The 69,161-nt window shown below is 31.8% G+C and overlaps 1 protein-coding gene and 1 long non-coding RNA gene across 2 annotated transcripts; one reads left to right on the forward strand and one right to left on the reverse strand.

Moving 5' to 3' along the window:
* The first annotated feature begins 21,456 nt into the window (after positions 1-21,456).
* On the forward strand, positions 21,457-49,097 carry LOC127698295 (uncharacterized). Its single transcript, XM_052201691.1, has 6 exons — positions 21,457-21,547; positions 25,222-25,298; positions 32,185-32,278; positions 35,891-35,941; positions 45,066-45,208; positions 48,357-49,097. Exons 1-6 carry the CDS (start codon positions 21,465-21,467, stop codon positions 48,854-48,856), a joined length of 948 nt encoding a protein of 315 aa, XP_052057651.1. The 5' UTR covers positions 21,457-21,464; the 3' UTR covers positions 48,857-49,097.
* A 6,239-nt stretch (positions 49,098-55,336) lies between these two features.
* LOC127698310 (uncharacterized) lies at positions 55,337-60,627 on the reverse strand. The gene is made up of 3 exons (XR_007980781.1): positions 60,358-60,627; positions 58,267-58,416; positions 55,337-56,108 (listed from the first exon to the last, which is right to left on the reverse strand). It is a non-coding gene; the product is annotated as an uncharacterized LOC127698310 (long non-coding RNA).
* Between the last annotated feature and the right edge of the window lie 8,534 nt (positions 60,628-69,161).

A 69,161-nucleotide genomic window follows, 5' to 3' on the forward strand; every position in this document is an offset into this window, starting at 1 on the left:
TAATGCAATTATCTCTTTTAGATTTTAAAATATTATTCAATGAAGTCCATTAAAAGGGATGCACAGTTGTATTAAAAGCATGTACAAACAATGAAAACGTTGTTTAACTTGTCTTAAAATCTCCCAAAACCAATGCATAGATTTAAAAAAAATATGTTGTTGCTACATAAATTTTCGTTTTATTGATATACAAAAATAAACGAAAGATACCAAAGGGACAATCAAACTCATAAATAGAAAATAAACTGACAACGTCACGTCATGGCTAAAAAAGAAAAAGACAAACAGACAAACAGTACACAAATCACAACATAGAAAACTAAAGACTGAGCAACACGAAGCCCACGAAAAACTGGGGAGGGGGGATTTTAGGTGCTCTGGAAGGGTAAGCAGATCCTGCTCCACATGTGGCACCCGTCGTATTGTTCGTGTTAGTACAAACCCGGTGACAAGTCTAATTCGGAAGGTCACATTCGGGGTAAATGGGACGGGATTGTAGTTACGACAATTGGAACATATCCGTTGTCATCTGTGAAACGGATATTCCATAACGGTCATCCAACTCGTGATAGCGTCCGTAAAATTTACGAAGGGATGATCTCAACTATTATAAAATAAAAATAAGGTCATCGACTTCGTTTTTACCAATGGGTTACTTGTTTGTAGTGAAAAACGTCGAAAACGACGTTTAATTGTTGTACAACTCGACGACTTTGCGCTTATTTTGATGATTTTTTGCATATTTCATTAGAATGAAAATTTGTCTGGCAATAACATATCAATTTTTAAGAAACTATGAATTGGTTTTGGTGATTTGGTGATTTTAAGACAATTCAAAGAATCTTCTTTGTCGATTTAACGCACGTTCTTAGTTTCTACACATATGTACATCTATGTTAGAGGATTTGTTTCAATGATATTTTTAAACAAGTTTTAAATTGATTATTGTTTTGATTTTCAGTTAAAGCTCAATTTGTTAGAGTCGCATGAAAATTTAACATGTGACATAGCCTATTTGCTGTTAAGTGACGTTACTATAGCCAATGGGTACAAAAGTAACTCTAATTTTTCCTGGCGCGTACTTATTTTTTTAATTCTCGTACGAGTTTTAACAATTTGTATCCAATACAGAACGGTTTCGCGTTGTCCTTGTGTTCTCCAAGCCAAAAAAAAAAAATGGGTAAAAAAACTTCGTAATATTTATCATTCACCTCAAGAAAATTTTATGTGGAGCTTAAAGTTGCCGTTTTGTTCGCCTGTTATTCCGAAGAAAGGATGATTTATACTATGTGTTCCCTTTATATTAGAAACTTATAATAATTCAGCATTACAACCATCATGAGATCAAAAGCAATTTGCGCTTTTGTAGCGACTGACGTCTCAGAGGGATACCCTTTGAACTATATAATTTATCACAATGATAAAAGCAGTTTCATATATGATAACATTAGTTCGCTTGTTGAAAGACTTAACAATTTGTAGCATTAAATTAATATATACCATGAAATGGCGATTTACTGATTTTCATTGCTGTCGAGTAACCATTCAAGGGTTTTGTCCCATTGACTTGTCGAAACATTGTTAAATATTAGTTTCAAAATAATGATAACTATGAACAAAGATGTCAAACTTTCTACCGCATTTCAAATAAGCTTATTTAGTGTAACATTTATTATAAATATTTTTGATATACTCACTATCGTATAGTCATTACTTAATGATATTTTTGTATTATATTATATAGTATCTTAATGACTTGACATGGTTTTGTCATTACTTAATATGATTTCAACATTATTTAATGTGGTTTTAACATTACTTGATGCGAATGTGGGTTAACGCAATGTAGTTGGTTCATTACATGATGTGGTTACTTTATTTCGTAATGATGATTCGTCAATTCTTTATATGGCTTTAACATTACATTATGATGTTTGAAAATTTGACGATTTTAAACTACATGATACTACTTTTTATTATACTTCATGTCAAAATGCCAGATTTTGATTGGTTAATACGAGGGAGACAATTTACTTTATCATACTTCATGTCAAAATTGAAATTTAATAGACAGTAATAACAGAATATTCAGTATAATAAATTAAATAACACATAGCTGAGAGGGTGATAGAGCAGATTGTTACCCTTCGAAAAGACGTTGTAAACCTTGGCTTCGCCTCAGTTGACAATGTTTTCTCGGGGTAACAATCTATCACCCTCTCAGCTATGTGTTATTCATATACTATCCCATGGCAAATACTCTATTACCCTTCACGGAGACGCTTGCTCAAGTGTGCGCTTTAATAAATACGGATGATTGTTATGTACAAGACGAAATAGTTTATTACTTTGAATTTGAAATTTAATAAACAGTAATAACAGACCATTCAGTATAATAAATTAAATAACACATATCTGAGAGGGTGATAGAGTAGATTGTTACCCCTCGAAAAGACATTGTCAACCTTGGCTTCGCCTCAGTTGACAATGTTTTCTCGGGGTAACAATCTGCTCTATCACCCTCTCAGCTATGTGTTATTTATATAATGTTCGTTCAAGTATTTGATGTGGTTTTGTCATTCTTTGATGTGGTCATCACATTATTTCCATGTCGTTTGTTTTATGTTGGATGAATGTGGCTATCCATCTTCAGGCTTTCGGAAAGGGTGTCCGTGTGGCATGCGTACATTATGGGGGATCGCAGTCAAAAATTAGAAAAAAGTACACAAAAACATAATTGTGTTTAACGTAAAGGGAATGTCCCCTGTCCAATGGTTCTATCTGCTATTTTTTGCAATAACTATTTGCATACAAATAGATCAGGTACAAATCTGCCAGTGTTACAAAAGAAAGACGAAATGTACAAAAGGATTTCAAACTCATAAGTCGAAAACGAACAGACAATGTCATGGCAAAAATCGAAAAGCGACCAGAAAACAAACAACAGTATACCAAACACAACATAGAAATCTAAAGGCTGAGCAACACGAACCACGCCAAAAATCCGGGGTGATCTCAGGTGCTCCAAAAGTGTAGGCACATCCTGCTCAACATGTGGCAACCGTATCATGTTGCTCCTGCTGATGTCTAATTCGATAGGTCACATTAGAGGAATTTTAAAGAGGGCGGGATTTTGGTTACGACAATTGGAACGTATCTGTCGTCATCTGTGAAACATATATTCCAAATATTTGCTTTTTCAAGATATATTAGAGAATGATATTTATCAAAATAAAAGAAAGATGTCCGTATGCACTCAAATGATCATGCACGCTAAAAAAAATCCGGCAAATTTTTATTATATAGACCTGTTGCTTAGTTCGTATATCCGATTCCTACGTTTCGCTATAACTTCAGTGTGATTTGATTAAAAGTGTAAGTACAAGTAATTTGATATTATGTCGAGCTTACGACAATTATTTCGCGGTAGGTAGTGAGACCCAGCGATCCTAGATTTCGTCGTCTGCGGTTGCGTCGGCGTCGTTAACATTTGTGGGTAAAGTTTCATAGACATTAATAACTTTATCAAACCTTTATTAAATTTTATGAAACTTAGGCAGAAGCTTTTTTATGACCAAAAGACAGCATATAAACCAAAATTTTGAAAATATTTATTTTCACTCTTCCGTATTTAACTGATAACAATAATTATTTTTTTGCAGTTTACAAGCAGATACAATCTTTGATTAGATTTTGTTAAACAACAATAAATGTGTGGAACCTTTAGAATTTTATGAAACTTTGGCAAAAGCTTTATTATGATAATGTCTGAACCAAAATTTGAAAATGTTTTTTTAGTATTTTACTGTTAGATAGACTTAGGTTTTTGCACCAAACTTTATCGAATAAAACTTTTTTTTGACGTGATAAATGTGTAAATCTTAATGCATTGATGTAAACTTAGACATAAACTAATCTTCAAGATCAAGAAATAGTATCTAATGAAAAATGTGGATATTTAAAACTCACTGATAAATTGATTCATTTTTTAAAGTCAACATTACATTTTTATACTGAATTCTAATTCAGACTAGAAGCATAACTCGAAATTTAACTCGAACAGTAACTCGAACTTTTATTTGACCTCTAACTCGATGGATAGCTATATTCATCCGAGGCACATAAAAATCGATATAAAAATATAATTTATTTTTCCACACCAAAGAATGACAAAGCCACATCAAATACTGGAACGAACACATCATGTAGTGTAACATTGTCAAATTTTGAAACATCATTATGTAATGTTAAAGCCAAATAAAGAATTGACGAATCATCATTACGAAATAACAAAACCACATCATGCAATGAAACAACTACATTACGTTAAATCACATTCACATCAAGTCATGTTAAAACTATAAATTGCCTAATGATACAACCACATTGCATAGTGTTTAAATCATATTAAGTATGACAATACCATATCAAGTCAATACGAAACCATAATATATCGTCAATATTAAGAAGATCACATAGCGTAATGTCAGTGTACCACAGCTGTGGCGTTTGATGTAGTAGATTTTTCAATATCAATTTTAAACTTTAATACATGTACATATAGTTTGCTTTCAATTTGTATACGCTTTCGTATGTAATATGCCAAAGTACAAACATACAACATGCACTAACAGATTGACTTGTAATTTATGCTCTAATGAGTTTTCAATGAATTCGCTATTTTCAGACAAAATGGAACGAAACATCTGTTTTGCTGTCAAGGTTACAGCGATAATCCAGAGAAGGATGCATGCACGGGTAAGTGTGAATAATTAGTGAGTATATACATATCTCAATTGATAATGAATCCGCAGATTGTGTTGAAATTACATTTATGTAGTCATCCAAATTATTAAAAAGAAAATTCGATTCACAGAAAATTGCATAACCAAATTCATAATACATTTTTGTATTCAGTTGTAAAACTTCAATTTGAAAGAGATGATATCATACCTGCCAAAAAATCAGCCAAATAATTAAATGAATAACATTTCTACTATTAATATAATTTTATATTTTGATGGCCAAATAGTTAAAAAAAAAAAAAAGCATATACCATATGTTACATTTAAGCAACATTAAATCTTTGCTAAAAACATAAAGGCATCCACTGTTAATTTCAGCATGCTCATTAGGAACATTTGGTACCAACTGCCAATATCACTGCAACGAAGGCTATTATGGTGTTGGCTGCAAAAGTTCGTGTAATTGTTCCTTTAAAATGTAAGAAATTACTAGTATGTACTTCACTTTGGATATTTAAAACTTTAAAATGATTGAATTGAATATGACAACGAGTTACTGTGACTTGACTGTAAGTGTTGCTCTCCACCTATTGCAATTTATTCAAAATTCTGACCAAATTTCAATTTGTTTTATGAAACCAAACTGTTCAACTGGTTAGAAATTTGAACAAACTGCTGTAAGAATAAGACATCATTTGGAATATAGAAGACTTTTCGAAAGAAAAATCGATTATCTCCCATGAAAACTTTCTAACAACGTATTGTAATTTCACATATATTTTACTGAATATAAGATGTTTTGATTCAAAGTATAATGATTTTAGATTATCTCCCATGGAAACTTATTAACAATGTATTGTAATTTCACATATATTTCAAAAAAAAATTGTATGAAAGCTTAGTTTGGACATTTTTATATCAATTCAAAATTACTACCTATCACCTTTAGCATGACAATTACAATAAAATTTGTATAGAAATTGTTAGACTGATTTTTCATAATATCATTAAAGTGGAATTAAAGTCTTATAGGATTGTAAGTATGCTTTATTTTATCACCTTGCTCTTTCACGACTTGACTGTGGTTTTCTACAGCAGTTTGTTCAAATTTCTGACCAGTTGAACAGTTTGGTTTATAAAACAAATTGCAATTTGGTCAGAATTTTGAATTAATTTCAATAGGTGGAGAGCAACCCTCACAGTCAAGTCAAAGTAATATTCAAAAATAATTGTTGATTTTATAATCAAAATTTAGTTCTTTGAGCAAAACAGTTACTGAAAATATTTCCTGTTTTTGAATGAATATATACTCTCCCAAAAACCAAACGCAACAACCATGTTTTTTCTTTAAAATGTGAATTTTCAAAACAAATTGTGTGAATGAGACATGAAATTAAATATGATCATTAAAAAAATTTAGATGTCAACTAATTAGACTTAAATTCTTGATAGTGGCTGCATGTGTAACGCTACACGAGGAAGGCGTACAGGAAATAATTAAGGCAGTTGCGCGTGCATATCATGTCTTATCTTTAAGTTGGTTTAATGGGTATAAGAAACACCTAACCGTTTAACTGAATTCAGTCGTTAAATTGTTTCTCAAACCTGCTACGATATACCAAGACTGGATACAGCTACCCGGAACATCGTCAATGGTCGTCTCCGGGCCGGTGAATCACAGAATGCAATCGCTGGACTTAATAGTATTCAGCTGAGCAGGATTTCCAGACTCTTTGGTCGGGTTGTTGTCTCTTTGACACATTCCCCATTTCCATTCTCAATTTTATCTTGTAACGGTACTAGCAATCCGGTTCAACAGCGGATCGTCAACGTTTTGGCCGACCTACAATCACATCAGCAGTCCAAGATCGCTACATCCGGGTACTTCACCTAACAAACCGGACCATGAAAGCAACAGAAACAACATCATATGTCGCGACAAATATCGACACAGTACGAAACCGTCTCTTCTTTCGTGCCATAAAAAATCTTACGACTAAAATTGATCGTAAGTTATACTGAAATGTTCATGACTGACGAGTGTTTTTACAAGTAAGATTTTTTTGTGAAATGAGTCACAGATGTCCTTACTTTTGCGCAGTACTGAGAAGCAGATATGGACTTGCAAAGGTCCGATTGTGCAAGAGATTAACTGACTGAGACCTACAAAACTGGAGGCGAGTCTGGTTCAAAGATGAATCAGGATTTATGCATAGAAAAGGATGGCCGTACACGTGAATAAGAGGTTCGCAAGAAACTGCGTCCTTGAGGTCGATAATTTTGGTGGAAGAAGTGTGATGATGTAAGGTGCCATATCCTACACACGAAAAACCCAAATGGTGCACATCCCCTACAACCTTTACGCCGCACAATAGAGAGATGATGTTAAGACACCACATATAATGCCCGTAATGAACCTCGATAGGGACGTCTTCTGAAAGCTATGGACTTTAATGTGATGAGTTTTGACAATTTAATGAACTTAAAAGTCTGAACAACCGGTGTGTCAAACTTGAGTGTAATGTAATGCACATTTTTGCATTTGAATTATGATGTTGAGAATTTGAAGTAAAAATTAATTTTTAACATGTTGCGTTTTTTTGGGGGAGAGTATACATCGAAATGATAATTCATATTCCCCACATGTCACATGGTATAAAACAGAGACAAAGAAGCAATAAAATGTACCAGTGACGAAAAATGTTTATCCATCGATATTGACCATGTATTTATAACAGGTTTTAACTCTTGCAAAATATGTATGGGCCTATGGATTCACATGTATATACGTGCACAACACCTACGATAAGTAGAAACACGTCAAATTACAAATGCAAATAATAAATGAATATTTAAGATAACAAGTATTATTCTTTATCAGTATCAGTGCAGTTGTCCGATTTCAAACGATGACCGTTGTTATTTTACATCGGACAATGATATATCATAACGTAAAATACAATAAAAAGCCTGTCAGTCAAGCTACAATGCACAAACAAGATGACTACTAATTTTAACATAATTTGGAAAGCATGGTCAAAATACGCTCTCTACTACTGAGAGATAGCTAAGGTAGCCAGCCCTGTTTGTGGTAAACGTTTTTTTTTTTTTATAAAATAAATTATACATATATGATGGACAGACATACAGAACAAATAAAAAAATATTTTGGGAATACATACAGATTCTAAAGACCTGTTCCTCTTTAATTTTTTTACTTGTAATCAAAAGATTTTTAACCGGATTTTCAAAGGAAAATATTGGTTATCAATTTGGTGATGTACGGCGGGCGGCTGCCAAACAGTGTCCGTGCAATAACTTGAAAACGCTTTAACGAAATATTTTTCAAATTTAGATATAATGTTTCCTGTGACTAAATGAAGGTCAAGTTCGATTTTCATGATTTTAGCTTTCATCGTTGTTGAGTTGTAGACCTTTAAGTAGCGAAAAATGATACACAGATTGATTTTGGGCTTTCCATTTCTGAACCCTTCAAACATTCATTTATTTTTTTTCAATTTGATCCTGTTTGGGGGTCCAGATTTGCAAATATTATTTTCATGCAGGAAAATCCAGTTTGCTGTCAATCTGACAGCCTCTTGTCCTTTATATAATGAAATTCTATTAGAAAAAAAAAATCATATGCACATTATACATATAATGCTAGGTAAAGCTTTGCCTGAAACATACATATAATTAATAAACAGACCATTATTTTGAATGCTTTTATTGGACGATATAATAGCACTTTGCTCCTCCCACTTGTAAGGTTATAATGATTTTATGGTTGAGCTAGCAAGCAAGGTAAATAAAGATACAACTTTTACCTACACATTCAAGTCTGGATGCTGTAAAATGGAAATTGTGTATTGTACTACACAAAACAATAATTTAAGCACTTGAATTAACAATTAAAAAAGGAATTAAGAATTGATAATATTTTTTAAATTTTTTTTACTTGATATGTTTCAGGTGTCATTTTAGTTATGGTTGCGAAAAAACAACCGAAAGGTAAAGTCTTTATAATATGTATGCGCAGAAGATGGTTTATAACATTATCAGATAATCATATTCTTTAAAAAGGGGGAGAACATACCAAGAGTGAAATAAAAGAACCAAGTCTATTAGAAAGTTTAGTGCAATTGCAATTACAAATGAACAGAAAAAATTAAATAACAGTACACAGAACAAAATCTCGCAGATCTAATGATTATAAACACAAATCCCACATAAAAAAACCCCTGTAAAACATGTGTGTAAGCTCTCTAACATTTGATAATTCAGGATAACATGTTCCTTAAAATATGAATGTATTTTAAAAACATGTTGCTGTATTTACATACCCGTTTCTTATAGTTGTTTGTTAAAAAAGAAATAAAGTGAAATTCTATCTTTAATATTAAAATAACAAACACATTCTTTAATACAGATAACAAATAATGAGACAACTATCCACCAGAGACCACAATACCACGATGTAACTATCGGTCATCGTACGACCTTCAACAATGAGCAACCCCAAAACCGTAGAGTAAATAATAAAAGGCCCTTACATGACTAACGGCCTAGTTTATGCTAAAAAAAGATTTTATGGAACATAAATAAGGCAGACATCAACCAACGACAACCAATGTGTTCCGAATATCCTGACATAGGACAGGCATGGTAAGAATGTGGCGGTGTTAAACAGTAATGACTATAACAAATTGTCTGTTCATCTATATTTAGGATTAACAACTTCATAGCATGGTCAGATCTTCTTTGGTATTAATGACAGAGTTTTACTTAATTGGTCTTCAAATATACTTTAAATCGTTTCTTAGAATTTAAATTTTAGATATATTTACAAGGAAAAATCTTTAGAAACAAATTAAAATTGTGTACCTTTCTTTTATAATTTCAGTCTGCAGGAAAAGCAATCAGTTATTACACAAGGTAGTTGTGTATTACGTAAACTATTCAGTGATTAGACGACAATTAATCTATGTCGCAAAATCATGTAATGTTTTCTAAAGCTGAACTTTTATTCTTTGACTTTGTTTCAAAGAAATATTCTTTACTCATTTTCTAATTGCCTAAATGATCATGGCTTTTTCCAAAGACGCCAATATTGCCGTGTGGTTTATTTGCTAATGCGACAGCTATACACCAAAGACCATAGGCCGTGGATGTCAAGAACTAAAATCCACGTAAGACATTCAACCATGGGCAAAATCAATGTAAGCTATGGAAGAACCGATGGCTTGATTTAAGATTGCATGGTTTTATCACATGAAACAAAAGAACACAAATGTGCTTTACTTGTGTAAAACGAAATAGCAAATATCTGAACATATCCAATTATATTACTGTAACCTGATGGTATGTGCTTTTCCTTGTATTTGAGTAATGTCAGGTGCTTGCAGGACGTTTTGTGTAATGAATTGATACCCCATCTCCCTTCTTTTCCATTTTCAAAACCAGAGACATCTTGCATTTGTTTCTAATTTCCCCGAATGATCTTGTTATCTATTTCAGTCAAAGTCCTAAGTATTAAGAGTTATATTACGTTAATAAACTTTCGAATGATATTCTCATATTGTATTGGTTAATTGATGAAATAAAACATAAAATAAAGGGTTTTTTTTCCATAGAACAATTTTCATAATATCCAGATAGACTAACTCCTGATACCTACATACTTAACATCTCCATTTTAGATCCCAAAGATTCTGTAGTGACATTGAGGCAAATTATAATCACTGCAGCGGTATCATCAGCAATTACCGTCGTATTTATGATAACTGTTATCATTGTTGTTTTAATAGCTAAAAGAGTTCTATGTATAAAACTGCAAGTTGGTCCTGCAGTGAGTTCTAATGAAGCCATATCCGCAAATGCTGAAATAGGTTCTCAGCTATCATCTCTCCAAGAACAATCTTCAGTTATTCAGAGAAATGCCATACCTGATTCTCAATATGAAACAATTGACGAACTGAACATGACAGAACATTCAACCATTGGAATGAAGGAGGACGAATTGGTTTTTCGTAAAACTAACATCTCCAGTTCAAGCAGTGACAGCAATACTTCTAATGCCAGTGGAGTTGCATCTGAGGATACTGAAGGTTACCTTCATCCATATAATGCTCTACAAGAAAATTTGCAAAATAAAGGCTATAAATACAGTCCGTGTATTGTCAAGACAAACAAATAGGACAATTCAAAATTTGTTAACAACAGATGGCAACAGATATGTCCTTGCTCAATGATTGATAAGATATGAAAATTTATTATATTAAGATAGACATTTAGACATTTTTGATGATGGCCAAAGTGAACACAAGGTGGTCATTTGAAAGAAAATTTATCATTTTAACTGTATATGAAAGCCACACTAAATAAAATCACTTTTTAGTAAAACGAATACATTTATTCTTTGGCTTTGTTTCAAAAAATATTCTTCATTTTCTTATTGCCTAAATGATCATGGCTTTTTCCAAAGACGCCAATATTGCCATGTGATTTGTTTGCTTATAAAACATCTATCCACCAGAGACCATAGGCCGAGGATGTTAACAGATAAGAGACACAGTAAGACATTCAACCATGGGCAAAATCAAAACCGCATTGTAAGCTGTGGAAAAACCAATAGCTTGATTTAAAATTGCATGGTTTTATCACATGAAACAAAGAACACAAATGCGCTTTATTTAAATTTGTGTAAAAGGAAATAGCAAATATCTGAACGTATCCAATAATATAACTGTAACCTGATGATGAAGATCAGTGTTGTTCCTTTTATTTGAGTGATGTCAGGTGTGTGTAGGAATTTGGTGTAATGAGTTAATTCACCACCTCCCTTCTTTCCAATTTTAAAACCAGAGACATCTTGCATTTGTTTAATTTTTGCTTGGATATTTATTTTTTTAATTGTATTATACGTTATTCATAATTTTGACATTTGTTAGTAGGATACAAACAAACCAGTACCCTATCCCGGCCTCGTTAAACATTAGTAGAATATAATAATTTGATTTGGTTAGTACTTCTTAGTTTTCTGAATTCTGAAATATTATACATTTCTGAATTAAAATACATCTATATAGCTTCCATAGCACCTTTCAATAAAGAATGATCAATATTTTTATGAAAGTGAAAAATTAAATGAATAAAAATCACACAAATCAGGATTTCTGACAACAGCAAAAATATGTCATAATTAAAGCAATCATTACAGTTCACAAGGATGGATTATTTTTATTATATTTGTACAAGTAACTATGAATGTAGTTATAAACGTAAACAAAATAACAAACATACAACAAAACATATAACAATATGAATATATAACATATATGGTGATGTGGATAAACTCATCATAGATACCAGATTTAAAATTTTGTACGCCAGAAGCGCGTTTCGTCTGCAAAAGACTCATCAGTGACGCTCGAATCAAAAGAGTTTTTAAAAAGTCCAAATAAAATATGAAGTTGTAGAGCATTAGTGTGAGGTTTCAAAATGCAAAATGAGACTAAATTAGGTAATACCTATTTTAATAATAAAAAATGTTCTAGTATTGGAAGCAAGGGGTCCCAGCAGGTATTGGCCGCGTGAAGAGGTTCACTTTAAAAAAAAATATGTTTTTTTCTAGCATTAGAAATAATTATTCTCTTAGGTAATTTTTGAGTCCTATAAAGTTTACGTACTTGATTTTCACAAAACATAGAATTTTGTCAACAGTATTTCTAAGTTGTTTATCATATTATTTCCTGTTTGGATTTAAATAGATAGTTGGATGATTGGCAATCACACCAAACTCTTATTCTTACAATGAAAAGGATTCAACTTCCTCAGTCAAAGTTTGACTTAAATGAATTTGGCTATCTTTTTTGTGTTCCTTTTGGTCATTTAGCATTGCCATAAAAGCGGGAGGTTTGGCAAGCCACAAAACCAGGTTCAACCCACCATTTTTTCTTAAAATGTCCTGTACCAAGTCAGGACAATGGCCATTGTTATATTATAGTTCGTTTCTGTGTGTGTTGCATTTTAGTGTTGTGTTTCTGTTGTTTCGTTGTTCTCCTCTTACATTTGATGTGTTTCCCTCAGTTTTAGTTTGTAACCCGGATTTTTTTTTTCTCAATCGATTTATGAATTTCGAATAGCGGTATTCTACTGTTGCCTTTATTTAGCTCCTCGCGTATTCAGGTAGGTAAACATCATATTTTCCCGTGTGACCAGGTTTGGAAAAAGATGCTACAAATTAAACTCTTTAGACAACTTCACGTATTTGCTGTGGTATCGCTGGTTTAGCTTTTGAATATAGTTGGTTCCAGATGCAGATAAACGAGAGTGTGTCACCCTTACACTACAATTTAATATAACACATTTCTCGTACACATGCATGTTCTTGAATTTCGATTTAAAAATTATGTTAGATTACCTGGTACAAGTGACAAATTTAAGAATGTTATCTAGCAAATTCTTTCAGTTAAATATTAAAAGTAAACATAACTCAGTTTTTAAGAACAAAACTGGAAAAACGGAGGTTGCTTGAGTTCTGTGTATAAAAAAATTTAAAAAGTTGTTATGATTTCATCAGGTGCAGGGAATCTCTTCCGTTCTGCATCTTATAAAATCTGATTTCGTCAGATGTTTTGTTTCAAAACTGCAAAATTGCGACAGGAGAAACTATATCCGCCAATTGATATAACTAACATCAACAAGTTTAGTAGATTTTTGACCATATATTTAAAAACAACTCTGCAGTACCGGCACAAGTACTTTGTCAAATAACACTACAAATTCAATTTACGAATACAATGGTTAAGTATTTGCAAAACTTAAAATATTTTTTACAAGGAGCTACATCATACATTAAGTCACTTCTACAAAGCAGGAATGATAGACGGAGATTAAAAATCAATACTCTGCACAGACCATTTTGCTCCAACAATGCCGAATCTGTCAAAACGGAACAAAATGAGGGAATGACGTAACAAAATTAATATAAATTTATAAGTTATATGGTTTGCTACTGACCTACTACGGATCCAAAGAGGGTTAGTAAAATCCATAAGGGATGAGGCCGAAGGCCGAATCTCCTATGGATTTTACTAACCCTCTATGGATCCGTAGGGTCAGTAGTGAACCGTATAACGAATTTATCGCACACGGAACTTCTCCTACTAAGTTATGTATAATAATAAGCAATAAAATACAAAAACATTAATCGATGACGTCACCATTAATAGCAAACGTGACGTCAGTAACCCCATATGAAATCTGCTGGCCCCATACGGATCTATAGGGGTCACCACGTGACGGCGTTAAACCAATCATAACGTCATAATTCATCCGAGGTGCGATAAATATAGATTATAACATGGCATTTTTCATATCAGACCCCTTATCAGCCCTAGGTCATGATATCAGCCCGAGAGCCGACAGGCTCGAGGGATGATTTTGACCATGGGCTGATAAGGGGTCTGATATGAAAAATGACATGTTATGTTCTTTTTATCATATACTTCAGCAGAAGCCATACAGACATGAAAACTTTTTTAAACTTTATAAAATTCATTTATTGTATTATTTGTTTTGCGTTTTTTAATAATATATTTTCCTGTTTCCTAATATTCCTTCTGTTGTTCGACTTGGCTATCTTTTTCACTTAAATGTACCACTGAAGTTTATTTTCCGGAATTTGCAGAATGACGTCGAAATGCTTTGCGATTACGTTAAGGGTATACGTAACAGTTTTGATCCCACGGTGATTTTTTTACGAAAATTTGCATACAAGCTTTTTTTTCACCTAGTCAATGCAAATATGTAATAAAAGATATACCTTCATGTGCTACTTTAAGAGATAAATGGGGTCGAAATTTTAGACATTTACTCAAAATTTCTTTTTTTTTTGGAACATATCTATCCTTTGGATGGACATACCTAACTTTTTTGTTTCAAAAGATAAACACAATAGGATTTTATTTTGTAAAAACATTTGGAAAATCTCTTTTACATAAGTATGCTCTAAATTTTTATAACAATTCTTTGGAAATAATGAATTTTTATCAAAGTTTCAGGATTTTAGGAAAAAAACGGAATTTTTTGCTGTATACTTATCTAATTTTAAAAAATCTCATCGGTGACTTTTTCATAAAAATTGGTACAAATAATCTTCATACGTAATCAATCCTTATCTCATTTTAAGAAAGAGGGGTCCATGAACTCGTTTTCAAGTTATATCAGTCTGAATGATAAAAAAAGGTCGAAAAATGCATCTTTTCCCGATATGTCGCAGTTTGACGTCGCGAAAAATAATATTTTACGTTGGCAACGTCATTACCTCCCCTGTAACTGTATCGTATGCACTTAAAGAAAGGCATGCGATAATAACCGGAAGCAGTTGATATAAACCGGAAACAGTTGATATATACCGGAAGCAGTTGATAACAAAAGTCATATCACACGGCTAAGACAATTCTTCGAATTTATTGAATAAATATATGTATAAATTAGTTTTATCAAGGGGTGCAATTATACCATTATTTTCTACAAGTATATATAAATATATATATAAAATGACTGAATAATAGCCAACGATAAATCTTACGGGGCGATGGATCATATAAATATGATACAGTACACTACAAAATATGATATATAACCAGTCTAAAAGGGTACAACATCACCAAAAAATGACAATAAACGAACAAATGTAACTATAAATATTTCGGATAACAGATATCCTTCATCAATATGAGCACGATGTAAAATGAATCAGATAAATCTATTCTGATTATTAAACTATAGCAATCTTGAATTCTATACAATAAAAAAAGTGAAACAGTTTCACCCGAACATCATATGTAGAGACGCTAATAAATTTTTAAAATTTCCAAAAAACGACTCAAAGACATGCCTAAAATGAAAATAGTAATATAAACAAGTTAACTGAAATCGATTGATTTATTGATTGGTATTTATAACCACTTTCAGCACTATTGTGCTATATAGTGGCGGTTAGTTTTTATTGGTGTAGGAAGCCGGAGTATATATATACAAGTTGAAAAATATGTATTTTACTATTTATATGTACGGAAAACAAGTCTATATTTGTATGTTAACGAAAATAAATGTCTGTATATTCCATATATGGTTGCCGCAACTGAGACAAAACATACATACGTGATATAGAATATCTCTTCATCCTTCAGAAACAGAGGTTGCTTCTGCTCCAAGAATATCTTTCATCATAGTTGCTTCAACTTCAGGTTCATGGAAAAATCTGCGCCAAATTGACTGTAGGTTTGATATGCCTAAGCTGTGCGAAATATTATAGTGACTGAGATTTTCTCATATGGGTATAATTAACAGTTGCATTATGTAACATAAAAAAATTATGCGGATTGAAGATGCTATCATCAGCCCTGTAGACAGCACTCATTGGCTTACATGAAGTATCTTTGATACGTTCATTTTCTGTAAATTTACAATTCGTAACAGTTTAAAATCATTCGAAACACAAAAGTTTTTCTACAACAGGCAAAACTGATCTTTACAAGATAAGGCATAACTTTTTAGAATTTTAATTTTCAATATTCTTCCGTTTCGTTAATGATTTGGCCTTTCTTTTGTTTTGATTTTGATTCTAGAGCCACTGACAAGTATTGTGAAGACGAATCGGGCGCCTGGTTTGCTAATGATAGCCTGGTATCTTTGAAGTTTTATTTTATATACAGTCCTTTTAATGTCAAAGCTTTACTTCATGAGACTTTATATATTGAAAATTTGAAGGTCTATATGTTTCCAACGAATAGTTTATCTTCTAAATGAGGAGAAAAATTTATAAGAAAAGTTTCCTACCTATGCTGACAGTCTGCACTTGGTCAAATAAAAAAAGTTATTGGAAAGAGGGTCAAATATATCCCATCATCCATCAGCAATACGTGTGTTCCTGTTATGTCTTGGTGCTTAATCTAATCCTCAAAATGTTGGATAAAACTAACAGGTTAGTTATACTTAACCTAAACCTGACCATATCTTCTGTATAATTAGTTTGTTCGTTTTATAGGATACGTGCTAGAACAATGGGAACCTTACCTATTAAACCAAGAATTACAAGTGATAAAGTTGAAAATTATGGAATACAAGTATCTGTTTCACTTATAACGACAGATATGTTGCATTATTCGAAATCACAATTCAGTCCTCTTTTTCAAAATGAGACTTAATATCGAATTTTTACCTACAGGAGCAACAAGACGGGTATCACACATAGAGCAGGGTCTGTTTACCCTTCCGGGGCACCCGGAACCACCCCCGGTTTATGGTGGTGTTCGCCTTGCTCTGTCTCTAGTTTTCTTTGATGTGTTTTAGAGACTGTTATTTGTCTTCGTCGTCGTTATTCGGTTTTTTTTGGGGATACAATATACAAGATTTACAGCAAATGATTGAAATTGTCAATAATACTTACTCAAATTAATACATTTTGTATATTCATTTTCCTAAAACAAAAAAGTCATTTTTCAGAAATTGGGGTAAGCCTAAACCGGAAGAAAATATATTGTAAATGGTAATACTATTGATATTTATAATGAGTTTATGTATTTAGAATTACTTTTTTTTTTATTACAATGGTAATTTTGTAAGCAAAATACACAAAAGAGGTTGTCAGACCAAGAAAATAAAACAGTATATAGTATGTTTAATAAAATACAGCATGATTATTATAACCATGAATCATTACTGATTTTATTTGAAAAAGAGAGGCGAAAGATACCAAAGGGATATTCAAACTCATAAGTTGAAAACAAATTGAAAATGCCATGGTAAAAAAAAAACGGAAAACGACGAAAAAACAAACAACAGAATACTAAACACAACATAGAAAACTAAAGATTGAGCAACACGAACCCAACAAAAAACTGGGGGTGATAACATTGAAACCTATGTTGCAAATGCTTTGAAATATGGCTGTGAAATTTGGGGTACCTGATATTGAAAGGGTTCATATGTATTTTTTTAAACGTATACTGAAAGTATAAAAGAGTACTTTTAATAACATGGTATTTTATAAATTAGGTAAAGAATGGTAAAATAATGGATTAAATTATTATGAACTGATAATTGCATATTAAAAAATTGTTATAATGAAATGTTTAGTAGCTGTAATAAAAATAAGTTGAACTGGTGCTGTAATAACATAAACGGTACCAATTTTGCTGCACCAGATGCGCATTTAGACAATCAATGTCTCTTCAGAAATGCTCGAGGCCAAAATATTTGAAAATCCAAAGCTTATTAAAAATATGAAGAGCTATAAACCAAAAAGGTCAAAAAAGTATAGCCAAAGCCGGGCAAGAAATCAGAGCTTTGCATGAGGGAGAAATATTCCTTAATTTAAAATAATTTCAAAAAGTTTGTAACAGCATATTTTAATAACACAAAATCCGTATTTTCATACCAGTACCGAAGTACTGGCTACTGGGCTGGTGATACCCTCGGTGACTATCAGTTCACCAGGAGAGGCATCGACTCAGTGGTAGAATTTAAAGATATTTTGGGTAAATATGGGGGATATTTTGGGTAAATATGGCCAAATCTTTTGGGTAAATGTCGACCCAGTGGTAACATTAAAGATATTTTGGGTAAATATGACTTTAGCTGCTGTGCATGGGTTAAGTCAAAAGGTAGATACTGTGGATTTTAGACAATTAAAAGAGAGAATGGTTGATACTTTTATATGCAAAACTAATGCTTTCTTTGAAGTCTCAAATAAATGTCAATTATATAAATATATAAATACATTTTTGTACACATACTTTACAATTTTCTTAGATAAACAAGTTAACTATATTTCTAAACCATACATTTGTAAATAACGTATTTGTGCACATAATTTAAAAATAGAGACAGGACGATATTATAATATTGATAGGAAAGACAGGTTATGTACTTATAAATACAAGATCCATTGAAGACGAATTTAATTTCTTATTAGAATGTTATAAATATGTTGACATTAGAGAAAAAATATCAAACAATATGATTGGATACACCCCAGTTGTTATCTGTGTACAAAATATTACAAAACTAAACAATCTTGGTAAATACTTGAAATTAGCTGAGAAACTACCTGGTTAAAGAAGCACTAGCTTCGAGATATATAAAAAATATAAGATATGATTTTTTTTGAGCAATCATTAATGAAAGTGAAATAGTGACATAATATATCGCTTTTAGCAGCCAGTATGGTTCAATTTTGTCAAAATAAGCTAAGAAACATTGATGATGAATTATTCACTTGCAAGTGAATAATTCGACCTCTTTGAATCCGTATTCACGTGAACTTCAATTTAACCCCTTAGCTAGAGATAGATACCGCATGCATTGTGCGTGTTCAATTATTTAAAGGAAAAGAATGTCAACATTTAAAGTGAAACAAAGGTAAATCATTTGATTGACTGATTCGATCCGCAAAAAATCATTCTTATACAGGTAAAAACGATGGTTAACATATATTTCTAATCTATAATATGAAATTAAACAGACCTAGAAAAATCCAAATGCACGAGTATGCTTTCTATTTATATCTATATTTATGTTTATATCGCTTATATGACAATCGGAGGTCTTCAAAGGTCACATCGACAGTTAATTAGATGGCGTCTAGACTAAAATACACACGAAACGAAGCTACATATTATCGAGCCCATGCCCGGTATATTGTTTATTTTAGACTTTTTATAATTTGAATAAATGTTTTACATTGATATACATCAAATATGAGAATTTGAGTCAAATCGGTGAACATGAATTTGACAGCTAATGCCCCTTTAAAATATTGCTGCTAATTTTGAAAAATTTTATGCAAGGATCACTCTGCGTTACACTTATTATTGTATTATGCATAAGAGTGGATTAATCTTTAAAAAAAATGTATTTAAAATATTATTATATATCTGTGTATGTGATATGGTGTTTGTATAATTAATTTGTCAAACATTGTATACATCCTATAAGTTGTACTTGCTTTTGGAATAAAGTATTATAAAAAGGAGAGTAAAACCTTAGGGTAGAATTTTGATTAATACATCAAAACAATTCCAAACGCTTAGATGTGATAGTTTGGGAATGGAAGCAGTGGCATCGATGTGAATATTGGTAATACATTTTCACAAGAAACCAACTGTACTTGGTTGAATATATAGACCGCAATATCATATATCATGAAACAATTACCATATTATTTTTACACCACAATGTACCATGTAATAATGTATTGTAGTTTCAAAAAAGAAATCATTCGGGATAAGAATCGTCTTAATAAATAAGCTTTACACTGCATTTAGACATGCCATTAAAAACGTTTATTTTCTGATTCCAAATCAGCGTTCGTAGTTGACATTTTCGTCACTTTTCGTTTATGTCATGGCAAGATATTTAAGGTATTGGTATTGTTAACCTCAGGAAATCTAATAAGGGGCAATACAAATATATTCAATCGCAACGTGAGAACGAGGGGCTAAGTTTTAATCGATCTATATATATCTTTAGTTAGATATTGAACTTTCAATTGTATTTTAAAACGCTTTGGATACCGTACGGGACATAATTTTTATCATTTTAATTAGAACAAAAGTTTATCAACTCGTCGGTGAACAATTTTTATGCTAAGAAATCGTGACTTCAATACATCTTATTGAACTGATATTAAGAACTAACTTTTTTTGTTAGAAATGCAGTTACTTATGTTTGAAATAATTTTAATGATGGTCGTTGATAGGACTCCAATTTATAAGGGCGTGACAAACTGACGCGAATGTTAAATCAGCTATCTTTTTAAAGTTTGACGTGTGATGATGCTAAAACAGTGTAAATGTCATTGTCATAGTTTTATTTTAAAACATCAAGATGCTGCTTACTGTATTATAGTGACTGATTCAAAATAACAATGATTTCTAACTGCTGAGATAAACTTGAGTATAAATTCTCTTGGTGAATAGAAGTATATAAGCGTCACATGCACAACAAATGTGTAATTATGATCTGAGATAAATGTCACAAGCTCAGTTAGGCATATTATGAAAGGTAGATTTCAACATTACCAATTTACATAATTATGTTCTGATTGATTGTAAATTTTATAGCATGAAACTCTGATGGAAAGTTGTCTCGTTGGCAACCTTATTTCTATATTAATCAATAAATGCAATAGGCAAATAAAAAACGTCACAGAAACAAGGTTTATAACTTTGTACGCCAGACGCGCGTTGCGCAAAAAAAGACTAAAAAATAAATCATTGATGCTCGAATAAAAAAAGTTAAAAGACAAAATAATGTACGCAGTTGCAGAGTATTGAGGACCCAAAATTCCGGAAGGTTTTGTCAAATCCAGCTAGGTAATTTTTATTTAGTTCAGTGTCTTATGTGATTTCGACATATGGTTCTGTTATAAAGTTCATCAGGTCTGCTCGAGACCAAACGTTTTGAAAGCCAAATATGTATTTCACGTTTGTAAAAGGCAAATAAATAAAATAAGAGGGTGATATATCAATAGCATTACTATGGATCTAATTTTGAATTTGTGTTACATAGAAACATTACATAGCATTTGAATTTCCGCTTTAAAACTATTGTAACTTCATCCGTTTTAAAATGAATGATTCAGTCATGAAGTAGAAACAACTTCCTTATACAAATTCTAGTTTATAATGAATCGAAATGTAGCTAGACATGTTTGTACTTGCAAGATGTGTTTTTTTAATTTTCATTCACGACATAACCATGACATCTGACGGAGTATGCTACGAAAAGAGGTAATCTGTTTTAATTCGTGTATGAACATTATACATATGCATAGGTACTTCACATGTGACACCGGGTCATGTTGATTATCCTAAGTACAACAATATTTTCTAATTGAGCTGACTATAATGAGCGAAAAGATGATTTAACACTAATGTCACTTTTACGGGTTTACAGATACGACAGACATTTGAATACTTTCAAAAAATCTATCAGTTGTCATCAGCTTTTTACCTGTAAATATAATGATTCTCGTAAAAATAATACAACTTAAAGATGGTATTTCACTTCCTACTTTTATTCTGATCTCGTTAATAGAACTTAAAGTGAATATACAGGTGAAGTTCTTACATCGTTCAACAACAAGGACTACATATGTGATATGCTAGCCAATTTAGTTAAAATTGTTCGTTCTTCTGGTGTTCTGGCGATTTCCGATACTTACTGGCATTTGACACATACTGGCTGAATTATTATATTTTATGATGATACCTCATGTAAGTCTGCTTACTATCGCAATCCAGTGAGTAAATCAGGTGGGTATTGGTTCCTTTTACGTATCAATCACAGTATCCTAACCACAATGCTAGTGATGTATACTGAATGTTTGATTTAATTAAATAATTATGATAAATTATGTTTGCATTTTAACTTTACAAATTACATGAAGTTATAGCAAACTGTTAAAGAGAGGCGAAAGATACCAAAGGGACATTCAAACTCATAAGTCGAAAATGAACTGACAACGCCAAGGCTAAAAAAGAAAAAGAACAACAGACAAACAGACAATCAGCAGTACACAAAGCACAACACAGAAAACTAAAGACTGAGCAACACGACCTAACATTTAGTTACAAAATAACTTTTACCAACAACACTGACATTTAACTATAACTGACATTCAACTGTCTCGTTATGGTTTATTTTTTGGTGAAATGTTCTGCTGGTCTTTTATCAATTAGTCTAGTCTGTTTCGTTAACCTCAATAGTATCGACAAATTAATATTTATAAATATATTTGTAATTGGTACATATAAATTAATAACTGATCATTTACTGTTAATTGCAGTAACCTATAATTTTTGCTTTAAGATCTAATTTATTGGCCGGGAAAAGAAAATGAAGAAAATGAAGAAAACAATTTAAAAAAATTAAAGTAACAACTGTTTACTATCTACTAACGAATTAAATGTACGGTGATTTTAAAACAGAATGAAAAAGACAGATGTAAAAATTTCTTATTATTTGTACCATTTTTCTATTTTGGCCAAGTTTTCGATGACATCTACACCAGCATTTTGATTTATTTTTTCATTTTCAACAGAGATATGTAATATATTATATGTCTCTGTTTTTAATCATTGATACTTTCTTGATCTGAATGCCTTTCAATCTTTTCCCCTCTTTAGTTTGCCAATTCTTGTCATAGAGAAACGGTTAAACTATTACTATTTTTTTTAATGTATATGCCTTTTTTACGACAATATGTTTATACGTAGTTTTAGATCCATCTGGAAACAATTAAAACCATATGTATGATAAAATATTTCATTCGATAGTCCCGGTAAATTTTGACATCGTCCTGAATATGCATGAAATATTTGTCACCAACAGTTAGGTAAGCAATAAACAAACATTCAATTTATCAATAACAGTTTACATTGTGGGAAAACAAAACATTGTTCAAGTGAAATACAAAAGAAATTAGCCGCAGTTACAAATTCGTTGTGTTCGAGTTATAAAATTACCCCTTTCTACTTTAACAGTCAGCTACAATGTAGTTTATTTCTGCTTTGTAAAATTACTTTTCGTTGGCGTGTTGTTCAAGTTAAACTAAGGCATAATATTTTCTTAATCACTAAAAAAAGATAAGTAAGTCACACTGACATCCAACTAAAATTGCTGCCAAACTCCGTTTTCAAGAAATAATTTTTTTATCTATAAAATATAGATTTGTTTATTGTCTTCAATTTTTAAAAATCCTAATATGCCGTTTCACGAAGTATATTTGTAGAATGTTATAGTGTTTTAAAAACCTTTCAAACTTGGGCCTTGGTTACTTTCAGACAATACTTCTAATTTGTGTAAAGCCATAGAATATTTTAAAAGATAATATAAAGGAAGAAGAAATAGTTGTCTTATAAAGTATAAATATCAATTATAAATAAAGCTGTGGTAATTGATAAATTATCTTTAAGATTTCTCGAAAATTCATATATTAAATGGCTAAATTTTCTTGAGTATAAATAATCGTATAGACAATTTTAGTCATGTATAAAGTAACTAATTAAGGCTATTTTGCGTGCCGAATTGTCAATAAGGATGCAATAGGTAGTGAAAAATTTCTGAAGGTTCTTGCTGCTCTATATTGAAATTTGAGATCAACTGACCACCATTAGTGTTTTCAAAATAATATATGAATCAAAATCAAACCAGCGTTTGTGTATCACGACTTAGTTCGATACCTCTGATAGTGGAATATAAGTCCCCGATGGTATCATCAGACAGTACTTTGACACTGGCATGAAAATACGAATATTGTTTAATCAAAATTTGATCCCTCAAGCAAATATCTTATTTTCTTGGTTTTGCTGTACTTTGGTCCGTTTTGGTTTTATCAGCTTTTTTACGTTTGTATAAGTTTTGGATTTTCAAATGTATTTGCATCTGGCATCACTGAAGAGTCACTAATTTCGTAATGCACATCTGGTGCAGTAAAATTGATACAATTGAAAATATCAAATGGATTATTTTCCTGCATGGGTATTGTGCAATATTGTGTCCGTCTATAGTGTTTGTGACGCTGCTGTAGGAAGTCTACTGTGGAATACAGCCACCAATGCTATAGTTTAGGACGGAATGATTTTCTACAGATGTGATATTTCTGATAAATTCAAGCCAAATGTGTTGGGGTTTTTTTAAATGTCGAACGTCATATATTGTCGCTTTTTGTCTTTCATTTCTTTTTTTTAAACACATTTTCCTTTGAATTATCTATTATTTTTCCTAGTTCTCAAAATTTGAATGTTTGTTTAATCCTTTGATGCCGAACGACTCGACATGAAACAGTTATTTATAATCTGCAAGATAAACGTTCTTTAAAAAGATGATTAATTAAAGTGATAAAATAAATTAAAAAAACAGAAGGTAAAACAACCAGGTTTAAGTGATAAAACTACCAAATTGAAAAAAAAACTCAAAACAAACAAAATAAAAAACAATCAATATAATTAAATTAAGATAAAAGACAGAGCTAAGGAGATATTGAACAGAAAAAAAGTATATTGAAAGGAATATGATGTAATTGGGAAGGGAAAGACGACTTGCTAAAAAAGTGTTCATCTGTAAATTTGAGTTTCTGTAATCATGCCTTACGGTAAAACCAATTTTTAGTGTTTTAAGGAGGTAAACAATGAAGTTGCGATACATTTCCCCAAATTTACACCTTAGCACCTGCTCATTTTACTGAATAAGAAAGTAGACTTAAGCATAAAATGAACAAAATTACTTTTATAATTAAACATAAACGGAAAACAATAAATGGAGAGTGTTTTATCGATGTATTTTGCAACCACCCATAATATAAGTTTTGGTATTTGCCGTCGTTGCGGTTCTCAATTTTATTCGTGAAGTTAGCAAATGGTATCAACAAAACTTACCTTACTAATAATTATATCTATTGAAGAAAAGTAAATGGTAAAGATGTGATTTCCGAAAAATGTTGCAATGACTTCTACAAAAGTTCAGATGGTACTTGTTCAGGTAAGAAAGTATAGTATTTCAAGTATTAGAATGCCTTGACAGACAACAATGTAGTATATCAAGTTCTACATTTGCTTTGCAAGACGAATGTATCATATTCCAAGTTCTGAATAACATAAGTAGATTAAGATACAAGTTGTAGAGTGCATTGCCAGATATAGATTCAGCATTTAAAGTTCTAGATTTGCAATGGCGGGTATATGTCAAACAAAAAACAATTGAATCTTTATTTTTTCATTACTAATTACTGACTTCATTAACAGGGATGTGCTCATTACGCAAAAAAATTCTCCAACAGAGTTATGAGGTGAAACGACTGAAATCGAAACGACCTAAACAAACGGAAAGAGAGGATATTTTGTTTTCGATTACCTTAAACTTGAAGAATATAGTATATGCTGTTTACAGGATACCCATTTTATTGACAAACCATAGTATATCCTGTGTACAGGATACTCATTTGACTGACAAATTACTCAGGTGCAGAATATACCATTCTCATTCTCCTCAATTCAGTGAGCAGGGGCTTTTTTGTTTTAAAAACAATTTTAAAATAAGACAAAGAAGATTTTTAAAAGGTGATAATGCTTATCTTATATTTGACATTTCGTTAGAATTGAATATCAACATTGTTTAATCTCAAAGAATTGTTGTAAATACTCAATCAATTGTAATTATAAAGCCGTCCAAATTAAAGATATGGATACATTCAACCATCTGCAAATATGTGATTTGTTGTTGGTGATTTACATCATACATCGAGAATTATGAATCGCAGCCATTACAGTTTTTAACTTTTTTGGTAGTGTGGAAAGAACGTTCGTGTACTGTTCTCAATCTAATTTTGTTTTTTTTTAATTCTGTTGACAAATTTTGTTCACATTTAAGTTCTTTTCTTTGCTTGTTTATTGTTATATATATTTTTTTTTTACCTTTGGTAGATTTACAATGTGTTTAAAAATATGTTGGCAATAGAACGACTATTTTTTTTTTCTAAATAATTAAAACGCTTTATCATTCAATTATTGCAAAGAAATACATCATAGTATGAAATATTGAATTTGAGAGCATAGATAAATAAAATCACATGTCGGGGTATACGTCAGTGTGACAGCTACTCAAGGGCACTCAGAAAGGAAGACACCCAGTCTTCAACAATTTAACTAACATTAAAAATGGTTTCTTGTATGATTTAGACAAAGTGCATGGTAAAAATAGTGCAGAAGATAAATATAATACAAATGTGTGGCCTTTTGTGCTGGTAAAGGAAAAGGACATGAAAATAAGACTTTATAAATTTCGAAAGTCCGAAGCGCTTTCTTTTGGGGTTAACCCCACCAAGAACGTTTAAACCAAAAAATCTGAAAGCAAGGGAAGTATAAACACGTAGAACTCTTCATCTGTTAAAATAATAAACCGTAATGTTAAATATAAAGAATAAATAAACTCCAGTTTATCTGTACTGTTGTGTTACTTTTAATAATACATTAAGTCGGAACATAATTTTGTGTCTTGAAGTGTTGTAAACAGGTATATTGATTGATTGCTGGTTTCTTAATAGCAAGTTGCAAATATACGAAAGCCGAGAAGGATCATTCATAATTCAGAATTCAAAATTCAAAATTCAAAATTCAAAATTCAAAATTCAAAATTCAGAACTCTCAAATCAAAAAAGATAATCCTGTTTTATTGCAGTTGAAATCCAAACACAACAAATATTATCATAATCTTATCACTTGATCTTAGATATACCGTAGATTAATAATATAATTGTACACAGACAAACAATCAAACTTTTGAAAGGATATGTGCCGACATTATGTCAGACAATGAAACATTTCTTGTTATCACTTATACTCATGGAGAGGGGGATATCGTGTGTCACTTCAATCCTTATTCGAATGTTTTATGTTTTTCTTCAGTTCATAACTTGAGAATGATTCAGAATATAAAAATAAGAAGATGTGGTATGATTACCAATGAGACAACTCTCCACAAGAGACTAAGGTGAAAAATGTAAAACAATTCAAACGATTTATGTACAAAATAATGAACGAAAACCAAATATGATATACAGCAACAAACGACAACCACTTAATTACAGGCTCCTGACTTGGGACAGGCAGATACAGGATGTGGTGGGGTTAAACTAGTTTGACGGAGCGCCAACCCTCCACCTTACCTGGGAAAGTGGTGTAACAGTACGACATAAGAACAAACTATAATAATAAAAATCAGTTGAAAAGATCTAAACTCAACAGATCGATACAAAGCAGAAAAAAAATATTTAGTTTGATTCTAATTTACTGATAACAAAATCAATATTAATGCCAATAAAAACAATATTCAAAGAATGTTGAATTGGTAACCTTTTAAAATAAGTTTATTTAAAGGATCGATAAGTTTACCCGTTTATCGTATCTAAATTTCCGGGCCTTGTAAACAACATCATCGTAATAATTAGGATGTGCTATCCCGTTAAAAATAAGTTTTCTACAGGTAAAACCAAACTTCCAAACCAAATGTTTATATCTATGGAAAAATTTAGTAAAGGTTTTACCAATTCAACACTGTAATTAGATCTTTTAATATTGTTGTTATTGGTATTAATATTGGTATTGTTTTCAGTAAATTAAAATCAAACTAAATATTATTTTTATATACATATGCATATTCATGGCTCTACAATCTGTCGATACCTGTATCTTGGTTTTGCTCAAGAGCATATTTTCTTTGACTGTTCATGACGTCTTTACACTAAATCCATTGGATGTTAGATGTGTACTGATTGATATTTTAGTCTTAGATGCATGATTTTTTAATTAGTTGTTATTGGCTTTGAACTGCGAGTATTCTCAGATCTGCACTTAGTGTCTTTTTGTTGTGGGGATGTACAAGTACCTTGCCACGTCCACTCTGTGTTTTTGTTACTTGTTTTTGTGCTTTGTACCGATCTGATGAGTTAAGCCCTTTTCAACTGATTTTTATAGTTTGTTCATATGTTGTATTGTTACACCACTGTCCCAGGTTAGGGGTAGGGTTAGGCGCCCTCTAACATGTTTAACCCGGCCATATTTTGTATGTGCCTGTCCCAAGGCAGGAGCCTGTAAAAAGTAAAATCACAAAAATACCGAACTCCGAGGAAAATTCAAAACGGAAAGTCACTAATCAAATGGCAAAATCAAAAGCTCAAACACATCAAACGAATGGATAACAACTGTCATATTCCTGACTTGGTACAGGCATTTTCTAATGTAGAAAATGGTGGATTAAACCTGGTTTTATAGCTAGCTAAACCTCTCACTTGTATGACAGTCGCATAAAATTCCATTATATTGACAATGATGTGTGAACAAAACAAACAGACATAATAGGTAAAAATGTCAAAATAGGGGTACAACAGTCAACATTGTGTTATAATCTTAATCACTATGAAAACAAACAAATATGAAGCAAATAAACACAAAAAGGCATATAGACAAAGCACATAAACAAAAATGTAATTCAGTGGATGTCGTTTGTTGCTGTATATCATATTTTGTTTTCGTTCATTATTTTTTACATAAATCAGGCCGTTAGTTTTCTCGTTTGAATTGTTTTACATTTGTCATGTTGGGGCCTTTTATAGCTGACTATGCGGTATGGGCTTTCTCATTGTTGAAGGCCGTACGGTGACCTATAGTTGTTAATTTTTATATTTAAGTACTAGTAATTTGTGGTAACGAAATCCCTGACTTAAAATTTACCAGTAGTACATGGATTACGTTAATTGAAATCCAAAAAGTCACAACAGACACGGGCATAGCGAACGAGTTGTGATATATAAATACCGTAAGTTTTTGGTTTCAATTTTTGGCTTAAAATGGGAGGAGGTATCGTTTTGCCCCCTCCCCTTTTTGCCCCTGGCTCCTACGTACACGCGAGTAGAAAAACTTTACATAGAAATTAGGGTACAAAGACTATTAGCGACCCAAGCCTATCATATTGGAGTCACATTTGCTTGGGGAATGCCCCCTTTTTTATTTTTTTTTTTATTTCTTATTAAATTTCAGTAAAATTTCTCAATTTCTTCAGTACTTTTTTCCCCCAATTTTCAACGTAATCTTGCTATCATCGTTTGATCTCGAGCGTTTGATTTAACAATAAGAGTATTGTATGACCGATGCCGCTGTATTCCAATTTTAAATAAATTCCAAAAATGAATTTTAAAAGAAGGGTCCAATCCTCTAAGCGCCTGTAAATCCTGTAGAATTCAGAAATTATGATATATAACCTCAAAGAAGGGAATTACATTGTCTTACAATTAATTATTTTTACAACTTCAAAACATTATTTTTTCATGAAAAAATTCTGAAATACATTTGTCTTACTAATATATCAGAAGCTGTTCTGGTAATTTTTAACATTTGACATAGTTTTCATTTTATCAGCTGTATGCATGAAACAGATTATAACGACATTCACCTTTAACATGTTAACGATAAGATTTGCGTCATCAGTAATGGTTGCGGTAATCTGGGTGACTGTTTAAAAACAGGAGAACGGTTTTCAGCTTTCGTATGTTCAACATTACCTTTATATCTTATATAAGTAAACTATTGCAAATAAAATACATAATAAAGTATTTTGAAACGCACTTGGTTATTGAAATGTAGGTGTTTTCATGTTTATTTGAAATTTAATTGTGTGGTGGCCCTTTTGTTCGCCCCTTAAGTGTTTGTTGATGCGAGTGTCCAGAAGCTAAGGGAGAAATACAAACTTTATTACAATCTATTATCATATTGCTGCTTTATGTGCATTTTTTCTTATACATGTATATGTCATATATTTAGGATAACAATTCTAGTATATCATATCGATGCACCTCACTTGCCATCTTATTGGTGACTAATTATTTATGAGCTACTGATCTGCATTCTCAAATAAATTTAGGGCAATAACCGAGTATCTTGGCTTGTCGAGTTCAACTGTAGAATGTGTATATTTACAGTGTTTATTGTTTGCATCTATTTTTTTTTTAGAAAAGTTTGTACTTCTGACAGTTTAATGAAACTGTTATAAATGAATTTTGTGCTTTGTTTGGACTTTTATATAATTATATAATATTCATCGATTCTGGGCGATCCCAAGACTTCATTCGATTTTATATAATTATATATTTATATTCAATTTCAAATATTTTATTAGATAAAGCAGAGACATATATGTCTCCGTAATAAAGCACATATGATTAATATGACATTGCGTAATCCAAGTGTACAACATACATGACATATACAACATGACAAATAATGTATATATATCTTTTCTGAATGTATAAATTGAATTACATAAGTTAATGACATAAGTGTCATCTTTCGTTCAATCATAGACCGTGACTCCTAAACAACATAAATGAAAATCGTCAAAAACTTGACTCGAATTTTGTTGATATAACAACATAAAATTATCAAAATTTGATAAAGGATACATAAAATCTGTCTATTGTATATATACATACCTATTTTGATAACTAGATTCTTCCTTTGGAAAACCGGGTTATAATAAGAGGTTGGTTGTTGTTTGCTTAACTTCCAGTGGAAAATATTTCATGCATATTTATGACGAGAGAAAAATAATTAATACAAAAGGTAGGTCCTGAAATTGGCGGTCGACCGGGATGAAGGGCGAAAAATTTGGAATGCCGCTGGAAATAAGGATATATCGGGTAGGACAGAAATTTGGCCTTTCAACAAGACCCCTCTTAAGTTGTTGCAAGGTTATTACCCCGCAGAGATCGTGGTTATTCTCTCTACACGAATCATCGGATTAAACGTTCCCAATATGACCGGTCGTGACTGCGAATTTATGCGTCCCGCACAGCAAAAAGGACTTGATTTAAAAAGCATTTTACTGCCGATCGGAGGAAGACCAAGGGATGACCATATGTCTATACACCCGTCAAAAAGAAAAAAAAATAAGAGACGTACCTACAATTCATTATGAGACAGACTTTAAACAAGAGCTTCTCAATCAAAATTATAATAACTGGAATTTATCTAAACTTTACTTCTGATTCGCTACATAGATGAATAACTCAGCGCTCGTCGACTTAGGTTATTTAAATCTATAATAATTAATCTGAAATAACGATACCACAGGTAAAGCTGGATGCATCCTTATGAAGGTTTTACGGACCCTTTGCCTTGTTTAAATTGATTCGTGCTATTAACAAACTTTATAAAATAGCTTTTAGTATTATATTAAAGTGTGATCTTTGTTGGCTTTCGTAAGCGCGTGGAAACATTATAGATTAATGTAGAGTTTTTGAGTTTTGAATTTTGAATTTTGAATTTTGAATTTTGAATTTTGAATGATCCTTCTCGGCTTTCGTACAAATATCATACACATAGGCATATTCAGGATTAGTATAAACCATCAGTTAATTCTACAGTGCAGTGACAGATTAATGTGCCTTTAAATTTTTAAAGTTTGCCGAACCCTAGAATCGGAGTCGATAACTGAGTTTGTAAAATGTCAAATTCTGATTAAGGATTAACAAATGATTAAATGATATATATATATGGTATGAAATATAAGAAATACATTTCTATGTGACACATTAAACAGTAGTGCATCGTTGAATGGCATTAAATGACCTTATATATGTCAGTATAAAACGTCTTCAACTTTTAATTCTCTGTTGCTAGTCGAAACATTTGATGTTAGCAAAAATAAATAATTTCTTTTTCATTTCCGCTTATATATAAATTACAAGTATTAACTGCTATGTAATTATTTATAATTTAACTCTAGTAGAATTGTCTATTAACAACAACGATTCATCTGATATCATCCTGGCATGCACATTGATAGGTTTAATTTTTCTTCATTTACATTTTTGTAGAATGTCCAGATGGCTCCTTCGGTGAAAACTGTAGATTTAAATGTATCGCTCCTTTTTATGGAAGACGATGTGTAAGCTTATGTGAATGCAAAAGGTTTGTTTATAACTCCGTACATAAACATAAGTTAATATATCAATCAACGATTTACAGCGGAACATATTAAGATAGTCAAATAAAGGAGAGAAGATACCACGGCCGGGCGTTTAAAAACCATAAGTCGAAGAAATTAGTTTGCACCAATTTAAAAACGTTTATGATAAACCAGTCAACAAGTCACTTCACAGACAACTAAAGGATACCATCAATACTTTGGGTTACCAACTTGTCGTTGCAAAAAAAACAATTGAAAGCCCTATACATCGGTCATTTAAAAATGGTACATTCATGATACTGAGCTGTGCAATAAAAGAAGTTATTTTAAAATCGATTTTAATAGTTTATTTGCCAATTAAAATTTTGCATATCTTACTACACACTTAAAACACAAGTTGTTTCATGGGGCCACTTTTAATCTGGTTCTATACCGAACAAAATGGACTGCTTCCCATGAAAGATCATAATTTAGGTGCTATATTATCGTTTTAGCCAATTATAATGAAATAAATGGAGAATGTGTCCATGGGACACAGATGATGCCCCCGCTTGCATTTAACGTTATGAAGTGGCATAACTCGAGAACGGTAAAAGTGACGCCACCCAAATTCGAACTTGATCTGTATTTTGTTGTAGAGAACGAAAACCAATTTTGGGACGGACCTACGGACGGACAAGACAAGAGTAACACTTAATGCTGAAATTGACAAATAGATTATTATTTGCCCAAAAAAATTGACTGACTCGTGCACACAATTTTCATATATCGAATCTTAACGAAGCCTTAGAGTGATTTCAGATTATGTGTTGTGGCTGCTGTTGTTAAATTTTATCTATCATGTTACTTTTTTGTTATAAAATCATCTGAGTGATAAGAAAATAGAATGCATATATATAAGGGATCGCTGATATTGGTATTTAGATGTTTATTTTAAATCCCTTTAGCAAAAAAATTCAATATGCATTAACAAAAACAATATGTAGATAGTCTCTGCGTCTGGAATAATCATTACATTTATTTTTCAAAAAATTACCAATAATTAACTATTGTTTTTTTTTAATCAATTTATATATAAATCTATCGTTTACCATTTTTGTCAACCCTGTTATCAATCAAGGTAAAACTTTAATATCAAAATAATTTTGCAATACGAACTTTGTTTGTTGATTAAGGATGTACACCTCTGAGGAGCCAAAACTTTCTAGAATTAAACTTTTTTTTTTATTAACCTGATTTTTGGGTTTATATGACTGTAAGAAAGTAATTAATGAAGAAAAAATCATATGGTGGTGCACTTCTTTTTTTTTGCTACGGCCATTTGAAAGTATCCCATTTGTAAAGATTTTCCCATTTTTCATCAATTTTACCCATTTTTGGGCTATAATTATGAAAAAAATCAGTTTCACAATTAAACTTTTTTTCATACTTTCACTAAAGATAAAGTGGACCAATCTGAATAAATTTAACTAAAAAAAACTATAGGTTGGTGTTAATATAAGAAAGTTTTATAAAATTTTGTTGCTTTTTTGGGTCAAATTGACCATGCTGTCAATTTTGTAAATTTGGGGTTTTCATCTTTTTTTAGAACAAAAAGCATATTATTTCAACTTCTTTGTTATAAATGATTGAAAAAATACATATCTAAGAATTTTGTGGTAAAATAATTTCTTTGTACCCCTCACTCATTTTCTCAAAATTTTGGCTAATGAGACTGACCGGATTGGTTATAAAATTTGAAAATTTTATTACTCAAAAGCTACTTATTTTAAGTACACATTTTTTCACAGAGTTTAGTTTGATTATAATATTTTTTAAATTCATTGATATTTTCCACTTGTATCACATGTTTTGGAAATAATTCCCGAACGAGATTTCAACGAGACTAAAAATTCAGAGGAATACATCCTTAATATACCGTCCAGTTATAAATATCTTATGATGTAAAGTTTTACATTTTGTGTTTCAGCAACCTTTTTTATTATTCTTGTAGATTCATCCACCCTGTCACCGTTCTATTTGGTAACAGGATGGACAGTAACAGAATAGTCAACTGTGAACTTAATCCGAATCTTTTTTTAAATATTAACCCCATAACAACGTACGTTGAGTTTAAATTCTTTCGGTCAATGTCTAGCTACGTTGTCAAACATTTTATGAATCAAATTCAGCTTACAATCATCGGCATGTCGGTTACATCAAAGACATTGTAAACAGATATGAATACAATACTTACCGATTGATTTTGCTTGCCAAGATGATTCTATCTTGACAATTATGCCCTTAGATTCTTTCCTGATTGTACGCGTCATCTCAAGAGAGTTTTAGGAACGGAGAACATGTTTTTTTTTATGTTACTTTTAAAGTAACAGGATGAACATTTATATTTGAACATCAATTTTAATTACATGAGCAATACGATGGGTGCCACACGAGGAGCATGATCTGCTTAACCTTCCTCATTGTTTTCTATGTTGTGTTTTGTGTACTGTTGTTAGTCTTTTGGTCGTTTTTTCGTTTTTTGCCATGGCATTGTCACTTGATTTTCGACTATGAGTTTGAATATCCCTTTTGTATCTTTTGCCTTTCTTTTTTAATATTGGAGAATATATATGTTCGTGATTTTCACTATACAAAGTAATTCATTTAAAAATTTTGATATTACTTAATAAAAAAAAAAATTCTAGAAAAACAATTTTATATGTAGAAAAAAACATCTAAGAAAAATGAAACACATGCAATTTTCGATAAATATCTCAATTTTCAATGATAAAAAAAAAGATACTGATATAAACAATTATAGTATTATATTGGTGTGTTATATCTTACGCATGTTGTATACTTTAATCTAAAAGTATGACATTTTGAAAAATGTACATATCAAACTTACAAAAATTCGAACCGATAATATTTTTTTTAATGACCGACATATTGTAAACTTGGTATCATTGGTGAGTATTTAAAAGTGGCTCAACAATAGAGAAAACTCAATGACAATATGGTTTCAGTGGGGAAAAAAGATTATCGAAATGCAATATGAGGCTATCAAGTAGAAGAAATTTGGGTAATCAGTTAATTAAATCTATAAGTATGCATTCTGAATATTTCGGGCATTTGAAAACATATCAAAGATACCAGGCTTATAATAATGTGCGCCAGACGCGCGTTTCGTCTACTAAAGATTAATCAGTGATGTTCGAATCTGAAAAATTAAAAGGCCAAATAAAGTTGAAGTGTATTTAGAGCCAAAAATTTCGAAAGGTTTTTTTTTCAAATACACCTACGGTAATCTACTTTTGGGGTAGAGAATTCTTAGTATTTCGAACAAGATTTGTAACCAGATAATTTATAAATATGACAATATTAATGATAATTCATGTCAACACAGAAGTGCTGATTTATTGCATCTTAATACTGAAAAAAATAATGGCTGCATCTAGGAAGTGTTTCTTATGAAAACATTTCATTTCGCCACTTCTTCGGCGTCTCGATTGAGAGTAAAACCATTCATACTTATATTTCACACATTTTAAATATTTATGTTATAGAACAGAAAGTATATATATTTTTAATTGGCATTTTCCCTTTCGTTAATTAGTTACAATATGTTTCAGTTGTCATTATATTTACGGTTGTGGACCAAACAGAGTATTTACAACAGAAAGGTAAAGCTGGTATATCATGTACTTTCTCCTTTTCGTTTAGATACATCTCGAAAAGGGCATTAACTAGACAGCTTTACTTTGTTTAGTTATAGTTCTTCTTCTAACAATTATGCATTCCACAGCCAATGCATCCTTGTATATCTAGTTCTAGGACTATTTTTTAACAAATTCTTACATGATTGCATGGAAAAACTTTCTCTTCAACTGTTTAAAAATTCTACAACCAGTAGTTGTTGGACTGTCAGAATTTTATTTCTATATTATTTGAAGTAAGCAATTGACGAGAATGTGTAACATATTATTAATATTTTAGGCTTAAACTACATTCAAAGATACATATATACTAATATACATTTATTAAATCCCTATAAACATGTATTTGTCCTCATGATGTATGGTGTCTGATGTTGGTATGTATGCATAATTCTTAAACGTTTGCCTGATGATCATTGCTACTGTTTCGTACTTACATTAAAATGCACTTTAGCTTGGTTCAGACAATTAATAAGGAATGAAAGTAATCAATTCTGTTTATGTTCCCCTTCCTATGAACATGTATTAAATTTTGACATTTATGTCGTCTGATGACAGTAGAACTTACTGCCATGGCCAAACGCAAAAATAATCGACCCAACCATCTTCAATCAAATCATTCAAATTTTACAACGATATGAAAGCGCTTTTCGATACTGTTCTATGGGACGCCACAGCTGTCTGATGTGATACTTTGACCGTGTGTTATGCGGTTTCATCATAACTTGATGATATTTTGTCTTTACGTAATATGGTTTTGACATTACTTAATGATGTTTTGATATCACTCAATATGGTATAGTCATTACTTAATGATATTTTGATATTACATGATTTGGGATAGTACTGACTTGATATGGTTTTGTCACTACTTAATATGATTTCAACATTATGCAATGTGGTTGTGTCATTAAGCAATGTGGTTTTAACATTACTGGATGTGTATGTGGGTTAACGTAATGTAGTTGTTTCATTATATGATGTGGTTATGTTATTTCGTAATTATGATTTGTCAATTCTTTATATGGCTTTAACATTACATAATGATGTTTCAAAATTTGTTCACGTAACCATTGTGGAAAGAAAATTTCTATTTTCAAACCGATTTTTTATGTCATTTGTTGTATGTTCCTCGGATGAGTGTGGCTATTCATCGAGTTGATAGTTCAAATTAAAGTTCTAGTTTAATTTCGAGTTATGCTTCGTTCTTGTTAGAATTCAAGCTATAATTAAAGAGTTAAAGCTCGAGTAAAAGTTGAGTTTCGAGTCAAAGCAACAATAATCAAAATAATCAATTGAATATATACGAATATCAATCTTTTATTTTGATAAATTGCATTCTCTGATATACCTCGCACTATTTGGAAAAAGTAACTATTTGGAATATTTGTTACACAGATGACGACGGATATGTCGTAACCACAATCCGCTCTTTTTCCTTGAATGTGATCTACCGAATAAGACTTATCAACGGGTTTATACTTACACGAACAACAAGACGGGCGCCACATGTGGAGCAGGATCTGCTTACCCCTCCGGAGCACCAGATATCATCCCGATGTTTGGTGGGGTTCCTGTTGCTCAGTCTTAAGATTTCTATGTTGTGTTTTATATACTGTTGTTTGTCTTTTGGTCGTTTTTCGTTTCTTGCTGTGGTATTGCCAGTTTGTTTTCGACTTATGAGCTTGAATATCCCTGTGGTGTCTTTCGCCTTTCTTTTGAAACACTGGAAGAATTTTATCTAAATATTTGTATGCAAATACATATTGAATAAATAACGGATGGAATCATTAGGCGGGTGACATTCCCTTTACGTTAAAAAAATTGTGTTTTTGTGTTCTTTTTTTTTTCGTCATTTATGACTGCCGGTCCCCAATAATGTATGCATGCCCATATCCCTCTTTTCAAAAGCCAGAGCGAAAGCTCTGGATCCGAGATAGAAATTTTAAATACGAACTCATATCAAATAACTCGAACTCTTAACTCGAATTTTAACTCGAACTCTACCTGTTGAAATGTGACTCGTACTCGAAGTTTATCTCGAATTGTTACTCGAAACTCAACACTAACCCGAACTTTGACTTCCATTGTTGCTTGAATTCTAGAAGTACACTAACTTGAACTTTATGCATAACTCGAAGAGTAACTCGAACTTTAATTCGAACTTAGCTACACTTATTCGAGGCACATAAAACAAATGATATGGTCTTTGGAGACAGTTTTCGTCCTTTGATTTCCGTTGTTTTCGTTGTCTCCAAATACTTCATAGTGTGTACAGTGTATAACAATATAGCATTTTTTTCAATCACCTTCCAAATCTATTTCTTTATATTTTATATACAATATAGTAAGTAGGTAGATGAGATAATATGAACAAAGGTTAGGGTCATGAATTTTCAAATAAGGTAGTGATTTGATCCAGTTGAAAAAGGTCAAAAATTAGTATGTCTGAAGCTGTCAAACTGAATTACAGACCCCCTTAACATAAAATTGTCCATATTTTCAGTTACAGCTGATAGACTTTTCTATTATTTTGATAAATTTTGTTCCAATAGTAGGACACTTCACTGTGAAAATCTTATTGCAGGAGTGATTTTTTTAATTTGCATTTATTGTCTAAAAGAAATGATGTGTTCCTGGGTCACATGGAAATTTGTTTAAAAGCATTTTTTTTTTCCAAAATGGTCACGTGGTTTTACCTCATCAAGTAAATTATGTGATAGCCACATCAAAAATGACAAACTGCATAAAAAAAAAACACATTATGTAGTATAAAATCGTCAAGTTTTGGAACATCATTATGTAATGTTAAAGCCATATAAAGAATTGACACATCGTCATTACGAAATAACATGTCCACATCATGTAATGAAATAACTACATTACGTTAACTCAGATACACATCAAGTAATGTAAAAACCACATTGCTTAATGACACAACCACATAAGTTAATGTTGAAATCATATAAAGTAGTGACAAAATCATATCAAGTCATTACGACCCCAAATCATGCAATATTAAAATATCATTAAGTAGTGTCAAAACCATATTATGTAAAGACAAAATATCATCAAGTAATCATAAAATCACATCACATAATGTTAGAGTACCACATTAGACAGATATGGCGTTTCTTATTGTTTAATTCTATTCATCATGCTCAATTGAAAGATCGACAATATTTTTACTATATTACTATATTTTTAAACTGTGTTTTTTCTTTAACTACAAAAATGGGATCGTGGATACAAATTAATTGAATCATACTTGTTTGAACAAAATGCATTTGTTTGCACCTGTCCTAAGTCAGGAACCTGATGTTCAGTGGTTGTCGTTTGTTGATGTGGTTCATAAGTGTTTCTCGTTTCTCGTTTTTTATATAGATTAGACCGTTGGTTTTCCTGTTTGAATGGTTTTACACTAGTCATTTTTGGGGCCCTTTATAGCTTGCCGTTCGGTGTGAGCCAAGGCTCCGTGTTGAAGGACGTACTATGACCTATAATGGTTTACTTTTACAAATTGTGACTTGGATGGAGAGTTGTCTCATTGGCACTCATACCAAATCTTCTCATATCTATATACACCAATTTTTGAAGGACGCTGGAGGTTTTCATCGACAACATATTTGTCAATATTGTTTGATTAGTGTTTTAACAAACAGTCAATATTTCATTGGGCTCGGATTTTTTTCATTCCTACTGACCGGCTTATTTTGTATTCATATGAAGCCGAATCCGTACAAAACCTTCTCAAAGAAAGAAGAAAAGATAAAAAGAAAAAAGAGCAGCGTCTTAACATATTCTTTAGTTTCACGCTCTGCTATATTGATGTCTTGTCACTCAATAACCAATATCTCAGCAAGTGCTTGTAATAATACCGATGATTTAATATCAATGATACTACCAAAAGAAAAATTGCGGATTCATATCTTGATTTGGTCTTCAAATCGAAACAAATGGACTATTTTAAACTATGATCTATGACAAACATGAAGTTACATTGTCTATGTCCAAGCATATGTCCTTAACAATACCCAATCGTGACTAACTAGCGTGAATGTTCACATAATATGATACAATAATAACCATAACAACATATTTTATTTGCATTCATGGCGCCAGGAATATGTGGAATATTATTTAAAAAACCAATTGTTCAGAGAACAATTGAAAGTCTTTCCTCCTCAAATACACCATCGTTTGAATTAAAAATATTAACTTCCGGTTAAAATGCCATTTCCGTTTTCCGAATGTAGCTTATTTTTCACTGATTCCAAAGATACATAGTTTATGGTAACTTTCTGATGAAATAAGAGTTTTAATCAGCCACTTCCGGTATATTCAGAGTCACTCATTGTCAACTCATAGCTCGCAGTCCACCGATTCCAAAAAGTGTATGGTTTCTGTATACTTTTGCTTCAAATAAGGCTGATAAGTAGATTCGTGCTAAGGATGAAACGAGTAATTTGGAGAAAAAAAATGTCGGTTTCTTTTACGGTTGCGAAGAAGTAGCTATCACAAGAAAAACAGTGTTAGGGGAGAAAAAAAGGGTGAGGTCCAAAAGCGCAATAACTTTTCGATATCATATACCAAATATCTCATCGATATCTTGCGAACCAAAATACACAGTAAGAAAGAAAATCATAATTAAAAACCAATTGTTCAAAGAACAATTGAAGGTAGGTATTTACACTACAAATGCACATATTTTGATATGAAAATATAAACTTTCAGTTTAAAATATCATTTCGATTTGGTTTCTTTACACTTTTGATTGAAATAAGAGAGATAATTTTCTACTTCCGGTTTGAAAAATATCACTTCCTGTATTATATATGTTAGTTAACATTGATTCCAAAAATATATGGTTCTATTTACTTTTACATTAAACTAGTGCAAAAAATGGCTACTTCTGGTTTACTAAAGGTCACTTCAGATTGACATTTTCAAGGTCGTATGTATTTCTACCAAATGTAAAAGACCATATGGCTTTATCGTGTATCAATATGAAGTTATAACCAAAATCAAAATCTAGAACTTCAAATTTACCTGCGACTTTGACCTCAATTAAAAGGTCAAAAGACAAGAACCTTAAATCAAAGGACCTGATGTCTCTACTGTGGTAAACGAGATATATCATCATACAGATAATTTCAAACATGAGAGGGGAGGAAACTACTATCAAATGTCAACTTATGCATTCAACCAAATTTAATATGTTACGCAACTTACAATTTGGTAAAAGATTTCGTCGATATATTATACGGTTTCTAAACAGTACCGATAATGAGCAGAAGTCAAGATTTAGAACATAACCTTGACCTTTGACCTAGACCTTAATTTCCTTTTTGGTGTATGCTAGGTCTGTGTCACTTTATGGTCATGAATTACATTAATATATATCTTATGTCAAATACAGAAAGGGAAATAACTATCATATGGAGTCTCCATGTCGCATCGGTCAAAATTGAACAGAGAATCGTTGGGGCATAATGAGAAATATGGAAAAATAAATTTGTCGATTTCTTTTGCGGTTGCGAAGGAGATACCCTCACAATAAAAACTGTGTTCAGGGAGAGAAGAAAAGTATTCGGTAATACAGGTCATTTTCAAAAGCACATACACTGTACGATATCACATTCAAAATATCTTATCGACATGTTTCAAAACAGAAAAAAAGGAAAATAGTGGCGGAAGAAGAACAAAATAATCAGAACAAAATCACAAGTTCTTTTCACGGAAAAGTGGAAAGACCTAATGATAATAATCAGAACAAAAGCAAAATGTCTCTTCACGGGAAAGTGGAAAGACTTTATAAACAGAACAAAATAAAAAGGTCTTTCCATGGAAAAGTGAAAGGACCTAATCAACAAACATAATATGCTCCCGAAATGATCTTAATTTGTAGAAGGGTTGATTTGGATCATACCACTAACGAGATGAAATATCTTCAACAACATGGCGTTTGATAATACTCTATTTTGTTTTTCGTTCCTTTTTCGTTAACATCATAAAGAGGCTTTCGATTTCATGCTGATTGTACCCAAGGAGCAAAACGTATTCCGAACATTTGTATATCTGATTTCGAAAGGTTACATTCGGCAAGTTATCAGGTAGTGTCTTCCTCATATTATGCTTCCACAGGCATGGTAGAAAATTAAGGTGACAGTATTTTACCGATGTTCAAACGTCGTAAATCGATTAGGAAGAAATAAATCAAGGTAACAAACAAAAACTGATGGAATCAGATTAACTCCAAAAAGACCGATAACGGCCGAATAAGGTCTAAACCATATATGGTACTGAAAAACCGTCAACTGCATGGCGGAACTCTTCATTTCCGTTTTTTTTTCCGGACTTTTCGTAAAAAATCACACAGGATCATACGATTTCCCATGTATTTGCATCAGATTACACCAAAAAGGAGCATACGATTTCCAGCTAATTTTTTTATATGATTATACCAAAAACGAAGCATATGATTTCTCGCAAATTGAATTATCTGAATATTGAAAAGTAAGATGGCATGAATTAAGACAATGAAATGAAATATGGGACCAATATAACCTTCGTGTGCTCTTCAGATAGCACCTGTCTCATACTTATAAAGTTTGAACAAAGTTTAACATGATTAGTTTTTGTTTTATTGATTCACATGTAATATCTAAGCAAAATTGACAAAAGTAATTTTAATACGACGAAATTCTTCTTTCAAAACAAAAACTCGTCCAGCAAAGTTGTGACTTAAAGGAAGAGCAAATGAAATTTCATTAGTGATTAGAATTCTTATGAAGTCTAATCTATAAATCAAATCGATTGTGTTCTATTTCGTAGCTTGATATTTTTTTTAATCTCAACATGGAACTGCAATGCGGGTGATGCATGCATAGTAGGGGATGCATAACCTGTCGTCGCCCCGGTCTCGCTCTGTTTGAAGTCCATGCAATTACCTCTCTTGTATTCTCCTGGTATATTCCAAATGGAATAACGAGTTAAGAACATCAGTGAACTACTGCTGCATCTCTCAGTTATTTAACTTTATATTTTGGCTCCAGCATCACTGAAGAGACACAAAATGTGCATTAAAATTGGTACCGTTAATGTTATTTCAGAACTCATAAATAGAATAAAAAGTATAACAAAATACCGAACTCCGAGGCATATTAATAAAAATCAAACGCTATCAATTAACAGAACAAGTGAAAACAACTTCCATATTCCTGACTTGGTACAGCCATTTTCTGAAGAAAATGATGGGTTACACCTGGTTTTATAACTAGCTAAACCTCCCACTTGTATGACATTTGTTTGTAGTTCCGTTATATTGCCAAATTTGGTAAACAAATCATGCAAACAAACATACATATAGCTGACTTTGCGGTTTGGGTTTTCTCATTGATGAAGGCCGTACGGTGACCTATAATTTTTGTGTCATTTGGTCTCTTGTGGAGAGTTGTCTCATTGTCAATTATACCACATCTTCTTATTTTTATAAAAAATACAAGATTTAGGGTTTATGTTACTAGGTACAGTGGAAAGTCGAATTAGTATTAGGGATAAAAAATATGAAAATATGTCACCCGAAAAGTAGGAGTCATTCAAGTCAAGGGATTCGTGTAACAAGACTACGCTGATGAGCTGCTGTAGGACATTTTATTTTACTCTACACAACATGCCCTTCATTACAATAAGACATTAGACAAAAATCAACATTAATCATTTATCCCCTCCTTACACTTACTGGAGCGGATGTTTATTTATATTGTTTGTTTGTTTGTTTTATCATCCTGCCGTCCCACTTTTGCTCCTGAACTCCTTGACCGAATAATTTGAAACTTTTACAGACTCTTACTTCTATGATGTACGTTTACACCTCCACTCCAATTGGTTTTGTGGTTTACTTTGGCATAATATGGCCGTGTACTTTGTCATATCTGCATACCACAGTTAACATTTGTATCCTCTTCGCCTCCTAAAACCTTGTCAGAATTCAATGAAAATTTTACAGAATCTTCACTAAATAAATGCCGTTGTGCATCCTCCTATCTTGTTTTTGATTCGAATTAATTTACAGCTTATCCGTGGTTTTTTTTGTGTGTTCCGAATCATTATAGGGGTAAGTTATCTGATTGCAAGGCATCGAACAGCTTAGCGCTGTATATTTTTTTATAAATCAATATTTTAACATCTTTGTTGCAAAGAAGATTCAAGTTTTTTAATCTTAAATTCATCCCAACAGTGTTAGATTTGTAAATTTTGTTTTTCCCTAAGTGGATTTGAGTCTTTGCGACGTCGTAGCATCTCCGCCTTCATTATATGAAGTGCTATAGACGACTCGGTCAACAAAGTTAAATAAAATGACAGCACATTATTCGAGTGATCCCAATTGTTGTCATGTTTACCAATTACATTTCTATTTGAGTTGCTTACCCATTTTATCAATATAACGGAACTTTAAACAAATGTCATACGAGTGGGAGCTTTAGCTAACGATTAAACCAGGTTTAACCAACCATTTCATGAAAATGCCTGTACCAAGTCATGGATATGGCAGGTGTTTTCCGTTAGTCGATATAATCGAGCGTTAGTTTTGTCAAGTTTTATGGACTTCACCCTTTTTTCATTTACCTTGGAGTTCCGTTTTATTGTTAATACTTTCTTCCCTCGCCGGCTTAATCTAGAGTTGTTACACAGTAAAAATGTTCGATGGCATGAAGATGAATACCTTGCAGACCAGCTGTTGTTGTCAAATATGGAGGAAGACAACGTTTACCATATAGTCGCACCGCTGAATTTTTATTTCATATGTCTAAATGTGAGAATCTCTACGACAGACATTATCTATCAGATAACCAAGGGTTTTACAGGACTAACACCAACGATTATATATACTTCGTCTAAAAATTAGACAAACAAAGGATGATTTTCAAATTGTCGGTAGCTTTGTATACTCCAAACAGCGGAATTTGAACCCATGGTTCTATGACAACGTGTCAACTCCGTCTGCACTGTGTCATACACCCTACACCACTCGGCTATCTAGGCTGCATAAAATATTGACTCAGTAAGGGTTTGTATTGTTCAATTTCAGTTCCAATTATAAAGATACCACTAAAGAATGGAAAAACGAAGTCAATTTATCAGAAACCACTAAAGAAGAGAAAAAAGAATTTATTTTAATAGAAATCACGAAAGGATGGAATAAAGAAGTTACTTCAACAAACTATGAAAAAGGTATGTTATCATTTTTTGAAGAATTTTTCGCTATTATCTATATGTTATTAACCAATAAATCATTTTGATTAAGCCTTCAAACGCCAAGGGATTGACTGGAGTTAAATCTAGCAGATAAAGTCATTTGAAATAGGGTTGTTCGTTTAACTGTGCGAGTGTATAAATATGCAGCCAGGTCCGGTAGGAATAAAGACATTGAATTTCATCGATGTCTCGTGTATTGACTTAGTGGTGCATATCACATTAAGCTGGTTTATTTTCCAACCGTATGATTTGGAGCTCGTGTAGGGATTTTGTGGTGCAAATCGCATACAAATGGTTAATACCAATATTATAATTGGGAATCGACCACATACAAAATGGGTTAGACTGAATCCTCGCCGCCAAAATTTAATATTGAATTTGTCCCCAAGAATATTTTTAACACTTTGGAAGTCTACAGGATTGCAAATGAACCAAACTATCCTATCCTCTTCCCCTATGAAATACTTCACTTCAATACATTGCTGTAATTGTAGACATAAAGAATTTTATCAAAATGATTTCGTTCGGAAGTGTTTATAATCGCCACTTTATAATCACTTCTTGTTCTTTCGTGGATTTGAACTTGTCAGTTTTAAAACAGAATGTCAAAATTACTTTAGTTTGGACTGTATGCTATGCTATGCGGAAAAATTTGGTTAGTGCAAGAGGTTCCATTCAGTGGTACTTTGAGGGACCCCTGAATGGATGGGGTTTACTTAGAATCCTATGGAATATTTGGATATATTTTTATGATTACAGTAATATTAATTGACTAAAATGTATGCGACTGTGTAAGTGAATACTATTCATTATAAAAAAAAATGTTTTCAAAATACAATTTATTATACATCTTCGAAATAAAATGTATATATTATTAACAATTTGAATCTAAAAGTAAAACGCTAAACACAAAACATCTGCAGAAATTCTTCATGAAATCATTTAGAAATACTTCAGGAAATCAATTTTTGGTCCGCAATACTCTTCAATTTCGAACATTATCTGGCCTTTTTAACTTTTTTTATTCGAGAATCACTGACGAGTCTTTTGTAGACGAAACGCGCGTCTGGCGTACAAAATTTCAATCCTGGTATCTATGATACGTCATATAGTTAAATTTTCATATGAAGTTGTCGATTTCAAGTTGATAGCCCATAAAATATTTATCTTTCAAATGTCATATGATAATTTTGTTTAAAACATAACCGTTGTTGTCACGTAGTACACGAACAATGAGGAACAATGATTTGAAATAATGTAAATTATCTTTGGGTTGATTTCAAAACTTCAGATGGGGGCATCGAAATTGTTTTTTAAAGATTTAAGAAATTCTGTCATGGCATGATGTCTTATTTTTGGCAGGTTTTCTGTAAGGTTTTCTAATTATACCATTTTCCATAATGATAGAAACACTGATAATACTGATCCGTACATGATTAATGGTAAAACACATGACTGAGCATAAAGATTGCATTAGTTTAAGATCATATCTGGGAGTCATGGCATTTTAACATGCCTTTAATTGAATAATTTCCTTTATGACCTCGAGATGCAAACTTAGGCGACAACCATCCAACACTTCCCCCTATTATAAAAACAATATATATTTTTTTGGCACCAACAACATCATTTTTTTGCCTCACTCCGCTTGGCTCAATTGTTAAGATCCAAATACCAAGTTTCAACAATTTACCAACGTCATTAATAAAGGATAGAAACAATGTGATTAAATTAAATGAAGAAGTGTCATTGAGACCATAACAGGCAGATCCAAATTCAGTTCGCTGACGCCACTTGCAACTTCCCTGACAGTGGCGAATCCAGGGATGTAGAGGGCGTACGCCCACCACCACCTTTTTTGATCGCAAACAAAATCATGTTCTTTCTCTCGATTTATACGATTTTAAGTTACCCTCCTCCCTTTCATTATTTTATTGATAAAATAAATGTAAATAGAAATTGTATGAATTTTATGTTTTTTATATAGAATAAAAGTATTGAGAAATATTGTTGTGGGGGGGGGGGGGGGGGTGAAATTTTCATGTTTTGGAAGGGTGGATCTTGAATTTATTTTCATTCTTCAAGGTGGGGACTTAAAAAAAATAAGCGAAATTCCAATGTCTCCTTCCAGGTCCCCAAATGAAAGAAACTGACCAGTCCCTTAGGAGTTTTCCAATTGTTTGTAACACCCATTTATTGAGTTTATATCTCCAAGCTGCAGTCCGTGTATCATATGTGAATTTTAATTTTAAAAACAAGTAAAAAAATGCGAATAATGTTATATGATGCTCAACAAATTATAAAGATATTGGATATAATCAATATGACAGCAACGTGACACTTCAACAAAAACCCACAAAATCATCTAGAGCTTAACATTGTCTTCTACGTAAGACGAATGTCTATACAGTTTAAGGCCTAAGATCTATACAATCTTAAACTTATATATCAAATACAAAAAAAAGGGACACTTTCAAAGAAACGGAACTTCTCATTGGCTGGCAGCGGTAACAATAACACTGACATATTTTCCCAAAACGTGACTCAAACAAAGAAATTACATTTCACAAATTAAGAAATGTAGAATTTCATGTAACGAAGGAAGAAAATACGTTTACAAATTAAGAAATTGCATTTACACATTAAGAAGTTACATTTCACAAATAAAAAATTGTAGAAATTCATATAACGGATGGAAAAAATACATGTTACAAATTAAGAAATTACATTTTATAAATTAAGAAATGTATAATTATGGCGGATATTCCCTTCCATACACAAAAACGTCGAAAAGTTTTGCTGAGTACAGCTAAGGTAATCTATTCCTGGGGTAAAAAATCCTTAGTATTTCGAAAAATTCAAATGTTTGTAAACAGTTAATCGATAATTATGACCGTATTAATGATATTTCATGTCAACACAGTAGTACTGACTACTGGATGGTGATACCCTTGGGGAGGAAACCTCCACCAGCGTGGCATCGACCCAGTGGTTGTAAATAAACGCATCATAGATACTAGGATTAAAAAAAATCAACCTATAAGAGAAAGTAATTTATTCTGTCAAGATGTTGTATTGCTAGTATATACAGTATACATAATTATTTATACAATTTATGTTTAAGATGACAAAGAATCTGCAGTTACTCTGGACCAGGTTATAATAATAATAGCAGCATCATCAGCAAGTACTGCCGTGTCGATGATTATAGTTTGTATTTGTGTATTGATACTAAGAAGACTGTTGTGTACAAAACACCGTACCGATCGTGTAAGGACTTTTAATGCGGTCCCTGCCACTAATAGTGAAATAAATGCACAGCCATCAACTCTTCAAGAACAACTTGTTATTGTCAATACAAATGACATTTCTGATTCTCAATATGAAACAATCGACGAATCAAACATGGTAGAAATCTCAAACATTACAATAGGTGAAGAAAGATCGGCTATACGCAACACTCACATCTCTAGTTCAAGCACTGACAGTAAAACATCTAATGTCAGTGGAGTTGCATCTGAGGATACTGAAGGTTATCTCCATCCATATAATACTCTAGAAGAGAATTGGCAAAATAAAGGTTATCAGTACACTTCATGTATTGCCAAGGCTAACAAAAAGTAAAAATCCCTAAACAAAAACTAACGACACAAGAGGATTCAGCAAAAACATCACATTTCGTGCAATAAAAATCGCTATTGCAGACAGAATTGTCAAAATACCAAGTCAATCCAAGTTGGGCTGTTGAAACGGAAAATGAAAAACTTGAACAGTAACTGTACATAAAAATAACACTAAATCAAAATGTCTTATTTTACTCAATTACTTGCATTCTCTTTGACTTAATAAAAGTGCTCTTCATTCATTTTCTAATTGTATATTAAATGATCCTGCTTTTTTCGGAATACGGTTTTATCGTCTCGATGCCAACAAGCTTGTAATCAATTCATTCCATTCATATTTTTGCACACGGTCTAATTCCATGGAGTCTAAAAGGATAGAACATTATAAAACTCCTATTTTAGTAAAAGGAAATAGCAACCATCGGAATTTTTGTGTGATACTTTTAAAACAGTGACTCGAAGATGAAGAAAAGTATCGTTTCTTTAATTTGGCTTTTCCAAGTGCGTGTAGAGTTTTTGTGTCGTGAATTAATACATCACATCACTTCTACTCAATTGAATTGACAGTGTCGGTGGAATATTTGCATTCTTTCATACTGTTCCTGAATTTTTTTTAATCTACTTCTGTCAAAGTATTTTAAGAGTATCATTATGTTAATAACCTTTCTCAAACAAACTGTTCCTACACTGTACTGGTTAATTGTTGAAATAAATATTCTTCGTTGAGCTTCTTATGTCAATTCGAAAAAAAAAAACGACGGCCACCATCTTTTGGCATGATCCCGTCTCAGTCGTTTCAGATCACTCCGATTGATTGCCCCAAAGATAAAACTTTATACAATCCCTTTGTTGATTGTGGTCATATTGGTTATATTCTGATATTATTCGTGCGAAAGGGTGTGAAACGATGTAAAAAAGTGACACCTCACCAGAACAGACACAATTTCTTTCTGCTTTAGAACATTGCTACATACTCTACCTGATGTTTTGTACTATGTTTTGATAGTGAAGATATCTGGTAATGGAACCATATCAATAACATTTGTACATGTCTAAAGAACATTTATGAATATTGGGTTTGAACAGGAGGTGCGTCCTGTGGCAATCATAACCCGAACGGTCTAATATATGATACTTTCTGTTCTGATAGTCATAAATTGGCAATTTTAGAATTATTGAAGTGATTCTTTGAACTTTAAGTTTAGTATGTTTTCTCTTTATCCTTGCTGATATTCAAAAGAACAGCAGAACTTCCATATTCTTGACCACATTTATAAATATGTTCAAGTATAGGATATACCAACATCTGTCTTATTAGATATAGTTGCTCCTTGGTATCTTCATTCCTTTTTATATTGCTTTGCTGGAATTTTATGTTTGAAAAAAGCTCTCAAAACTTGGTATGTACATAAAATTTATTCTGATTCTATTTCACGTCCAAGCATTTTTTCGAATTATGATTTGCATATTTGTATTTATATCTATAAAACACATGCAAAATACAATTTATATAAAAAGAAATATGTAAACCTGTTGACCTTGTCAGCCTGTTGACCATATGATCAGTAAACACTGTGAACCTGTGGTCTAGTTGGAAGGTTCAATATATTACACAAATTTGTTAACTAGTTAATAATTTATCCATACTTATGAAAGCCGCATCATATCTTTATTCTTGAACCAAAACTTTATATTCTTATACTTAAGTTGTTCAGTGGTTGTCGTTTGTTAATGTGGTTCTTAAGTGCTTCTCGTTTCTCAGTTTTTATATAGATTAGACCGTTGGGTTTCCTGTTTGAATTGTTTTACACTAGTCATTTTATGGCCCTTTATAGCTTGCTGTTCGGTGTGAGACAAGACTCCGTGTTGAAGGCCGTACTTTGACATATAATTGTTTACTTTTACACATTGTGACTTGGATGGAGAGTTGTCTCATTGGCACTCATACCACATCTTCTTATTTCTAATTAAGGTCCTTATTAAAATCACTGAATGTTATATCCTAGGATAAATTATTTCGAACGGAAGTACGCTAAATGATTAGGAAAGTCATTATGAACATTTGCATATTTTAGTTCAAATTTCAAGGCAAGTAAAACGGACAAACGATGGAGTGAAAATAGTGGGAATCGCACAAAATATCAGAGAAGATACCTCAAAGGCAATACAAAACCGAAGGATAACAGAAAACACGTGATCAAAATAAAGACGACGAAATAGAAAACAAGTCCAAAAACACAAAAGTTTACGTCAAAGGGGACGATTTTTCGTTTTTATTGTTTATTTTCCCTTTTCGAATGGTGACGTTCCTTTGGAACCATTATACAGAGTTTATATATCCCAACTCTTTCGCTTTGCCCGTGTCTGAAGTGACGTTTTGGATTTCAATGAACGCAATCTATGTATCACTGGTAAATTATTAAGTCAAGGATTTGGTTACCAAATTACTTAAAACCTTTACTAAATTCTTTCATAGATAAAAAGATTTTTTTCTGTAAAAAAACTTATTACAAACCGGATAGCATATCCTAATATTTACAATGATGTTGTTTACAGAGCCCGTAAAATTATTCTAAAAGGTTACCAATTCAACACTGTATTTAGACCTTTGAATGTTTTTTTATCGATATAGATATTGATTTTGTTATCAATGAATTAAAACCCAATTAGCTATTATTGCTAAACACATATAAAATTGAGAATGGAAATGGGGAATATGTCAAAGAGACAACAATCCGACCAAAGAGAAGAAAACAGCCGAAGGCCACCAAAGGGTCTTCAACAAAGCGAGAAAATCCGGCACCCGGAGGTGGGTTTCAGCTGGCCCCTAAATAAAAATATGTACTAGTTCAGTGAAAATGGACGTCATACTGAACCCTAAAACATATAAATGAACTAAAATTAAAAAACATGCAAGAGTAACAAAGGCCAGAGGCTCCTAACTTGGGACAGGCGCAAAAATGCGGCGGGGTTAAACATGTTTTGTGAGATCTCAACCCTCCCCCTATACCTCTAGCCAATGTAGAATATACAAACACACAGCAATACGCACAATAAAACCCAGTTTAAAAGACGTTCGAGTCCGATGTCAGAATAAGTAACAAAAGAAACTAAGCAAAATGACAATGATATATAAATTAACAAAGGACTACTAGCAGTTACTGACATGCCAGCTCCAGACTTCAATTACACTGATTGAAAGATTATGTCTTCATCAGATGAAAATCAAGCACAATCCCTCCCGTTAGGGGTTTAGTATCATACCATGAGAAGAACATAACCAATATCATGCCAATAACTGGTTTTAGAACAAATGTGTTTATTAGCGATGCAAAGACGCTATGAGTGAATCAATATTAATACCAAAATATGCAATCTTCAATGACCTGACAACAGTATCGTAACTATATACCTTCTGAATAAGTCTGTTTAAAGGTTTGGTTAGCTTTTGAGGTAAATGCCGACATTTTTGTGCTTTGTAAAGAATATTACCATAAAAGATTGGATGTGAAATACCTGAACGTATAAGATGTCTGAATGTTGATTTATATCTACGAATGATGTCCTTGTACCGATGATAAACTTTAGTAAATGTTTTGACTAGTTTGTGATATCGAAAACCCTGGTGTAATAATTTTTTAGTAATACAGAGATTTCTTTCGTTAAAATCAAATACGTTGTTACATACACGAGTGAATCGAACAAGTTGAGATATATAAACACCATAAAATGGTGACAAGGGAACGTCACCATCTAAAAAAGGATAATTAACAAAAGGAAATAAAAAATCATCTCTTTTATCATAAATTTTGGTATTAAGCTTCCCGTTAAATATGTACATTTATTGTCCTACAATCTTTTTTCTCTGACTGTTAATGTTGTCTTTACACTAAATTCATTTGATGTTGGGTGTGTACTGATTGATTTTTTAGTCTGAGATACATAACATTTTTATAAGTTGTTATTGGCTTAGAACTAGCTTTCAGTAACTGCGAGTACTCTCAGATCTGTACTTTGTGTCTTTGGTGTTTTTGTTAGTTTTGGTTTTTGTTTGTGTTTTGTTGTTCTTATATTGTGCTGTTACACCACTGTCCCATGTTGAAAGAGGTTTGGGGCGCCCGCAAACATATTAAACCCCACCACATGATGTATGTGCCTGTCCCAAGTCAGTAGCATGCAATTCAGTGGTTATCGATGGTTGCTGTTTGTCATATTTGTTTTTCGTTTATCGTTTTGTACATAAATCAGGCCGTTAGTTTTCTCGTTTGAATTGTTCTAAATTTGTCATTTCTGGACCTTTTTATAGCTGACTATGCGATATGGGTTTTGCTTATTGTTGAAGGCCGTACGGGGACCTAAAGTTGTTTCATTCTAAGTCATTTGGTCTCTCGTGGAGAGTTGTCGCATTGGCAATAATTTTACATCTAAACAAAACTAAATATTGAGTAAAACGAACACCAACGATACCTTGGGTGAACCAAGTTCTACGGAAGAAAAAGAAGTCCTGCTAAACCATTGCCACTATTGATGTTCTTTGTGGCAAGTTATAATCCGAAGATAAGTCGTATTCGGAAATATTTCAATATAAAAGAGAAGACGGGATTGCTGCTACGACAACAATGAACACATCTGTGATCATCTGTGACAAAGCCATTTCATAAGGGTCAATCAAATCATGATGGCGACCGTACAACTTTCGAAGGAAAGGTTCAACTTTACCATTAAGAAATCTTGTTTTGATAGCTTTCGTGAAAGCATCAACTCTTTCTCTCAACAAAATAATGTTAGGAACCACAAGCCCTGGATAAAATACCATATATAAAAACTAATATTCGAAAATGAAAAGTTACTTGGTACAGTAATGTACATTTGAAAAATAGATAACGAAAAACACAAAGAAATACATGGTACTAACTGTTATTACCATGTATTTCTTTGTGTTTTTACGTTATCTATTTTTCAAATATAAACTAAAATATATAGAGATATATACTCAATCTCAAGGTTCTACATCTTGTAACAAATTTATCAAGTTTAATCTTATTTCTAACACTGGTCTATACTGCTATTGGTGCTTTGTTTGTCCCAAAGGGTGTCATTAATATAAAATAAGGAGATGTGGTATGATTGCCAATGAGACAATTATCCACCAAAGTGACGGTAGACAGCTCTCTCACAAGCAAAAACCCAGTAGTCAGAACTGCCACTGACATTATTTTCATCATACATTTCTTAAATTTTTCTTTGATAATTTAACAGTTATTAAGTAATTAGTGTTTTATGCCCTTTTTTGTCATATCGCTCCAAATGCTTCTACGTATTAATACACCCCTGACTTTCAAATGTTCAGGCTTGAGTGTTTCTAGTGAAGGAAAATCCAGAAAAGCGATTCGGACGCATTAAATTTTTAAACTGTTATCGTATATTTCACACTTCGTAATGCAAATTTTAACGATCCCTTTGGTCATATAGCTCCAATCCCCAAGTATATTTCTATATTCCTTGGCTATCAAATATTTTTTTGAGCTTTTCTGACGAACTTTAATCCATAAAAACGCTTCTAAAATTAATTATTTGTTTATCTACTGAAATGTTGTTACACCGAAATGAAAAGTTCACAATTGGAATATTGAAATCTTTTTTTGTTGCTTTAAAGAAAAGTTCCTAACCAACCTTCGTTGTTAATTTATAGATGTAAGTTAATATATGAAGCTGACTTAACTGTATCTGTGGTATTTTAATTGCAAGTTCATTGGGATAGATGCGATCCGCTAGTCCTCATACTTAGAATTATTCAATAATAGGGCATCATTTATATAGCGGCATGTGAAGTGAAAGGGAAAATATAGCTTCTTTTTCGTCATCTTGACTTGCGAACTCGTGTATTTTGTCCGTAAAATACGAATAAAAGATTAATTCGGCAAGAGCAGGAGTACATTTGGTTTCCCATTCGAAGCCAAAATGTCCGAAAACGCGCCCATCAAGCGAAACAAATACTCCTAAATAAAAAAAATCACAAATTTTGGTAATGTCAGTTTCAAATAACTTTTGTTAAAAGTGTTTTAGCAAAGAATAAGTTGTCCTTTCTTTAAACAAGATGTATGTACATGTACTATGTAACTTTTTATGAAACAAATAATACTTGTAACTGTCTTTAAATTCAGAATGAGGAATACTTATGTAAAGAGTAAAGAAGTCAATTATTTATGCCATTACACATGAGAAGATACCTAGATTGTATGTACTTGGTATAGTGAAGTGTCCACATCTCACACTGAAAGCTTAAGGTAACAGTTACTACTATACACACATTTTCTTTTTTATTTATTGATTGGTTCGTTCAGTTGTAATTTTTTTTCTCTATAGACCCGTTGACGAACTGCATTATTCCTTTTTTTGAATTTACTTCTAGAATGAAATTGGTTCATTAAGTAGTTTGTTGCTGTCTCATTTGAGTATTTTTTTCTGTTCTTTTCAAGAATTTCAATGGAACCGATTTATTAACACAATGTTCAAACAGTTTTTTAAAATAGACAAAGACATAGTTCTCAGGAAGACTCAAAGTAAAGGGAGATGTAGTACATAATTTTAGTATAAGTTTAAACTCTTAGAAGTTCGAGGTATATAAATGCTGAAAATATACCGCACAGCCCTATGTTTTGACATTTGCAAAAAAAATAGTAGTTCATGTGAACTTTCTATTCCACGCTATATTTTACGAAACTTCATAGTAAAGGTGGCACAGTTTTCGCCATAAAAGGAGTTCCTATGGGAAATTGCATTATCTATATTGACAGAAGTGCAACCTGTGGAGGACCATGATTCAAATTGGATTGTCGTACGTTTATCAGAAAAAATCTCGATAAAAAATACTTAGCATTACAAATATTTTATATGTACGTGCGATACGTCTGGTATATATTAGTAATATTAGTAATATATAAGTTATGTCGTAAGTCTCTGGTATGTGGTTTTTCATTTTAAGAACGCAATTCATGCTAACATCCATCAGGAGAAATAACATATTTATCACAAAATTTAATGAAGTAAAATTTCCTTCTTTTCTGGTTGTTCTAAACTGGAACGTCTATGTTGTTGAATAAAAGAACTTCTTTCTTGTGAAACAAACCAGCCAGCAATAACGGGAAATATCACGGAACCAACCGTTAATCCAAACGCCCATGATAATACATATCTCTTCTGAATATCAGACATAGTTACCCAACAAAGAGCTCCAACTGCAGTTGTTTCAACTGAAATAAAAATGAAATGCATGTCAGATGACAAGTAAATAGGTTATATGGATATAGCTAGAACACGTAGGTCATTAGATCTGGCGTTGTGTCAAAATTATTAATCTTATGAGTTCATACTAAGTAAACACGACTACGCCTTTTCTTACCGAGATAACAACGATGGGAACATGAACATCTTTCCGGACTGGAATGTATCACTTATTTAGAAGTTTGACATTTATTGAATTAAATTATTATGAAAAAAGGAGATGCGGGTATATGTCAATCAGACAGCAACCCAACGACCCAGAAATATCCAACAGTCAGTCATCTTGAGGTAAAAAAAAATGCTTCAACAAAAGTGAAATGGCTAGGCAATAGTACATGTAGGTTGCTGACTAAATATATAAACGTTTTTATCATCAAAATACTTTGTTAAAGATGCTAATATAGCATAGTATCTTATCTGCCAGAGTAATAGAAAATGGAAAATATACAAAATAAAAAAATCAATGTTATTTATAGTAAAATATATTTGTTATTTATAATAAAATATAGCAACCGGTAAAACTTTTAAAATTAAACCAACAATTTTCTTAAACGCGTTTTCTACTTGTATTTTGCCACGCATGCCAAAATTAAAAAAAATGGAAATAAATGTTCAGGAAATGCTAACAAAAATACATAAGTGTTGCTATAACAACGCTGGAATACAAGTATTTTATCTGCAAACTCATTCGGATACATTGTTATCAGTGCAAAATTGATAACTAAGATTAAGTTTCTTGTTTTGTCCTTGCATATTTTCATGAAAAACAAAAATTAATTTAACTAGCAATTAGGTATGGAATTGGCTTCAAAAATTAAAATATTACTATCCAAATAAATTATTTCTCATGTTCGGGTGAATGAGCATATTTTTCTAAAAACAAATTACTTTCTGATTCAATAGGAAAGCTAAATGAAAATTACAATGCAGTTTTGAAAAGTTGTCTATTTTTAAAGATGATTGATTATTCAATTCATGGAAATAAGTAAAGAACTTACAGAAAATTTGAAGTTAAGTATGCACTTGAAAATCATCTTGTATTGGAGTAAGATAAGAATGATATAAAAATAAAACTATGTCAAAAGGATAAAAAGTAATAGTTGTTTAGCCATTGAACGTGATCGATTAAGTACGTGCCGTTCATTTTCTCGTTTGAATTGTTTTACAGTTTGTCATATTGGAGCCTTTTTATAGCTTACTATACGGTATGGGTTTTGCTCATTGTTGAAGGTCGTGCGGTGACCTATATCTACTTACATATAAGTCCTTTGGATAATTGTCTCATTGCAATCATATACCATCTCCTTTTTATATAAGAAAATTATATAATGTTCCCGCTATGTAATATGGAGGTGGACGATGGATTCCGTTTTGTTATGATGTATCTAAACTATAACTCTAAAATCAAAACGTTACATAACTTTCTTGTTTTGTTCCTGGTTTCAACATGTCTTTTTTATATTTCTATGTGTTATTATTTAATGTTTGGTTGGTAACAATCCTTATGTTTGATCTTAAACCAATAAAATTCTTGTCTTGTCTTGTCTCGTCTCGTCCAACTTGTTTTTAACTTTCATAATGTGAAAAGGCAAAGGGTTTAGATCTTATCAAAAAGTTGAACCCATTAACATGTTCATGCCGGACACCTCTTTAGTAATTGTCTTTTGTTATATTTCAACATTTTGTGTAATTTAAGAAATTTGATATAGATTGCAGATCTGATTATATCTATTTGCATGAACGTTATTTATATCGATCATCTATGGGAAGGAGAAGGTAAATAAGTACATGTTCCCCTTTGATCCTGCTACCTAATGGTTCTTTAAAATCAATGACAGTCAGACGTGATACAATGTTAGCCAATGACATCACGTAACAATGTAGCAACGTCATGACTTTCGTGTGCTTCCGCGTCATTTTATCAACATCATTATTACTATCCAGATCTCAACGTTTTGTGCGCAAATGGCATTATTTTTTTTTGAATTTGGAGAATCGACTTTAAAATAGTGTCTCCCTTTGGCCAGAAAAATGGTTTAAAAGACGGGGAATAACATTTGTTGTGTAGTTTTATAGCCAATAATTCAGTTTTTTGTTTCTTTTTTTATAATTCTTAAATTCACCTACCGATCAAAATGATAAAGATCATGCATACTAAAAGTATGTCTCCTCCATAAACAGGGTGACGTAGGTAAAGCCAAAATGACAACAGGGATAACAAATAAAATATCACAGATAATGTTTCCAAGCCTTTAGCTGCCTTAGACTGACTAAGACCTGCAACAACAAACAAAAAAGAATGATATAAACACAAATAACATTTATAGTAAAAACCGACATAGACAAAACATTGTCTTCAGGGTTTTTGTTACTTCTATTAAACATCGAACTTCCAAGGAGATGGAGGTGGGTTTTTTTTCAAATCTACAAGAAATTAGATTTCTTACATTTACATGATCTAGGACTAAATTAATGACATAATATACATACCATTACAAGTCTTTACATCTTTTTCAAATATATACAACTACATTCATGTGGGTTATATTACCTGACTTATTAATTTAAAACATAAATCAAACTTGCTCATGTGGTCTTTATTTGAGTAATCTTTCATGTGTGTTTACCATGTACGAGATTTCTGTCATGAAACCTTATAATTTTAAAAATTTGTTGTTACAAATCATGCCTAAACTATATCAATATCGATACCGGGAATGGATCTTGGTTCATTCATAAACGTGATTATTTGAGATGACTTTGATGTATACTATATGTTATTTCTCAATGTTTCTGTCTTTTTGGGAATGTGTATGTGATGGCGTTTTTTTCGATAATCTCTGGCAGATTTAAAGACTTGTCTAGAATTAATAATTATCCAGGAAACTCAACAACCATACGGTTAACAAGTGTGATAGATTTTCCCATTATGTATATATGAACTGCAGCTTACATGTATACTCATTTTCGATACAAAAAGTGTAGTGAAAAGGTCAATAGGAAAGTTATGTATCAAATAAACATGTAACTTTATCGTTTTATATATTATTGTACAAATAACGTTTCCAAACTATTACAATACAATGGACAGAATGGTTCAAAATAAAAATAATATGAATTGATCAAAAACCGTACGTTTAGTAAATAAAATCCGATGGTGAAATTTTAGAACACAGACTAGAATGTTCATTAATATCTCATTCCAAACCAGATATTTATTAACTGTAAAAATAATTTAAATCATATTTTAAACCCACAGTTCCACTTTTAGCGTATGTAAAATCACTGTTATATCTTCATTACGCAAGTTTACATAAAATCATTTACGAAACATCCATGTTGATCATATTTCTACACGATTAATATTCCATCTATATAAAAAGTAAAATAACAAAAATACCGAACTCCAAAGAAAATTCAAAACGGAAAACCCCCTACCAAATGGCAAAATCAGAGCTCAAACACATCACACGAACGAAACACAACTTCATATTCCTGACTTGGTACAGGCATTTCCTTATGTAGAAAATGAACCAAGTCAGGAATATGAACGATCTAGTTAAACCTCTCACTTGTATGACAGTCGCCTGGAATTTCATTATATTGACAACAATGTGTGAGCAAAACAAACAGACATAATAGGCAAAAATGTCAAAAATTGGGGTACAGCAGTCAACATTGTGTTATAATCTTAACCACTATAAAAACAACTTTTTCAACAAAGAAAAACAAAAATATACTCAATCTTGAAAACGTTGAGTTATCGTATCATAGAAATGGTGGTATTGATTTTGCCGTTATTCACCATTCAATTTCTGATTCGTGGAATATTTATAAAAAATGGGCAGCGGTTTGTAAAAAGAGTCCTAAGAAAAAGGGGTGTTCATGAGAGGACTTCTTAAAATAACTAAACCACGATGAGACCAAAAATGCAGTTAAATTCCTTTTGTTGTCCAAACTAAAAGATGGATCATAGGACTTTCCTGTAATCAATCGTAGCGGTAAATCAGGTGGATAGAGCTTTACCGTACTCAAAATAGCGGTAAATCAGGAACGATAGTAGCATAATGATATCTAGATGTCTTTTGGTGTTTGTGTCGTTAGATTGCTGTCTCATTCAAGTATACCACACATTTACTTTTATTCGTTGTCGCTAAATATTTCATTATCCTTATGAGGATATTTTTAAGTGATATTTAATATAGTAATCTTACTTACTATGATTGTACTGTACACAATTGACTTTCTTTCCTTGTCGAATACATACTGTCCACAGACCAAGTCTTATGGCGCTTTCCGTACTTTCAAGTGCTTCTGTATCTGGTATTATATTCCAGTAAGGTGATACAAATCCAATGAAATGAATTACACACCCGGTTACAATTAAGGCTATTGATAATTTCAAATTTCTTGAAATATTTAGCATTGCAGTCTAATTTCATGTTAAGAAATGAGTTTGACGGAAAAAGATATCATTTACGTCACAGAAGGAAGAAAACAGGAAAACATCTACTTTTAAAAAGGAAACGAACACTTGTTTTACAACAGAATATAATCAATATTCTTAAACACAAAGCTTAATTTGGCTATTTTAAATTTTCTATTCCCCAGTATACTTTGCAGAGAAATCGAAAATGAGGAAATGCAATTTGCTTATAAAATCTCAAATACAAATAAAATATTTGCTAAACAGCATAAAAGATAATGTGGCTGATGCAAACAATGATAGAACATGTTCATGAAAATGTTGTAATGCTTCCAAGTCACACCTTCATTCGACTCATTTTCTAACTAATTGCTTGATTGCTTGATTGCTACTTGCTGCTTAACCAATGTTATATTAAATGTACATACTGCATTGAAAGCGGAGAAGATCGCGTATTATAAATCTATTTAATTGTGTACAAGTCGTACTGGTAAGGTCAGAGATTGATAATCTTCATTCTATCAGTTACTACAATGTCTTCAAGGTATATTTTAGATTCTTACATCTGGACAGGCGATTGCGTTTGCTTAATCGGTACGCTTTTGTATTCTTAGATAAACTCTATATACATAGTATAAAGAGCGTATAGGCAGGCAAAATTAATCAACCAAATAACAAGTCATTTCCCTACAAATTCGCACATTCATTTCTCAACAAAGAACTGTAAAAAAACCAGTTTGAAAATATCAAGGGAGCAGTCGAAAAACAAATTAAAGTAAAAAATAACAAACAAATATATAATACCATGGCCAAAAGAGAAGATGACAAAAGACAAAAGAAACTATCAATCACCACACATAACACTAAAGAGTTTGCAACACGAGTTTAAGATGAACTCACGTGCTTCGTAAAGGTAAGCAGTAACAGTCCCAAATAGTAACTATACCTTTATACATGTACATTTAAAAATTATCAAAAAAATTTTGCATCGGTTTATGAAGATAATATTGATTTATCTTTTTTCTTGAGTTTTTAAACTAAGTGTAAGATTTGATTCGAAAACTCTCTCTTGACTCAAATTATGTGTTATCCTTGTAATTACTTAATCCATGAATCATCTAGACAGATCTTATGATTAAAACAATATTAGGTGTAATTGGCTTTGAACAAGTTTTCAGTAACTGAGTGATTACAATAGAAGCTGTAACCACAATAGCAGGTATAGATACACGCAGGTATATCGACAGATCATATCAATAAATCGGAAAATTACTGTTAAATTACTGTGATTTCCCTTCCCGGAGGGGTCGAATCTAATTTGCTTGCTTAAGGCAAAGTATTGTTAGTTAGGCGAATTTCGATTTTTAACGAAATTATGTATGCAGTTTAAACTGCATCTGAATAACGAAAAAAGGATATTTACCTCCAGAGATACAATCAATGAAAAATGTGTGAAATAGATCTATTAATGTAAAGAATGTACGAAAAATGCGGCGGAGAGATGATTTTTTTTTTACTTTAAATAACGATTTCCCGAAATGCCGTCCACATTATTTTGTTTAAAAATCATATGTTAGTACTTAAAATATTTTCGTTTTAATTGATAGGAAACTATTATATATAGGGGCGTTATCGGATTATTTTTTTCTCCCAGTAGAAATGAATTCCCGGGTAGTCTCGAAAGTAGTGTGAAAAAAACATGAAAAGGACAAAATAATCGTGACGGCGTCACGCTGCAAAATCGTAGTTTTTCATGTATTACTAAAATTGAAGTGATTTAGATTGTATCTCTGAAAGTATTAATCACATCCCATTACCGGATATAGCTACTGTCGATACAATATGATCTATGTTCCCGATGGACATTGCAGTACAATGGATTTTACCATCGTGAACAGTCGATTTTTATTTGTATTACCTATACATATGTAGTACCTATAGCCGACAACAGGGTTTGTTAATGCTACATTTATATTTTTTCTATATTCAAATGCAATTCAACGAGGTTTTAAATCCGGATTACCCGTTATTTACATATACTTTGCCTTTAAATAGATGATTTGATAACGAGTTAAGTACCAGTTTTAATAGCCCTAGACAGCCATAGTCAGCAAAACCAGAACTATTTTCAAGCGAATATAACTCGATATAAAACTAAATTTGCACGGTAATTTAGGATACTTACACATAGTTGGTAGCTTGTAGTTGAATAATTATAATGGACGTACTTCATCGCGGTTTGTAGGACCAGTGTTACCTGTGAAAGAGGACGAAGTACGCAGATCTAGTGTATTTCCATTAGTTTCTCTTTCAATATCATGAGAAAAACAAAAAGGAGTATTTTTCTAAAATCCTTTGCTTATAAAAAATAATTGAAATTTGCATCCGAAATTGTTAAAAAAAACTGTTTCGTTGCTTTGCTCTGTTAGAAAGCCAACGACTTTGGATTCAATAGCATTCAAGAGGCCAAAAACACTCTCGTTGAGGACAATTATTCTTATAAATACAGACTAATTGCAATAATGATTGATATTGATAATCACAGGTGATGCCGACCCGTGACGACTACTAATGATGATGAAAACGTAGTGTTTTTAGGCAGAAAAATCGTTTATGGGGGTTAGGAAAATCAATATAGGAAATGTGTTCCAATTCAAATCTACGCAGAAAAATATATCCGATTACTGAATAAAAACCTTCTTTTTCATATACCAATAGCATACCCATTTATTCAAGATTTTCAATCACAAAACACAAAATCCATTAGAGACCTTTACGCTCAAGGATGTAAAATTCAATCCTCTCGTTTGCTCTTGTTTATCGTTCACATATCATACAAATATAGTTCAGCTGGGCGTATATAACCTAAAATTTTGGCATTGTCAAAATTGAACAAGTCAGAGGGATGTAAGCCAAATGTGTAAAAGGTTGAATTCAAAAGCCCATCACCAGGAAAAGGACCTTCGAATACTGATGACTGTCGATGAGTTATATGAAAATGAGGGTAACGTTGTTAAACAAACCGAAACTGGAAACTTTATCTGAATGAATACTGATTAAAGCTATTTGATTGTGATCATGCATTGAGTAGCGCTTCCAAAAACCGTTTTATGAAACCTCAGTTCGCCGATTCTTCATTCTCTCTACCCGATAAATATAATGATGTTCCAGCAAAATAAAAAATAAAAAATAAAATAATGCTGTTTTCATATGCAAACAATAGTAATTTTGATTGTCTAACGAAATATCTTGAATTCACAGCGAATCAGGGAATATAACTACTTACATCACAACGAAGAAAGTTTTCAGAAAAGTCTTTCCTTCTCGACTTTTTATATCAACACAAAAAAGACGACGAAAATCACCCATCTTTTTATCGTATATACAAAAAAAAATCATACTCGAAGATTTTAAGTATAATTCTTTCTTCTTGGAAAGGTTGCTTTTAAAATATTGTGATGTGTTATTCTCAACTATGGGTATCAATCAGATGTAGAATTTTTTCTTTCATCATTTATTTTTCCTTCTTCATGGATTGACAGACATTTACATCTATAGTTGCAGATGATTAAACAAGCGATATAAATAACCATAATCAAGCAAATGAAAGGAAAAAAATAATAATACAATATAACAGTATAGAATATATGGACGAAGTATAACATTTTCATTAATATAATGACAATTGTAATTACAGTACAAGCACACTAATACATTAATAATTTATAATTAAAATCCTAAGATGTGAGTCTTTGAAACAAAATAACAAAAGACACAAAGATCTTTGAGTACTCAGTTATTGAAAAGTAGTTCAAAGCCAGTTACAACTAAAAATTAAATCGTGTTTTCACAGACTAAAATTCCAATCAGTACCATTAGTAAACCAATTTTGATTTGAAACGGTCATGTGTATCTGAATATCTCTTAAAAGACTGCACGATACATAATAAGTCATTTTCAGTCTTCAGACAATTCGCTTGCAGTCAATTTAAAAATCTGTTCAATCTATGTCCTGATTGTTCATTAGTTGTTATTTACCTGTACGCATGAATATCATACTAAATTGTTACTGAATTGACTGCGGTTGATCAGTCCAAAAAAGCATGACGTTATGCAATGCCATAATATAAGTATCGACAGGATGTAGAGCCACAAGGTAAGTATTCATAACCGTATAGCAATACATATTAAGTAATGTTTTCATTTATTAAAACAAAAATCAATTTTAATGCTGATAAAGACATTTGACTACAGAATTAAATTGGTAACATTAATAAACTACGTAATGAAATCAATATGGTTCATGTGATTTTACCTTATTTTACCCGATTTCCATGAAGCAAGACTGGCATCATGTTAATTCAAGTGATTTGAAAATTAGAAGTGAATCGATCAACTGCAAGTAAACACACTTATTCTTTTTGGTTACAATAATATTCAAGTTTTACTTTCTATTTAGAATGGCAATTAAATCAGTTTTACTTGAAATCTAAATTTCATATGAGTTTTAAACACAGATGGGTCCATATGTAATGTTGTCAATTTATGGAAATATATATGTACGTATTTCTCAGACAATATGCTGTTGCAACCACACATCATGATCTTGTGATTTCTACCGTTTCAGTCATCGATCTGCGCAGAAATGGCAAACACATCTGCATAGTCATAATCTGTAAAATATATCAAATCTGGATATGAAGAAATCTTCACATATATGGATATGAAGTTATAGTTTTACTTTTATAACTTTTTTTAAGCATTCACCAACGTTTTGAATATACTTAATTGTCAAGAGTGTAACTAAGATAACCAAGGTATTTTTCAATATTCAAATTACATTCTACTTAACAATCGTTTTGTGGTTTAAATACTAATTTAAGCGTTTTCCTCTTTGAAGGTAATATGTAAATGGTACAATGTAAATTAAAATAAACCTTTATCTATCGGATGTAATTTTTCGCCAAGTACCAGACAGTGAGGTGTTTTAATGAGATTAACAAATTATTTAGGAAGTGAAACGCTTTCATTCATTGACATTAGAATGGACATATTTTTTGGTAATCTTTGCGCAGATAAATAAAAGGAACAATAGTATATATCGCTGTTGAATAGTCATAATTCGATTAAGCAAAAACTAATCCGGGTAACAAACTAAAACCGAGGGAAACACATCAACTATAAGAGGAAAACAATGGAACAACAGACACACTGAACTCTAACAAAAGCAAACGCCAAGTTGATTAGTTTTAATTGAAGGAGCATAAATCGACCGTTTTATTGCTTTGCATTAAAAAATAACCTTTTATTGATTTTCAAATTCATTACATTCGACGAACTATCGTCCTACGAAAGGAATGGTAGTAATTAATTGGCGGATCAGGAAAGAGGGTTAATCACCATTCCTTCAGATTTTTAATCACGTAAAGGTCAACTTTAATTACGCTTGATCGATCCTACCCCTTCCAGATGAAAACATCTTTTTAATTTTCTGGATCTGGGCCGTACGTTTTAGGTCTATCTCGATACATGCTTGATCAGTATGGTTTAAAAACTGAAAGATCTTATGACAAATTTTAATATAGTTCTCTGTTTTTTGAAGTTGTTACAACAGTCAAATGTATGTTTACACTACAGGCTCACGTATTACTAATATTTTATAATTTTTTTACCTGCATTATTTTTTTTAAAGATTTTGAATATTTAGTCTTGATTTAATTATTATTGTATTTCCCATGAAACGCGGTACTTGTTTAAAAAGGGGCCAATTATATGGTCTCCTAGCTAAAAGCCGTCACCGGTCACGTCATAAATCCTCCTAAAACGGGACGGAACATACCAATGAGACAATCAAAACTCATAAGTCAATTAGAAACGACACAAAACGCTACACAGTTTGATTGACTGATTGATTATTTTATTCAACGCCACTTTCAGCACTCTCGGCAAGTTTTTATTGGTGTAGGAAGCCAAAGTAACCGTAGTGAACCACCGACCTTCGGTCGCTTACATCGAAAACTTAAGACTCTGCAACATTAACCCCATCCAAAACTTAGGATGATTTTAGGTGCTCCGGAATAGTAGACAGAAGAAGACCAGTAAGTTCAGCGATCAACGTTTAGTAAAACTGTATACCTAGATTTCAAATTCATAGATACAACGGTATAACAAATGATCAATTAGAATCAGCACATAAAATAAATATTGAGTTACGTACTTGCAATGGTCCAATCTACATTATGATTCTTGTTTGAATACACAAATTCAGGAACTGTGTTGGTTATATCATACAGACATGCAAGGGACGCTGTTTTGTCTGCTTTATCAATAACCATAAACCATCCTTCATCAGTAGAACAAAAACCATGCTTCTTAATTATGTAAAATCGTCTTGTCCTTTTTGTGGTTTCATAACTGAGATTAAATATATTAAATTTTTATTTTATTCTTTTATTATTATTTGGCGGGTTGTTTTTTGTTTTTTGTTTGTCTTCAGTGCATTTTTCATTAATATACCTTTGTTTAAATAATCTTTTTTATGTTTTAGTCAATGATTAATGAAAATAACATTTTATAAATTTCTTGTTTCGGACATTTTTTTCTGGGTTTACCTTTATCATGTGAACTACATATTTTTCAATCCACCCAATTACTGTTTCGATAAATATATTAAAACTATATAATGACTGACCCTTCGAGAGTAAAGAACTGCATATGTTCTCTTCTATTCAGGTCTGGCCATGTACTGTTAATCACATATTTCTTTCTAAACCATGAGATTTTGGTGATGCTTCCGTCTCTTGGATAACCACCAAATACAACAAAAGCCACAACTTTGCCATTTTTGAAAAACTCCATCTTGATCTATATCATAAAATATATAAAAGTTAGATGTTGCATAATTTCTATCGAGTTGATTATTTAATAACCTTGCATTGTTTTAACTTATCCTGCATTCTATGTATTTAATGGCTATTTATATACAATGCCAACAACATATTAGAAATTTATCGAGTTAACAGAAATAATTGGGAATTTGAAATAACAACAAAACAACAAAACAAAAACATTAAAATGAGACAAAAAATCTACGTATAAGAGAAAATAAGTCACAGAAAGCTGTGTTTATTCATTTCACTAGTGATTGCTACCTTCGTAATGTTCAAATTTTGAAACTTATCAATTTTTGGATTTCGAAAGTGTGTTTTGCATCCGTTTGTTTGAGTAGATAGACAATCGGATGAAGGTTGTGGCAGAACGCCAGAGTAAAATCCAAGAAATGTTTCGTATGTAGGTATGTTGATTCCAGCTGTTGCTCTAAACAGAAGCTCCCATTTTGGTTGATGCTCATGTCTGTGCAGTGTTCCTGAAATGCATAATTAAAAAGTATTTAAAATTATATCGACTCAGCTGTATTTCTGTTTTGAATCGATCCCATTGCCAGACTTTATTTGAATCCGCGTTTTCTTTTTAAAGTGGTGATATTTTTGCTACTATTACGTTATGAGGATATTATACAATGTATATGATATTGAGAGCAAAGTATTTTTTTTTTCTTTCCATGTTTTTATGCTGGTTGATATTTATTTTTTACTTCTGTTCATTTCAGAAATTCCCCTGTAGTTGTTAAATATTGCTCAGAGAACAAAAAAATGTATACATATTATTTTCAACAAGTCGTACAACACAAAAATGAAATACCTTTTGTTTTTAACAGGGTCGTACAAGTTGAACATCTGGACTTTTCTTTGTTGATGATTTCTTTGTATAAAATGGAGCATGTCATATCATTGTAATTATAGCATGCACATATGCAGTTAAAATCCGCCAAACAACAATCTGCACACTGAATCAGTGAACCACGGGGTAATACAATCGTCTCCTTAACGTTTATTTGAACAACACATTGATGCTGTATCAATTCAAACGAGCTGTTTATGGAACATTTTATAAAGTTAGTTTTGAAAAAAAAACAATTTAACCATATAAACAACTTCATTGCAAAAAAAAATAAATCCAGATACCACCAGCTATACTCATTATATATAGTCTTACAAGGATTCGATTCGTTGTAGTTGTAGTCGATATATTAATGAAATATCTTCAAAATTAATATTATAAGTTTTTAAACCTTGTTCCTTATTTCAAACAATGTTTTTTTTTGTTTAACAAAAATATAAATTGAGCATAATTACTAGTCAATGCAAAAATGTAATCAATACAGATTACATAATTTTTCATTATTACAGCATAATGACTTGAGTGTGTAGGTAAAGGTAATTTCTTCGGTGAGCTTGCTTGCTAGATAATCCATGCAATCATTATTAGTAAAGGTACCACATTTCTTTGGGCGGAGTCAATCATAATAGTTAAGTAAAGAACCAATCAAAAGTAAGGACAGTGCATTAACATTGTGAAACTAGTTTAGAAATAATTTTTCAATCTAAATTTAAAATAAAATGTCAATTATAAGCTAATCAGCTAGCAAGCAGGCTATCCAATGATGGTACCTTTACCTATACACTCAAATCAATGTGCTGTAAAGCTATTAAAATCAATGAGTTGTCTCATTGGCACTCATACCACATCTTCTTAT

This window comes from Mytilus californianus, unplaced genomic scaffold (genome assembly GCF_021869535.1).
Source record: "Mytilus californianus isolate M0D057914Y unplaced genomic scaffold, xbMytCali1.0.p SCAF_4, whole genome shotgun sequence".
NCBI lineage: Eukaryota > Metazoa > Mollusca > Bivalvia > Mytilida > Mytilidae > Mytilus > Mytilus californianus.

Bases quoted from the DNA above. Each gene is read 5' to 3' on its own strand.
- LOC127698295 (XM_052201691.1), top strand. From the start codon at position 21,465: ATGTTTGTACTTGCAAGATGTGTTTTTTTAATTTTCATTCACGACATA. The intron at 32,279-35,890 runs GTTTGTTTATAA...AATATGTTTCAG, and splicing joins AGCTTATGTGAATGCAAAAG to TTGTCATTATATTTACGGTT. The intron at 35,942-45,065 runs GTAAAGCTGGTA...GTTCAATTTCAG, and splicing joins AGAGTATTTACAACAGAAAG to TTCCAATTATAAAGATACCA.